Consider the following 62,695-nt stretch of genomic DNA (forward strand, 5'->3'; position numbering starts at 1 on the left):
CTTGTTGGTATTGATAGGAAAAAGGGAAGAAAGCCACATTCTGTTTGTGCTTGCTTTGGAGCCTCACTGGAGAGAGAGGACAAAGATAACCTTGGCATCTGTTGTTATATTCTGAATCCCAGGAGGAATGAGGGCTCTCAGTGCTGGTTTAACACTTCTCTTGCTGGGAACTAGGTAAAAGGAACAAGCAGGCTCTGCCAACCGAGACAGTTTCTTCTGAACAGAGGGATAGTTGGATTTTCCTGCACTGGCTTCCACCATCACAGCCTACTCCTTTCTCTGCCTGGTAGACAGGGTGATATGGAGGATGACATACAGACTTATGTGTTCAGAGACCTTGCTCTGTTTCTAGCTTTGCTACCACTTCTGTGTGCAGCCTTGTACAAAACACTTCTCCCCCCTGTGGCATTGCCCCTTCATTTCGAACAAGGGCTGCCACGCATACCAGTTTCCACAGAGATGTTCCCTGTCTCTAATGCAGAAATTCAGAAAAGTTTGTATTCAGCTGAGTTGATTGCAGACCACATGTGCAAGAAATCCATGCTTCCTCAAAGGCAGTGTCTTGCTGTGCAGTTGTGACAGGGTGTGTGGGCGCATGTTTCTGCCTGGCATAATTAATCATTAAACCACTTCAACAAATGATTCTTCTCTGGCAGGCTGTGCAGGACCATTTGTATATATGAATATATATACACATGTACACACACAAAATACAAAGCCATCTTTGTTAGTTTAACACAGCTCGTTATTTTAACAGGTAATGTTGTATTCCCTGATAAGATATAGATAAAGCTTAGAATAAGGTTTTCCATATAAACGGTAATCGTTTATGAACCTGAAGTGCTTTCCATAAATGCATTATAATGGTTACTTCAGCTTGTTGTGAAGAATAGTTCTGACAACAGACCAGAATGTTTGCGAGCAAGTAACAATAAATAGCATTAAAAGAGCACAAAGAAAGCCCAAGTGCATTTCAGGATTTGGTTTGAGGAAATCTAAACATATTTTTCTTTAACTGATATGTTCTCATCTCCGTTCAAAATCCATAGGGAAATCCAGTCCTCAAGAATGACAAGATCTAAACTAGGGAACAACTACATTCACCAGTTAGAAGACTTCCCCCCCCCCTCTCTAAAGGTAGCAACATAATTTTTCTAGCTAGAAACTAAAGCTGGGCAATACATCAAGTGTGCCAGATCTCAGAAGTCAATAGTGAGGAAACTGCAAAACAATCAATAAGACTATGCAATGTCCATGACTACCTGTAAAAATAACTTCCTCAGATTGGCTGTGTTTCCTGTGATCTTCCTTTCCAAGATTTCATATTATTCCTACCTTAAAAGAACAGGAATAGTCTGTGTCTCAGGACAATTTCTTCCCTTCCACTCGAGGAAGAACTGGGAGGCCTCTTCTGCCCCTTCTTGCGCCATCCACCCTGGGAAAGAGAGTGAATAAATAAATAAATAAAAGAAGCTGAGCTGTGTTTTTTAGGGCAGATTTGAAAAGTGAAATTGCTGAAAGAACATAGGTTTAGAAACAGATTCAGTTGATGGCATGGACAAATTGATGAGCAAAAGTACAGGTGATGATAGATTTTATCCTTCATTCAGAACCATTTAAGGCTGTTTGCTTTGGATAAAATACCAATCCAGATTCTGCAGCCTAATTTTTCATTATAAATGCAAATTAAACTGAACAGATCTGGAAAAGATCTGTAATTTCCTTTAGGATTTCTGCATCTTTGCATTTCTTTACACCTGTTCTTAACCCAAATGTAAGAACAGAAACAACTCAAGAGATGTGCTGAATCTAGACGTCTTTGGAAATGAATAAGGCAAGAGAGCCCAGGCTTGTGATATTTTAGACCAAGGCCCATCCCCAGAGCCCCAACCTGTTGATTCTCACTCAGCAGCACTGACTGCCAGGCTTACTCCTCACTACTGCCACTTGAAAACTGAAGTCTTAAACGCAGTTTGGGAGAGTAGCAAAGTAGTCTCTGCTAGGAGTCAATTTGTTTTCTCACTGTATTTCTGTCAGCAATGAGGGAATCTTTCTCCATTCACAGCAAACCTAAAACATTTGCAGTGTGAAGGAATTGAGCATAGCAACATTATACAGACTGGAAAACCTGAAATAAAGCTAAGGTTAAGAAAAAATAGTGTTAGAAAAACAAAACAAAACAAAACAAAACAAAAACAGATTCCTTCATCACTCCTTAATCATGGAAATTTAAGCTTGTATATAATATTACATCTAAGTTCAGATCTATCTTGCGTAAAGAATCATAATAAATAATGGTAAACTTATCTCTCAGAATTTGAAGCAATAATAATAATCATCATCATAATCCTGCTTTCCATTAAAGGCTCTAAAGGCATTTTGGGGTCATCAGCAAGGTAATTTTCACAGCCCTGCCATTAGACAGACAGATTTTTATTTTTTTTTTCAAATTTCTTTTCCATCAAAGAATGAAGTAATATGGTGTGAGTGCTCCCTCTCACCTCCTTACAACTTAGGCTAAAAAGAGTCACTACCTGCAAAGCCTCACTCAAAAGCCCAGCTCAAAACATGCTCTGGGAGACTTGTTTCCAGCTGCAGAGCCCTTTTCCACTCCCAACCTCCCAAAATAGTCCTTTTCCTGCCTGGGCAGCCTCTTATCCTAATGAGTGGACATTTAGCATGAAACCTGTACAATGCCAAGGCCAGGGTGAAGGAGTAACTCCAGCTCCTTGTCCTTTGACAAACCTCCCTGGTACTGGGCTGCTAAAGCCTGCTGAGCCCCATCCCGTCATGGGGAGCCCGCTTCCAGCACCTGGTTCGGTGCCAGGCCTTTGTATCCTTCACAGCTGATTTAAGCGTAATGCCTTGTTGACTCATCCATTTTCTCTTTTAATTTCTAAATCTATCTGTTATATACATTCTACAAATCATCTCTTCCAAATAGTCACCATCCCTCTGAGGTAAATTAAGTGTTATCCACAAGCCTCAGGCATGGGCCTGCCACCTAGCAGCTGACTGACCAAGTAGCTTGAGCTGGGATTCCAGTACTGGAGTCCTAGGAGTGACCGGAGTACATGAGGTACACCTCACGCATACAGAGCCCACATCCTGCTCTGCTGCCCCTTTATAGGGCGGTTAATTCTGACTGAGGGGCAAAAAGGAAAACTGGGGGCAGCAATGTTTTAGGTTCTCACAGTCAAGCAAAACTCTGAGTCCTCACGTTTGTGTTCTGCTACACAGTTTATGTCTGTCTCCATCTCAGGCTTAAAACTGATGAGTGAGAAATACACTCTATATACAGAGAAAGAAGTACATTCGGTATACAGAATCCCTAATGCTCTGAAATATTTAGATAATTTCATGTCATTGTGCTAGCATTTGTTTGAAATAAACATATACAAATTATGGAGAATTACTTAAAGACATACCCTGAGTCACTGGGCTTTCACTGTCACTGGTTTACTGAATAAACCTCTCCACTCTGGGAGTGTCAGTGGTTTATACTGTACACACAAAGGATCAAAGAGCCTCATCTTTATGACATGCATCTTATAAGCATATAGAAATACTTCTGCTATTTAATTTGGGATACCCTTAATGACAAAGCTGGGAGTCACCTTTCCTCTGTAGCTTTCAAGCAGTTTCAGACAAAGCAAAGCTCATTATTTCTGAGACGCAGAAAATTAAACGACTGGCACACAGTCTAAAATCAAGCCAGGGATCTGGGACAGAAACCCTGCTGTTCTGAGTCCCAGTCTAAGGTCCTGTGCACAAATCCTTCTTCAGTGGACACTGCCTGCAAGGCATGATCCTTTCTGTTAACTCAAATTGAGACAGCTTTTGTATTCCAGAACAGAAATCTGTTCTTTCATACCTCTGAATTACCCTCAAAATTTCCATCATTATCTGCAAGCCATTAGTATAATCTCAGTTTTATTTCACAGTCCCAGCACTTCCATTAGTTACGAGCCTATCTGTATGAAAGCTTTTGTCTGAGAGCTGTTATCAAGACAAACCTTATCTATGATAAATTAAACTGTTTTTTTTTTTTTTTAAAGCAGTGGAAGGAGGGAAATATAGAGCTTCCACCTAAGGATTATGGATATGAAACCACACTGGGTTAAACAGTGACAGGTATTGTTACTACTGGAGTATTTCAGTGATGTGTTTGGATTATTGCCTTTGTGCTCAGACTGTTGCAAGACCATTCCTACCAAACAAGCATTCTCCTTATTCAGCTGGCCCCTTGCTTGACTGACCCTGATGGGACAGACAAAGGCAAACACACCAAGTACCTTTTAGCACACGTACTCCCGAAGTGACTGCAGGATAACAACATTGGGGACTGCTGGGCAAAGCCTGGGGGTGCTGATTTAGATGCTGGACTACAATGATGAATCTCAAGTGCAAAGGCAGTCTGATTGCCATTATTGCCCAGAAGCTTGGGGACAGATTTTTGTTCTCTGCATATTAACTAAGTGAATATATGCAAATGCAACAAACATTAAAACCATCAGTCATATAGCTTAACTTAATAAATATATGCAGATATGGCATCAGGACCACTCATGCCATACTGGCTGTGGCAACCATTTTAAGTACATAGCCACATGTCAGTTTATAGCACTGTGTCCAGAGAGCATACCATTGTTTTTTCTTTATTTCTTTTTATTTACGAGAGCTTTATTGTGATTGCTATAAGGACACAGTCACTAGCAATTTTGTTAGTCAGGCACAGCCACAATCTAAGGTATGGAAAAATATAAGCCTGTAAGATACATTCTTATGCGAAAACCTATGCAAGTATGTAGGTACATATGTATATTCTCATGCCCAAGGCACACAATACATTATGTAAAAATCATTATCCTTTGTGAACATTGTCTTCTGGTGATGCTTGAAGCTACACAGATTAAAGAAATTGCTCTGCCTTCCACTGAACATTTAATTTGCCTGAATGTTGGCTGTTATGATAAACAGATTGTAATAAATGTGGTCTTGGAAAATTTAATCCATTTCTCTGTTATTTCATTGCAGCTTAAGTCTGTAAAAGGTGCTCAGTGGCTAAGGACAATTAACTGCATATAATAGAGAAAGTCTATTACCAGCTTACTAATGCTTCAAAACAATATAAAGATACACATCCCTTCGTGAGTTGGGTACATCCATGGAGTCATGCTATGCCTTCACTGACCAGGTAAAAATGGTCTTTGTCTGGAGGACAAAAGTGCAATAGAGACTACTGCAGTAGAATCAGAAACAGTTCACACCGTATGTGGTTTGCAGAAAATATCAGATGTTAACATAATTTGAACGCACTTTTCATGTAAATAGAAGTTGCTAGACTAGATGGTAATTGTCTTCTGTCAATGACACAAACCCTGCTGCAGGTGTTAGGGGATTAAACTTCAAAGATTTTCAGAAAAAAAATGTGATGGAAAAAAGAACGCCTTGGAAAGAAGAATGGTGAACTGATGGCTACTCTAGAGATCATCTTTCAATCTCAAGGTACAACTCCTGCCACTGATGCCAGCATTTTTGATGGAGCAATATGTTGAACATGTTGAAACCTGATGCTAGCAACACACTTAATGACTATGCTATGAAATGTTTTCTGTCATACCTTTGAGTCGCAGCAGCAGGATTGTAGGCTGAGCTGTTTGTGCTGCCAAAAGTCTCAAGACTCAGACTAGAAGTAGAAAAGGAGAAGTCCAGAGGTTTTCCAAACCTCTGACAGAAAGCTAGCCATACTTTTATCAACAGTGAAGGAAAAAAAAAATCTGTAGAAAGCAAAGGTATAATTACTGCAAGTGACCAAGCTGTGGGGTCACCTGCAGTGACTCCACATGTTTTAAGGCCTGCCTTTCCTTCTACTAGCATGAGGAAGCAGACACCAGAGTGACACTGCATATGTCTGGCTGCACTGGAGCTCTCACGCATAGCTGGGGCAGAGAAGGCAGCCTGCACAACAGTGTCCATACAAACAGGCCAGGTACCTGAGGTGTAGAAAGGTCTTGGGATGCTCAGTCAAGACATGTTTTTTTCACCTGGACCAAGCAAGTCAAAGGCTATACCAGTGTGCCATGGCAAAACTGACTGCAGCACAGCTGCCTTTGCTTGAAGAAGGAAAAAGAACACATCAGAGACATGGAAGGCAGAACAGGAGTGAACTGTGCTTTCAGATCACTGTGTTGGGTTTGTCTTCAACACAATCAACAGATGATGCAATTCACCTCGTGAAAAAAAACTCGTGACTTTGCTGAACCCATCCCATCAGCCTCAATGAGGCCCCGAAGCAGGGCAGTGCTCTGGAACTGCTTGCACTGGGCAAAGCTGCTCTGGCGCAACACAGTACGTGAGCTACATGCTGAACAGGTGACTGGTGGGTTTATGCACATCATTCCTGCACCTGAGTTTCCTTCATCTCAGAATATGGTTGGATTGGGACCACACTGAGAAAGGCCCCTCCACAAGTAAGAGTTTGACAACACTGACTTGCAATGCCCCAGGGGCCCCGAGGGGGCATGCAAAGCAGGCACTGATGGTTGGGAAAGCCTTTATTGCTTCCTTATTCATTTTATGCTGCATGCTTCTGCAAATTCCTTTTTCTGTCTTTTCTAAATGTTTATAAGTCTGTGTATATTCATGAAACACAATGATATCTTCTTACACATGCACCAATCTGGGTTATTACTATTAGGAAAGAGAAAGAGAAGACAACATTTCAAAATAATAATTATATAGAGAATTGCATTGATGACATGCCACATGATACATTAATTCTAATATTTTTATATAAGCTTAATCCACTAAAATTCATTACTTTGGTTTCAGGAACACTTAGACTGGAATATAGACATACAAAAATAAAAAGTAAGTGGGATGTGGTAGCAGAATAAACAGTCAGTACTAGGAAAATACTAGGGCTCAGATTTCAGGCAAGCCACCACTGGCAACATAAAAAGGTTTAGCAAAAACTTCATATTTTAATGTCTTTACTAGCTGTCATCTTAAAATGGTCACAAACTTCAGGTTTCACCATGAAACACAGAACTCTTCATAATTTTTTGTTGCTGTTGCTATTTTTGTGATTAGACAGAGTAGTAGAGGGGCATATAAAACCCAGTGTCACTTTGAATCTTGCTAAAATCTTGACCTGTGACATTCATCAACAGTTAAGTTCTGCTACTTAAATATTTGCTGTATGAAAAAAATATATATATATATTTCTTTTATAGCTACATCACCACATTTTGGTTTTATTTTATTTTATTGTTGTTCTCTCTTTGTTGCAGCAGCAAGGCACATTACGAACCCAGAAGAACCATATGACTAAGCAACTCAGATGCTGGAACTAACTGAACATCTCAAAGCAGCTAAACATTACTTATACACAACCTGGAATGTGTAGATAGATTTACATCACCTACATGAAGCATACTTTATTCAAAGAACAAAAGACCAAATCCTGCCTTGTGAAACTCCTCTTAAACTGATAAGGTTCACTTCAAGCTGGCTACACATTAAAATAGATTCCTGGGAATATACTATCAGCAGAGATCTGACCTGATCTCCCTTTAAAATAGATCACTATGTAATCAGTTTATGTGCAAAACTAAGAGTCAGAGTTCCCCCTTTCCCTCTGACTGTAAAAAGCTGCTCTGTACCATATTATCAGTTCCTTTTGACTTCTCAGCCTCCGGAGGTTGTGCCTGTGTGTGGTCTGCTCACCCTGGGAAGTATGACCAGCAACTCACGTCTGTCTGCCACATTTGCCCAACAGCCATGCGTGGCCCAAAGTTCGTGCTGCAGAAAAATGCACACATGGCAATGATTAATGGGGACTGGGAAATAAATGAACTGCCCAAGTCACAGGAGAGCTTTGGAAGGGGCGCAGAATGGAGGAGAACAAAGCATCCCTCTCCAGTTTGATCATGTGTTCACACCAACTGTAAGAGTGAAGAAAGAGATAGCGTCTACTCCTAGAAGTAAGAGAAAACAGATTAGCTTATTATGACCAGGATTTATAATACAATAAAAATGAAGAATATCATATCTGGAAAGGTCATCATAAAAGCATCTGCTTCATGGCAGTTCTGAAACTGACAGCAGGGCTACTAGATTAGAGAGATTAAGGCAGTATTTGATAAAGAAATAAGGGGAGATTAGGAAAAATAGCATCCCTTATGCTAACCCACAGAGCTCTGTGATGTAATGTTTCAGAATGTATTTTTCATATAAAAATATCCACAAATTGTTCACAAGATACCTGTGCAAGGACACAGAGATGTGCACAGAAATACATGCCACATGAGGCTGGGGATCAGCAGTGTCCACATCTTGTTGAATGTAGTCTTCTTCCTCCTGCCACGTCCTTATGCCGTGTATCACCTAGTGTTATATTTATGTGTGTGTGTAGATGAGGAAAAGATGAGTTTTCACAGCTGCTAAGTTTGCTTGCTATGCCCAGCCCAGCCCAGCCCCACAAGGCAGCCATCCCACCCACATAAACATGGGAACTGGAAGGCAGCGCTCAGCCCTATTCCTTTTACTCCAAAGACCATTAAGTACTGCTGGCCAGTCTCTGGGCACCCTAAAAACAGAAGGAAGTATTCTTGAAATCTCTGTCCCTTCTTATGTCTGACCAGACCAAGTATGAAATACTGTGTATGATTTTCTTTTCCTGCCTGAAAATCTCTGTATATAATACAGGGATAAGTAATATATATATCACAGGCAAGCTTCTCCACACATCACAGCCGACAGCGCCTCACTGTCTCTGCTAGTGGCTGTGATAAGGATGATGAGGCCATCCAGTTTCAGAGTTTCCGTGCATTTCACCTGCCTTGTGCAGCTTTCTTCATGCTCAGTTGGGAGAGGTTTTGAGACATCTGGCCATGTGCATCACTTCAGGTGGGGAAGATGATAGGATATTATAATAAATAAATAATTAATTAATTAAAAAAAAAAACAACAGTCAAAGGAAATGGCAGAAGTTATGTCTGCTTTCTGTTTTTTTTTTCTACTAATATTTTCAGTTAGCTGTTTGTTTTTAGCTCCTTGTCTACTTTGACATATTCAAACAGTTGTGGTAGTCAATGGTATTTATATTTATCAGTTTTTGCAGTAAAGGGCAAAGGCTGTTCCTTTTCAATTTAGACATTATTCACTGTCTCTCAGCCAGGATGGATTGCAATCACTCCAGTGAAATACGCTTTAGTAAAAGACCACTCTGAAATTACAACTAATGGAGAACAGTGCTGCACAGGGTTGATATTTTCATTAGTTTGAGTGCTACCTCCTTCTCCGTGTGACAGCACTGCTTCCACGCCGACTGAAATGGCTCGAGAGGACAGTGCCTAGATATAAGCATGGGACAGGGCATCCTTAGAAAAGAGACTCCCCAGCCTGGAACCCAGCAGTGTCCCCTGACATTGGCAGGACAGTAGCTCCTGACGGGGCACAGGGTGAGTCTGGTCTGAATGGCAAGGGAGTGGGCTGAAGGACAGAGTTAAAAGTGGGATGTTCTGGGTAGCAGGGCAAAAAGGGCTTTCAAAAGCTGGATTGCAGTGGAAATAGTTGTATTTACCTACGGACTTGTATGAAGTGTGGAGCTCTGGAGAGGTAATTTAAAACAAAACTCAAACATTATTTTTGAGGAGATTATCCTATAAAGCATGAATTAGTATTACTTGACATCTCTCATCCAAGTACCACCTGTATTGCACTTATTAGTTAAATCCAAGGTACAATGCCATAGAAACTATTAAGCGGGACAGTGCATAGAACAGCTGTACACATTCCATAGTTGTTTATATACTCTCTGGTCACTGCTTGGGTAATAAAACACTCATACTGTACTCTCTGGTTCTGTGGCATGAGCAGAGCTCCTTTAGTGAATTATGACATTGTATTAATTCATTCCAGGTCTAGCTATTAGCCAGCACAGCAACAGCTCCATTTCCATGTTCTGAGGTTTGCACATATATTAAATCATTGTGGCAGCACGGGAATTTATGTGAGCAGTTCCTCATACACTTACAAATTCATACACCTATCAAAGTCTGTCTTGTTTTGCACCTCACTTCAGCCACCACCTGCAAAAAGCTTGCTGAAGTTTCAGGATCTGACATGTTCATCGGATTAAGTTATGCAGCAAGAGAGAGCCAGTGGCACCAAAGATTTGCAGGACCTCTTGGAGAAATGTTTAACATGGAAACTCTTATTGTTACCTTCTTGTTCCCCCTCTACATTCCCAAGCACATTCAGCACACTCATATACTGAAATCAGAGTTATAGTAATCTATACATTTTGACTGTTCCCACATTTTAAGGCATTCACCATGTCCCAGTTACAAATGGCATGATAGTTTCAGGCAAGCAGAGGTACACAGCATGTATTCAGCATATTCAGTTGATACACAGAGGAAAGAAATCCCTTCTGGCCCTAAGCTGTGCAGAACAAAAGGGACAGGACAGGATTTTCAGCAAAGTTCAAGGAGTTGGACACCCAAATCTCATTAAAAATGGCTAAGTGACTTCATCTTTTTTAAAAAAAATACTAGCTGCAATTATTCAAAGAACACATCAGTTAATATATTTGGATGTCATGATTCTGGTTTATAAAAATAGGAGCCTAAATTAAGCTCCTAAACCCATACTAAGGCATTGAGGTAAGCTTCTTGGTTTGCAAAAGTGCTGAATACCAGCCACTCCCACTGACTCACAGAGTGCACTCAGCACCTTGCTAGAAAATCAGGCTCAAATTAGAGCACTGAGATGAAACTATTAATCAGCAGAGTCGCAAACCAAAAACAGCTCATCAGGGGAAGCAAGGAATAGAGAAAAAAGGGGACTACAGGGAAGACTAAAGAGATTGCTTTGCAAAGGCAGCTTGAGTTTGTTCCAGGAGAATTTCCTTCAGAAGTTTGACATTATTAGCATATGTAACATGAAACAGTTCCACAAAAAGCAGTCCTTTGCTTGAGTCTGCTAGGACAACAATAACACCAGTTTCACATAATGCACCAGGCATCCCCAGAGACTTGCACTAAATCATGTTGACAAGAAAATCAAGACAGAAACCATGCAGGAGAGCTTTGAGAAATAAATCAAAAAGGCTAAGCTGATTCTGCACCATGGATCTGTGCATATATAAACCATCTTCCACCAAAATCATCTCAGACTGATGCTATGGCATATAAAAATGTAGAAGGCAGGACAACGGCAATGAAGAGATTACATGTCATACAGGGCTATGAAAAATAAATAATCCTCAGCTAGCAGCTCAGGAATTCTGTCCTGACTATGTCCATCTACTATTGCTTCAGCAGTGGCAGGATTGGGCCCCTGTTATTGAATATAGCATGTTTCTCTGAAATGTTTGAACTACCATGAGTTGATTTTATACCTGCTAGATAGAGGTTCTCCCATATTATTTATCTTCTGATGAATATAACAAGTTTTCTTTACATAGATTCAAGTGCTTCCCACTTACATACATTCCTAGATTGCCTTAATATAGTTCTATAAAAAGGTAAATGTTTGGCCTCTTTCCAGAGAGGCATGGCAGCCATAAAGCTCTTCTAACTTGTCCCTTGAGAATTCTCCAGGACAGAGGAAACACAGGACAAATCTACCAGAAGAATCTCTGACACACTGTGTCCTCTTCTCAGCCACCAGCGCTGGGGGCTTACACATGTCCCAAAAGTGTCAAAGCTCTGGTGAGCCCTGGGACACAACTGCACCCTGAGAGCTATGAAAGACAAGAAAATTCAGAACGGCTTCAAGGCTACACTAAATTAGATGGAGGCTTGTCTAGATTTAATGATAGTGAGTGTTATGTCACCACGGTCCTTCCAGTCTTTGGCTTGATCATTGATTCTGGCCTACATACTTCGGTAGATATGTCTTCCTCTGTAATTATATTTGATACAATCTTGTTTTGACAAATATGCACTCCAAACATATTATTATTTCTCAATATATTTTTCACAATGCTCTACTTGATCTATTTTGCACCTCTTATTCATTACTTTAGGCAGTTCCCACCCCAGACTCTTTGCACTCCATGTTCCCAAGACAAGAAAGAAATACGGTGACTAAGGGGAAAATGTGTACAAGAAGGTGGTGTGAATAACAAAGATGGGTGTGCTTCCATAAATCAGCAGTCACCATGGTCACAGATGGCCTCCAGCTTCAAGACTACCGGGTGACGGGTGACGGTGATTTGTAGGCAGTGCAGCAAAGAAAGGCCTTGAGGAGGCTTGTGAAGGACAGCTGGGGAGTGGCTGAAGTTCTGTGAAAGAGTCCCTCCCATTGTAAGAAAAGGTGCCTGAGCAGAAAAAAGAAGTCAAACAAGGAGATAAATATCAATGGTACAAAGCAGAGACACAAGAATTTGAGTGTAATTGCATTAAACAGTAGGTGAAATTTTAGCTATGAAAAAGAAATTGCTTCTCTGGCTTTGTTATATGTACCAAAACTGATATTTTTGTAGTAAAATGTGATTTTTATTTTGTTTTCAGATGTCTGGCTTATCCCATCTTAACAAGCATGTTGGTTGTTGTCTTTTTTCTTTTTCTTGGAGAAATAATGAACACCCATGTTCTGAAAATTGTAACAACTTCCACTGGAAGAGTAGTGAAAGCTGTGTATATTAATATATTGTTAAGAAACCAGGTGCATGAGAAATCAATCTGATACAATATAATTTAATACTTGGTACTTGGTACTTAACCAGATAGTATCTTTCACTAATACCACGTTTGGGTATGGGTAGTGCTTACCAAATCCCAGCTAGTAGTTATGTTACTACTAAAATCCTTTGGAGCAAGTTTTGTAGACAAAGATAATATCTCTTCCTAAAGTAACTGATACAACTGAGAAAAAACAGACAAGTTTCTGGTAATGTCTGCTTCCTAAGTCTTTGGCAGAAACACTCCATCATTCGCAGTGGATTTACCTTTCCTGACCCTCTGACTCAGACCTTTGACTATGCCATTCAACTCATTACCAATATAACTACAGAGAATAATAATGTCCTGGGTGAGACACAGACATGTTTAGACTACTTACTTTACTTCTGTAATATGTGTGTTCACTGAAAAGGTTTGTTCCAAAGGACCTACTGGCTAAGAAGCCAAAATCTGACGTTTCCAATAAGCACCGTTCTAGGACAAATTTCCAAGGCTGGATCCCAGCCCACTGAAGGCCTGCCAGACAGACACCATGCCTTTCATCTGCCTCTGGGAGTGATCAAGAGGAGGGAGCCCCATTCAAGTATCATTGGAATGTAGCAAACTGTCACCCAATTTCCCTCTGCATCAGTAGAGAAAGGAGGCAAAATCCTATTCACTGATTTCCTTAGATTTCTAGGCAGGTGGAGAGTAATTTCACACCATCCTTACTGCCATGTATTGAGGATAAGAATCCAAGCATAAAACACCACAGCTTTAGGAGCCACTCACTGGCTCATTTCAGTGTAACACTAACCTACAGAACCAGCTTATTCTTTGCAAGACAAAAATTCTGCTTCTGGGCATGTATCTGACTCCTGAAAGTGACGCTTTACAGCTTGAGCAGCGTGCTGCTCTTCAAAGAGAAACTTCAAACAAGCCAACTGTGCTTGAAATATATCCACGGTACACCGTTACCTTAAAAAAATAAAAATCAAAGAAGAGAAAGAGTGCCTCGGTAGAAGTGACTCTTCCAGTAGCAGGTATCTGACATTGCTAGTTAATGACCAGCTCTGACTTTAGCACTTGTAAGGAGGAAGATGAGTGGGAGGAAACCGGAGCTCCTTGGGGTTTGCCAACCCACACACTCCTCTCCCGCATTCAGGGCGCATTGTACGGAGAAGGAGGTTCCTGCTCCGTTTGGTGTGTCCGAACTCCTGCTGAGCTCATCACCGATCTGCACAAGGCTCACACACAAGCTGGAACCAGGCCAGAACTGGTAACGCAATCCATGTACCCATGGAGTAAATCTAAATTTTAACTGCTATGTCCCCTCCCTCAGCTATTTTGAGTTTGGGTCAGATGGGAGTTTGGACATGGCTAATACTTTTTCCAGTTGTAGATTACAAGGTGCTACAAAATCCAGGATTCATTTGAGGACAACTTTCTCTTCCTGGAACCAAAAAGCAGCTAAAGTCACGGCTCGCCAGATCTACAAAATCCTGATCTGAATCTTGCCTAAAGCTTCCACACCTCATATGCCACCTTCTTGCTCTACCCCCGAGAAAAGAGAAGAAACCAAAGGCATCTAAAACAACAAGAAGTCTTGGCAAATCAGTCCTGTTACTTTATGAAAAGGCCAGGACATAGTTGTGGAGGTTGTGTTTATCCAAAGTATTTTTGTTTTTTTTTCATGCCACAAAGTGATCAGAATTTTCGTAAGCTTGCTTTACTTGCATTTAAGAGAAGCTTTTGACATTTCTACTTGACAGAACTATCATGCTTTCGTGTGTCATATTACTTTCTTTTTTTTCTTTTTTTTTATTACTACTTGATACTCTGCTAAAAGAGAAACATTTATTAAGGGACTTTATTGGGACTGAAGTAAGGGAAGACTGAGGTTCTGTTGAGACCCTGTGTAGTCAGCACTTGTGTGGTCATCAGAACAACCAAAGACTCTTTGGAGCCTGGGGGAACGTACATTATTTGCTCCCTCCTGTTTCAGTGAGGGGAGATTTTGCAGGTCCTGGGAGCCTGAAAGTCCAAGTCCATCTATTTTCCCTGCCCCCTTTGCTAACTCACATGGTGTTCATGAACTTAAGTAATAACAACCTCAAGAATCCCAAGGGAAAAGCTCTAACAGTAAGTGCTCACTTTTTCCTCCCTGTAGTAGAAACAGCAATATAGTTGCCAAGTAACTGATAGCGTCTTAATTGCTTTTATATAAATGCCATGTTCCATCTGTTTTCTTTCCCCTTTCTTTTTTTTCTGATTTCCTTCTGTCCCAAAAGGTATGTCTGCTTTCCTCCACTGACTGGTTTCCTTATACCAGCTCTTTCACAGAGCTTCTCTCTGTAACAGCACTTCCTTTATTCTGACAGAAACTATTTTGTATCTACCTGCAGACTCTCCTAAAGGAAATACTCTTGCGCTCTGTTCTGTGTGATTGCCATTCCTGTAAAAATGAGATCTGTGCAATCTGGATGCATTCACATTTCTGACAACCATTTTCTACATTCTCTTCCTGTTGCGTCCAGGCATCCATGAAGTACTCGGCACAGAGGGGTTGCTTTTCTCTTTTCCTTTTTTTTTTTTTTAAACATCATCAGAGAGCTCTTTTTGCTTTAGAAGGAGAGGGTAATAGGTTCCACATGGTGCAGGGTCAAGCACACAAGGTGCGAGTGATCTATCACACGTAGGCTTCTCTTTGTGTTCTGTTATCAGATCTTTCTCTTTCAGAAGTTGTCAGTGCTGTAGATCCCTGTTATCCAAATACAAACACAGGGGTACTTAGCTCTGCACCTCAAAACTCAAGGTCACTGCAGTGTTCCAAATATCTCCACATAATCATGAAATCCCAGGTAATCTAAGATTCTATTAATTATTCTTGACAAACGAGGGAGCCCTTGAAGAGACAGATGAAACTTGTCCAAGGCCAGTCAGCAAGCATCAGTGCTACAACAAGTATTTCCTGACCTCTGATCCCAAACCTCAAACCGTGCAGGCTCTGGTGAGCCTGAGCTAGAGCTCAGCAAACACAGGCAAAGCATAAACTGTAACCACATGTGCTCGTAGTTTTATTTTGCAAAAATCATTGCACATAGCGGGCTCTTTTTCTACGACTGTGTACTGGGATAATTTGATGGCTGTGGTTTCCAAAAATCAGTGTTGGTGAGTGAGTTGTTGTAACACTCACAGCCTTCTCCAAAGTATTAAAATGAGAAATGTTTATTTAAAACTGACACTCTGAATGCACAAATCAAGTATCTTGGTGTCATAACTGTCAAATAAATTAAATGTGGTGAGGTAGAAACATGTCCCGTAGCATTATTTACATGACATTAGGAATGCACTAGCATGGAAATTAAAAACAGAGCTGTGCTGGGGAAGGAGAAGTAATAAAAGAAAAAGAAGAGCAGCAAATGCAAGCAGTAACGATTAAATGACTGCTGATTGCAGGTGCCCAGTTTGAATTTTCTTGGACTTGTATGCCTTTCCTCACAAATGTTGAGTGTCTGCAGTGTGCAGAATTTTTGAAAATAGTTAAATTATATGTATTCTATTTTTAAAATACCAGGGATGAGGATTTGTCCAAATGTTAGCTTTCTCCCCCTGCCCCTCTCTTCCACCCCAACATCAGTGAAGTCATCTTCAGCATTTTTTCTCAATTTATTTAGTGTCCCTGACAAAGGCGGATGACTTAGCTGGATCTCAACTACATTTTGGCCTGCCTGGTTTTGTAACTAGAGAGATTTAAAGCAAACCAAGGATGGGTTCAGCACAAGTAACATGGAACACGGAAATGAAACTGATCTGCCACCGCCTTTTGGATGACAACAGAAAAGGCCCTTCCCTGACTCAACTTCCCCCTCTGCATCATGCTGGTAAGATTTACCCCTCCTTTGTAATGCTGGGGCAGACACTTCTTTCTTCCTTCCCCTCACCCTTCTGTGAATTGAGGCAGATCTCATGCACTGTTCTGCTCACAGATTCTTCTGTTTCAAGGTAGGTGCTAAAATGTTCTTCAGGAAATAATTTCTGTTCAGTAGCAACTCTGCTGAAGGCAGCAATAAGAGCCCTAGCTGGTGGTGCCAGAGTGCAGGGTCGCCCTGTCACAGCCTTCAGGTCACATCACACAAAGCTGCAGCTTAAGGGGAATATTGAAGCTTCCCCAGAAATGCCATTTGATAAGAAAGCCGAGCACATGTCTCATAGTACCATCTCTCAGCCAGTGCTGAGAAGCTAGAAAGCTCCAGCGCTAGCCTATTTTCATCATCTCAGGTTTAAAATTAATTTTGAAGTCAAATATCAAAGGCAAAATCCCCCAGCCTATTGCCACACATGCCTATCTCCTAGATGCACACCTTGTTTTCACTCAGGTAATTCCTATATAAAGACTACAAGTCTTTCAAATAAAACGGGAATGGGAAAGATAAATATCTAAAATAAAATCTTGTTTCAGGGGAAGAGGTTTGTTACACACATGCTTTTGTATTCCAAACACCACCTAAAGACCAGACTTTACAGATTAAAAACTGTGTTAGCTGTCATATCTCAAACATGCCTTCTCATGGCAAGAACGAGCCTCCTAAAATAATTGCCACGAAGAGCAGACCGAGCACAAATCTCTTTGCTTTGTGGTGAGCCATACTTAGTACAGCACCTAGGCAAGAAACCTTGTTCTCCAACTGCTGGTTATGGAGAGGAAAAAAAAAAAAAAGCATTTTGCAAGCTTGCGTTTGTTAAAATTTTCTGTGAATTTCACAAGCTGAATGAGAGCAGCAGTATTTGAACTGGCATGATATTTCAGAAACTTGACTCACATGTCAGTGCATCGCTGAAGTGATGCTGGTTCTGCAGCATCAGCTGTGGAGGGAGATGAAGGTTAGAATGCATCAAACTGGTCAGTACTGGTCTATCAAAGCCAGGGTTTCCCCCTTGTGAATGTGTCTTGCACCTACGCAAGGGGCTACTAGGTGACTGCTTAGCATGAGTTAGTGCTCCAGCTAACACAGATGCCACAGGCAGCACATTTCTCTTAGTCAGAAACTTCGTAGCCCAGTCTTCCAGAGAAAAGGAACCAAATCCTCAGAGTGTAAGTCAGCTCCAGCCCATGTAAAGCTGTGCTATTTATAGAGCCTCTGGGTATCTATCCCCACATAAGCTCTGACTGTCGTTACTGCTGAGTCGCATAGATGGCATGAAGTTTCCCACTGCACCTTCTATAATTTTGCCAATGAGCATATCCAATCTCAGCTTAAAATCATCCGAGGCTTTCAACACAGAAAATCACCGCAGGGTGAGATGTCTGACACCTCTTTATCAATGCTAGCAAAGTTTCTTTTATGGGAGTTCCAGAAACCAAACCTCTTCCTCTTGCAGAATGTCCCAGGAGGCTGCAGAGAATGGCTTTCCCCAGCAGAGATGACCCTGGGTCTGCTGAACAGTGATAAGAGTTCAAACCACCGGCAATCTTTCCTGTGTTGCCCTAAGCAACACTGCTATCAAAATAAGGCTAGATACCATGATGATAAGAACACCTGGAGTCCTAGTTAGGCTATTTAAAAAGAAGAACACGGCTTTCTATTTTGCTAGCACAGATACAGCCCAAATAAAACCTTCAGCACTAATCCCTGCCTTTCTTTCGAGCAGGTTGTGCTGGGAGCTTGGCCATGCTGTTCCTATGCGCTTCTGTGGCTGTATCAGCCAAACATCCCCTCTCTGTGTTTAAGCTGACTGGTTTGGGTAATGGGGCAGTCAATGATCTGTAGCAATCCCGCCTGCTCCCTCGCCCCCCCCAGTACTGAAGGATCTCAGAGATAAACTAGGAGGAGAGGTGACTCACTGTGGTCCTCCCACCACCATGTACCTTAGCTTATTGTTGTCACAGACTTGCAGTCTGGCTTTAGGTAAGTCCCTTTGCCCCATGCTCATTTCCCTTGCAGTTCATAGGACAAAAGGTGGGATGACACTTACTGTCCTGCAGACCTTCACGCTGGGCCGGGCCTAGCACAACATCTCTCAGATGAAGCTACCAGGAACACTGTGCAAGGCCAGCACAGATCCAAGTAACTCCTAGCGCAGCCTCCAGGACTCCATCCACCATGGACTTTCCATAGCTACGTGTGCTGTCACAGCAAAAGTCTGTTTGGAAGCCTCTCATCTAGCATGTGTTGATCAGCTTTACAAAGTGCTTCATATCAGAAGCTTACAGGAATTAAATACTAGCAAATGTGTGGACATCATATTGCTGTTTACTACCACAGTAATTACGTGGCTTGCACTGTGATTTTACTGCTATTTTCCAGGCAAACTATCAGGGAACATGAAGGAATTTTCTATGCTTAAGTAAATATTCTGTTCATGGAACAAGATGACCTCCAGCAGGGAAGGCAACTACTGCAATTCTGGCTGGGACAGATGCCACAGTGTTTTATTTTATTAAAAGGAACAGAAATTTGTTGATAAAATTCTTATCCACATGACCTGTTATTCAAGGACTCAGTAAAATGTTAGGTGTTCAAAACCCACAGTAAAATTACAGCACTTAGAACACACCATTTCGGTTGTTCTGACCAGTCTTCTAGAATCTGTGGATTTGTTCAAAAGTTTTGCACTATGGATAAACCTTCTATTTTCATTATAGTTACACTTATCCTAAAATCAAGCCACTGCTAAGCATTTCTAATCCCAAAGATCTGTACCCAAAGAGCAAGGATGACGGGGTACTGCCGGGGGCTTCTCACATCTAATAAGCCAGCATGGCCTCTCGAAGAAACAGCAACTGCTTCTGCATTTCATTTCTGCCCGTAATCTCTCTAATGCTTTGTGAAACAGACCTAGTCAATACAATTTATTTTTAATAAAGAAGAGATCACCGGGACTGATGGAAGGAGAGACCAAGGTGAAATACCCATGTAGTAGGCATGGTTAGCTACCTACATCACCATTAGGAATAAGATATCCACATAAGATATGAGAAAGCAAAGGCACTACATTAAGCTATGGAAAGAGACTTTACAGTTAGAAATACAGTTTGAGAAAGAGGATATAATTTCATATAGTGCTCTACCCAGAAGGACGAATCCTTTTTGGGGACAGTAGAGCATTACTGTCAGAGATGGTACTACTTACAAGGCCCTGAAACCTCATGGTTACAGATTAACTGTGCTAGTTATAGACAACTGCAAGCCACATATGTAGTGCCTAATGGGATGCACAGGACTATACACTGAAATCCATGAAAGGCAAACATCAAAAAAGGTATTCTGACACCACTTCTCGGAAATCAGCTGTTCTGCACCAAGGGTTATCTGTGAAAGACCCAATTCTGAAGCTGTTACAGCTGCCTTATGTCTGACACTAAGCAGGCTTAAATGCTAGTGAATCCACTCAGCGGGGGATTTCTCCTGTGGGAGGGAATCCTTCTGCAGCATGGGACAATTGCAGCTGTTCCTTCCTCGGCTCCTCCTGTCAGAAATGCAGCTGGGAAAGTTAGCAAAGCCTGGACAGCAACAATTCCTCTGTTCTCAGCAACAGTCCAGATAACTTTTAGAGCAAGGTACAAAGGGACAAATTTTTGCTGGGACAATTTTAGCACATAGTTTGCCACAGAACAGTGAAACCACTTTTTTCATTGTGACCCTAGCCTTCTCTTCTGCCCTATTCCCATCTGCATTCAGCACTTAATTACATTTGAGAAAACAGCCCTGTAGCATACAGGTCTTTCAGAGAGCTGGTGTCCAATTAATTCAGAACCTCGCTAGATAACATCTGCTCACAGGTTCACAGTGGCTGGCACAGAGCTCAACTACCATTTCAAATGCATACACCAACATCTGCTACAGACGGGAAGAAGAACTTGATTAGAACTCATATTATTATTTTTTTCTAAAATTGAAAGGTCCATTTCAAACACTGTAGATAAGTATTTGTAGATATGCCTATACAAAGAGGAGCCCTGTTAGCTTACGCTGCGTAACTGTCACTCCAAACAAAAAGGGTTACCCTATATCTATTGATTAGTCTAAGTGATAGGCAGGGGATTTTGGTAATGTTTTCAAAGATGCTTTTACAGCACTAGGGAACGCACTGCAGCCTTCTGTACTCCTTATCTTCTGCCCATCACTCCAATGTAAATATTCATCACCCTCCCTCAACTGAGGCAGGTTGTAAAGTTTTGCTCGACTTGAGTTTACTTCATTCTCTTGACTTGGATCCAATTTCTGGGAAAGTCTTGGAGTAGTCAGACACCAATTCAAGAAGGGCACTTGAGAACATCCTTAAGTCTCATTAAAGTCAATAGACCTAAGCATCTGGGCTGTTACATCCTTGCTTATCAGCATTCATTCGAGGAACTATATAAGCAAGGCATTTAGGGACACCAGACTTTCTGTTATAGCCTAAAGTTGTGCTCCTTGAGCACACAACTAGGAGTCTAGCAAAATTATAGTTCTCAGACAGCTAAATTCGATTATTCTGAACTCCATTTCTTTGCAAATTAGGGTTGCTGGTATCCATCAGTCTAGTTTAGACAGCTCTCAAGTAGTAATTTTCTCTCTACCTTCCTCTCACACATTTCTGCACTACAGAAAAAGCCATGTGTAGGAGATTCTGCCAAGAGTGCAAGCAAAACACTAAACAGGACAAGATACATAAGAACAAGAAAATTCAAGCATTTTATTTAAAAAAAGAAAAGAAAAAAAAAAGAAGTGTTTTCAGCTAAGGTATCAATCAGCCCTTCTTTGACTTAATCAGCCTTTCCCTGGCTACAGCAGTCACACTCCAACAGATCTAAGGCAACACATGGGGAAGAGAGACCAAATCCACTTGTAAGGGAATTCCAATAGTCTGTGATATCATTCTAGGTGTGAATTAGCCTAAGTAGTTTATCCTCTAGTCATTTTCAAACTCCTGTGCCAACCCATACTTTTCCAAAGGCAAAAAACTGCCTGCCAAATCTTATCTTGTAGTTAAGCACAGTGCTACATCTTGAAAACCCATTTTGGGAGAAGGGCTGGGCCTGGAGATGATAAACAGGATAGGAGAGTTCAATGCTATGTGACCGCTCCTCAGTTCCTTCCAAAAATAAACTGCTATACCCCTTAAAACAAACCTTGACCATGCAAGATATTAAAGCCCTTAGCTCAAGCACTCTTTGTACACGACAGGAGGAGATGTTATCAGGAGCAGGCCAGCCAACAGAAACAACTGCTAAAGCAAAATCCTATTGTGACCAGTGCATTGTTTCTGAACACCCAGCAAGAACCAGTGGGTGTCCCTCACTGGAACGGAACGACCCTGTGTAACAGCAAGAAGCTTTGCAAATATCATTAACTACCATTCAAAACAACAAGACACTGAAAAAACACAATGTGAGGGCTCACATATGCTTTGTCACTTCTCTGCCATTCCCCCTGCCTACGCACAGCCGCCATCCCAAACAATAAAAGGGAAGGAGGCTGCTGTGCAGTGAGTGGAAGGGGACACGGTAAGGCAGGACCTCCTGAAGCCAGGCTCAGAGAGAACTGCAAGCTGCTGCAAAGTGCGCAGCAGGAACCTGCCGTCTGACTGAAGTTCTGGCTACGCTACCGTACCAGGGAGCAAGGGCACCCAAGGACATTTACCACGCCTTGCACAGATGATCTGCGGTTGGAATAACACTGCCTCCTTATGCAGCTGAGCACAGACTTTGGCCCATGCAGGTGGGTTAATGCCCTGTGGAAAGCCATCCAGGCCTTTTGGAGATGAGTAACTGTTTCCTCACCAGAGGAGGAAGGGGTACTGGAGACTCACAAGAGTCAGATTTGGTGAATGGTCTTGGGCACACCATCCACACAAGAGCCTTTATTCAAAGCGTATGAAAAAGTCAGACAGAGGACAAGCAGGAATTATGTTGTTATAGGTCATACAGCCAGAACAAGAAGAGGTATAAAACAAGAAAAGTAGCTAGTAGGAGAATGTAAGAAGATACGAGACAGAGCGGTCCCACCCAATGATGTGCTGCCAGTATTTTAAAATAACAGCTCCCAGCAGCATCTCCCCATCATGTGACAGATCCCACACAGCAGGAGTGGCCGTGCTGCAGGGAAAAGTGCTGGGTGGGTCAAGGAATCTGTTTGCTCTTCTCTTGTTTCTCCCCATTTAAGCAGCGTTTTCATAAACACAACCAAGGAGGGAGGTGGCTCCACTTGGCAGACAGGTTCCTCCTGAGTAAATAGGCTGCAAGTGTTTATTCTCCGTTCTTGAAAGCTGGAGTGAGCACACTCAATAGCTGTGCACAGTGCTCAGCAGGCATAACCGAAAGCAGCGCTGAAGGCTTTGTGAAGGGAATGAGATTGATCTTTCCCTCAATATTCCTCCTTTCCCTTCCCCAAATACCTGCTCTTCAAGTATAAGGCGATGCATTTTAAAAGCAATGTAGTTTTACTCCCCAAAATTGCTTGCATCAACCTCAAAAAGAGATCACTGAGTAATAACCAGAAAACTCAATGTGACCTCTTCCACCAGTGCTGGTTCTTGAAATTTCAGTGACTATCCTCCCGATGCACAGTCGTCCTAAACCTCACAGACTGACACATTTACAGCATGGGATAAGAAGGCCTGAGACTGTTTTCCCACAAGCCCCCCTCCTGTTAGGCTCTCTTTTCTCTCCTGAGCACTTTTTAGGTCCTCAAAACAGAAGAGATGTAAAAAACACTGCAGTGCAGCACAGCTCACCCCCCGCTCACTCGGAGATGCAGTGTGGGAGGAACTTGCTCTTAAATCACCCATTTCAGTCCTTTTCCCCCACACGCATACAGATGACGCTTAATTATAAATGACATATTTCTGCTGCAAAGATTGCTTCATGTATTTCAGCCACCAAATGCTAAAAAATCCAAATTTTTAGTCCCAAACCAGGTTCCCAAAAATCTAAGCTTGCCAGCTCATTTTATGCTGCGTAAGAGGGAGACAAATGAATCTACCTTACATACTTCTGTCTTTTCACACTTAATAGGCACGTGTTGGATCGTCCTCCAGGGAAGGGTCCTATCAAGGCTGAGACACTGAGGTATTGCAAAGCAGCTTACATGGAGGCTGCTTATTATTTATGCGCTATATGATTAGCTAGAATCAGTCCCTAGGGTTCAGCTTGCAGATACTAGTTTGCCATAGACAGAAATAGTAAGTGATCTAAGCAAGTATTTTGCTATTTAATATATAGTCTAATTAAGAGATCATTAAATATTCAGGAAGTAACATAAGGTCCATGGCCCTGTAAGAGATTTCTTGTAACACGAGAAAATCACTTCTGTATAGGTTTAGAGTGATTAACGAGAGGAAACCAGCATTAGAAAAATAAATAAATAAGCACCAGAAACATGCAGGAATGTTGGCAAAGAAATAAAGAGGCCCACCAGCAAATAAAAGCAGCACTGTGACCTGGGCTGAAAATAGTTCCCCAAGTAAATTTATCATCTTTGGTACATTTAGTAAATCTATGTGCATGGTGTTTGGGAAATGGCACAGAGCACTGAAGATGCTGAAAGTACTGGTAAGGGAAGGTCTGTGTCACCACTAGTCATTTAAAAGGGTCAGGTTCTTCACCCCAGAGTGAAACAAAGGTAATCTTGTTTCACAGAAAGCAAGACAAAAAAAGGATTTGTGCTCTCTGCAGGACTGCTGTTCAAGGCAAGGAAAACATAATGACAGCAGGCAAAGTCCTTACTCCTGGTAGCTTAAACATAATCTGCACTAATAGGCTGAACTTGTCCAAAGGGTCTGAGTGAGGATCAGAGCCAGAATCCACAGCATGAGAAAGCTAAAAGTCAGCTTCAGCATCTTTCCCACAGCATCCAACCTGATCTCACCAGATCTGGGGAAAGGACCCCCCTCCATCATGTACTGCACCCTCTCCATAATGTGTCCAAGACACAACCACAGAGCAACCTGAGCTGCCTTGCACAGCCAGCTTCCCCAGTGCCCCAGCTCACGTCAGTCACGGCATTCCTCATTTGATGGTTCTGAGCCCTCTGCTCTGTGTTTTGGATACAAACCATTATTGGTAGCTGGAGGCCAAGGCTCCCAGAGCGCATGTAAGTCGCACAAAAACACAGGCAGGCTCCAAAAGGTGCATTAAGCTCCTACTCTTCAAACTACAGAACATCTGTCTCTGGAGGCAGCAGGCTAGTAGCTGGGGATAAACCACAAAGCTGAACGAGAATATTAATGTGTGGTTTCCCATGGCTAGCATCAACTTAGGCAAAGAAAAATTGCCAGAGCCAAGCCATAACTGTGATGATTTGGCCTGTCAGGGACCACCTGCTGGCACTCCCAAACCTGATAACAATGATGCTTTCCACAGGGCCTGTGCTCTGCCACTGTGATTCAAGAACAGCGCTCACTCCCTGCTCAGGAGGAGGAGGAGGCCACTAACTATTTGAGGACTAGAGGGAAAGCATGATATAAAGATGTCAAGCTACATAAAGCTCACTCCATTCTAGGCACATTTTGCAGCCATTCATTTATTCACAGCATTAAGAGCTTGCATACCATTTCTAGTTTAAAATTGCTGACTTGTGCTTACCACCACTATCTGTCTGTGCTTTAGTCTGAGTTATCTAGATTGCATTGCCATGGTGAGATATTTCACTCTGCCAACTTCAGCTAAAACCATGAACTCCAAGCATATTTTATTTTTTAAATTGCACCAGATTTGTACTAACTGTAGAAATTCTCAGTTTTACTGAGAAAACTATATTCAGTTCATTGAATTTCTGAATGGCAGTTACTAGGATCTCAAACAGATAGCTGAAGAACTACCTTTTTTATTATTATTATTTTTAAAATAAGGAGGTAACTTCAGCTGCATGAGCTAGACAGAAACTAAAATCTGTCTTATTTCAGAGGTTCCACCTTGAGAATTCCCCTGCAGGATATGGCCTGGCTACAAACAGGACCAATTCAGAGCCTGATAACAACAATGGATTAGAAAACATTACTGACTGAAAATCCCATGCACAGAATAGTGTTATAGTCACGTAGGTTTGTTTGCTTGTTTTAAACCAAGTTACCTCATCTAGTCATCATCTGCCTTTCAAAATTCCTCAAGCTTTTCAATCCTCAACTGTTTCTTCATCACACCAAAAAGAGTTTTTCAATTACTTTGTACTTTTTTTTTTTTTTTAAATAAAATTTAGCTCTGGTCAGCTTAGAAATTTTTTCTGAAGTGGAGCTTAACACAATTTCACATGAGCTTCCAGGTCTTATGAACTCACCAAGGGCAAAATGTTTAATATAATTTACTTCTTGAGAGACAATCCTGTGGTACATGGTGATTATCATGGCTTATCAGATAAAAGCAACCTGATAATCTAAGGTGCTTTATATTTAGGATTTTATTCAAGTCGCTTTTTAAACGTTTCAAATGCTCAGAAACACATTTAGCAGGAAAAGGAATTGCCACTTGCAAAATTACAGATGACAAGAAAAAAATTTAATCTACTACATCGTGCAATTACTACAAGACAGCAGTTGAAGATTCATGTCAGTAGCAGTGACTGAACATCTTTTGCAAATAAAAGATAACATCAAAAATGGCCAATATTTTACCCTTATTACAGATAATGATACAGTGACTGCTACTGCTGAGCCGATCTGAGCAGCATATCGTAGATAATAAGGCCAATCTCCATGTTACCAGAATCTCAGTGTTACCTCACTTTAGAAGTAAAGGAATGAGTAAGCATATTAATGTAGTCATGTATTTTTAAAACACACACTTTAAGTGTTCCCTGAGTCTAGCACTCCTCAAGGCAGTAATCCCTGCAGGGACTACTCTGACAGTTACTCCGTGCATGGATGTTACTAGGCAACATTCACATCATCTTAAGCAATTGGCCATGCTTGTGTAAGACCAAGCAAGGAAGGGTGACGCTGCACAACTGTGGGCAGAGCTGGAGCCAGACACTTTGAATACAGTGGAGCAGCCCAGCAATGTAACCGTAAAGAGCTGTGTGGCTGCCAGTTTGTGTATATTAGGTTGTACTACAGGAAGCATACAATTCTTTCAGTCTCTAACATGTTTAATCTGGCAAAATTTAAACTTACGTGCACAAAGAAGGTGACTGAACTTCACTGGCCTTGTATCTTGTGAATTTTTCTTTTCTGCACTGCGTACAACATGTCCCTCTTTTTAGGCTTCTTTTTCATAGCTGCAAAGAAGAGCAAGCAAATGAGATTCTGGGAAACTCAATGAAGGAGGTAAATATTTTTCCCAGAGCTTTTGCATCACTCTTGGGCACAGATATCTTATGACCAAATAAAGTAAGAGGTCTGTTCTCGTTAAGATTTGGTTTTGGAGAATATAAGAGCAATTTTTACAGTCGGGAAGCAACCTGATGACAAAGTAGCAGTAAGCTTGTAATGCTACTGTTAGAGGCACTTTATGTGAAAAGCATGGACAGCACAAAAAGGTTTTATAGCAAATTGTAAGTGCAGGGGATTTGGTGACCTCAGCAGGCCCACATCCCCTTATATTTGCAACACTTGTCCCAACCAGATGTTCCAGGCCTGTATCTAGCTATAGCATTTGCAGCATTTTCTTAATGAAGTCCAGCATTAGACTGTACTTTCATTATTCTATAAAGGAACCTGTTTAATTCAGTGAATCTATTTCTGTAAAGTGATCAACTGTATTAGGAAGATGTAGAGTATAGATCTATTTGCAAAAGTTGTTGTGGTACAGATTTTTGAGTGTGCTCTGCTGTGAAGTCATGGTTCTAATTAATTTTGCAAAACATGCTTCAAAACTGATGTAAGCAATTGCTTATAACAGAAGTCTCCAAAAAACATTTATGAAACTGTTAAAAAAAAAGGAACACTGAGTTTAGAAGTGTGCTCCTTATTCATTATTTGAGCTCCTAGTAGCATGAATAAATTGACAGTTTTAAGGCAGCCAATTCGAGGCTGTTTTACATCAGTCATCCACCTTTTTTTTTTTTCATTCTCCTAACCTACATGGTACCCATTTGTGGCTCACTGCATGACTCAAACCACAGTGAGTACACAAAATCATGCACAAGTGCTCATGCAAGCACATTCTGCAATTATTTCATTCTTCTTCTCTGGAACTGGAACATTCTTGTGAGCAAAAGACTGCATGGATAAACACCAATGAACAGTAAGTACAGTAAGATTCAAGGCTTTTTAGTTCATTTTTTGTTTGTTTGTTGGTCTGTTTGTGCCATCCTTTATTCTTGCAGAAAAGTTGTGGCATTTTCCTATTTCTGCCATGCATGTGTTTATATCCTGTGCTAACAGAAGTGGTATCAGTTGCACAAAGCCATGCACTAGTGCAAGCTGGAAGGCAGCTGGGCTGTGTCAGAGCCGAAGCTGGCAATCTTTGCAGCTCTTCTGATCCAGTTTTGGGATGACTAACACCAACCAAGGATCCTGCCCTTTACACACTGTCAAAAGGGGAGGACTGTGAAAAGTGATTCCCACGGGATCAGGTTTTGTGTACATCTCCTGCCATTTTTTTTTATCTGCAGTTTTCCATTAGTCTTGTTAATAATTTTACGAAATTTCACTCCAATTATCTTTGGTTTTGCAATTATGTAATTCCACTCCCCTTCCCACCCCAACTCCACTACTACTAAGGATTCAAGTATAAAGTCTAGAAACAGTTGTAGGTTTCTGGGCACTACAGAACTGTATTCCCTTCTGTGCCACAGTAACCAGCTGGGCTGTCAATTAAACAGATCGGGGAAAAAAAATAAAAAAGAAAAAGAGAGAGAAATCCAACTGCAGACAAATAAAAGGTTCTAAATCTTCTCCTGTTGACGCAGCAGAACTACAGCACAACACAAACTTGTCCAGGCTTGCTAGCTCCAGTAGCACTGGATGCTTAATACCCACTATTACTTCTGTGCAGATTATCAGATCCATGAAAATAGCAGGATGCAACGTACTAAAAGAATATCTGTCACAACTCTTCCATACAGTAAAAAGTCAATGTCCCATTCCTGCAAACTGTAGGTCTTCTGCAGGGCTCCATAAAGAAAAAAAAAGACTCAATTGCATTGATTGTTTCTATACTGGAGCCTGATTTTTTTTCTGGGCTCATGTCCTAGGTGGATCTATGGCCTCATAACAGACTGATATCTCCTTCTATCGTAACTGTTAACTACAGCTTCAATGATTTTTATCTTTCTATTTTTTTTTTTTTTTTTTTTTACAAAGTCATTATTAAATTATTACTTGCTACAGTTTCACTCAGTTTTCACTTTGTTTCCACAGCTCCCAGATAGGTGAAATGCCAAGCACCTCCAAAACAGAGTCTATTCCTGTGTTGTAAGAGAAGTGTTACTCAGGACACACAGAAGTCTCTTTAGAGTCTAACAGCATTTCAGATTTATCACAGAGACAGTCCTAAACTTATGGATGTCTGCTCACAGAGTGCCTAAAAGAGGGCATCTTCTTAGGCTGGGACTTCTGAACTACATCAGTGACTATTATTTCTGAGCCAATCTGAGCAGCAAGCACAAACACAACCCTAGTGAAGCTACCAAGTATGCTAAAATCTCACCTCCAGAATAGGAGTTTTTAGGATTTCAGCCCCTTTAAACAAACGAATCATGTTCCAAACCTTCTGACCTAGCCATCCAATGTTTTTAATCCATCATCTTTGAAGAAACAAAAAAGGTAAGACTCACGAAGTTAAGATGAGAGTCCTACATGATATTCACAAGGGCTACAAAACTAAATTCTAGATTGAAAAGAATTGGCAACCACTTCATGCCAAATTAATCACTAGCACAAGCAGATGTAATTTCCAAATTTATGCCAACTTGCAGCCACTTATTCTGAGAACGTGACCTTTCTTGTTCCTGCTTCCCCCTGCCCCCCAGCCCCCTCTTGGTTTTGGCACACAGCCCAAGACTGCATGCACCAGTTATGCAGTTATAATACTCCAGTCTTAGTTTCCTGTAAGTGGTAAGGACAGCCAAAATGCACATCACAGGGCCATTATAAATAGTTAAAATCTAGACAGCACTCCTAGAAAAAGAACAGATTGAAAATAGCAGCAAAGAGCTAGATCTCACAAGACACAAAATGCTGAAAATTGAGGAATCAGACTTAGTTTGGAGAAATCAGCGCAGAAGGCAGTACGGTTTCAAATATGCTTTTGCATCAGTTAACAGGAGTTCAAAAATATATTACATTTTGGTCAAGCACAAAGCACTGGGCACACATGGATACATGTCAAACAGCAGGCTAAAGGTTAAAGAGGGATTCAGTTAACTATTACTACACAGAGACTTCATTAACCCAAGGATGCCTCATCCAGATGCTTAGGTATCCAAAGGCTTAAAGTGTAAGCAAGCCAATAGGTCAGCAACACGGGCTTTTCTATTAATCTAATAGGGGATTTTAAAAGCTATGTGGATTAGCCAGGCCTGGCTGTCTGGTCACCATTTAAAGATTTTGCTGTCTCTTTTCATGCCAAGTCTCAGATTTCTCCAGGACAAAACTGCTTAAAATAGCAATTTTGAACAAAGGTTTGAATAAAACATCCTTATGGACAATTTTTTTTTGTTGCTTGGCTTGGAGGTCCATTTACAGTCTGCATCAAAACTCCTGTCTTATATCCCTTCACTTTCAGTTGAAGAAGGCTTTGACAGTCTCTCTTGCATTAAGTCACTTGTTTTTAGTTTTATACCCTAGCAGTTCAGTAAGATCTCTGCGTCAAAGGACATTAGCACAAGACGTATCAGATTAACAGCTCTGAAGACAAAAGACCTGGCTACAGAGAGCACCCACCACAGGGGAGTAGAGGACCAGGCTTTCATCCTCCTCACCAGGATCCAGCTGGCAGATATAAATGTGGGCTTCAGCAACATGTTTCTCTGCGTACTATAATGGTAGCCTCTCTCAAAAGCTGTAGATGTCTAATTTGCACATGCACAGAGCTGAACAAGCACAGAAGAAACAGCAATGAGAAGACAGCAAGATTTAAAACACCATCCTAGAAACGTAAGGTCTTCTTGCTGTCATCTGTCCTTTGAATCATACACAGAGGGTCACTCTAGATCCAATTTAGGAGCTGAGATGTGGTAGCTGGTGAACTCAGTTATATATATTAGTTTTAAAGAACGAACAGTATATGAATGAGCTTAACCTGCTAGGTACATGTGAATTCTTGAAGTTGGCCAGTGGCCACCAAAGCCATTTGGATGCAAAAGCTAAATACCGAATTGCAGCCTATGGTTCCCTACACCATACCTGCAACACCAGGCCTTCGGTATGGAGGGAGCCTCAGCAGCTTGAACAACTGCAGAATAAGCCATAAACAACCCATTTGCAGTGTTAATAGAAGTTTGGAGGGCAAAAAGAAATCACATCACGTATTCATCATGAACAGCTACTACACGTACATAAAGGCTTAAGGCTAACAAACTATCCTGGGCTGTGTTCTTCAGCAGGCTTCAGTTCTAAATCCAGCTGAAGTTACTATGGCAACAGGACTGTTAATCACCATGGGTTATATCCTGATTCCTCCTACTGATCACATTTGATGAACCTAATAGGCTATCAATTTACATGCAGTTGTCTCCTTCTTTGGGATATAAAGTGCCTTTTGCTGGGTTGCAGGGATTACATGGCTTTTTTATTTTCACATGGTGCTTCCTTTAATTACAAAAATTTTAAACAGAACTTGAGCAAAGCATTAAACTACAACTAAAAAAGTAAATGGGGTCAGTAGTTTGTTGTTACTTTTCCCCGTTTTCTTCTTGAAGAGGCATCAGCAGGCAGGACTTGTTGACAGCTCCCAGGGACCTGCTGGCGCTCCAGGGTCACAGGAGCTCGTGGCAGAGACAAGGATTCACCATGCTCCCTGAGGTCTGGCTCCAGACCAAGGTCAGTCACCAGCAGTTGCTCTAAAATGAGCGTGTTTCTTTAAAAATAAGAAGGTAGCGCTTGTCTTTTAGGGGATATTTTACAGCAAGAGTACTCCCTTTAAGGAATTATGGTTGTTTCTCCCCATTCAAGTGTTTTCACTGATTTCAAACTATGAGTTATTTTAAACTATTAGAGCTTACCAGTTGAATTCCAAAATAATGTAATCAATTTCATAAAGCTGCTTAAATTAAAAGTGAAGTTGATTTGAAGCTTAGTCTTAGGGGAAAAAAAGCAAACCCAACAACAATATTTAGCAGCTTTGAATATTTAGCAGTCTTAAAATTAGAATTTCATATTTTTTCCAATAATTAGTATTTGTAGCATAATTACAGTTTGCTTGTCATTTTAGTAATCCTTAAAGAGCTTAGCTGCAAGTAGAGAGCAGTTATCCAATGCACAAGAATATTTCTATCTACTGGAAAACACTCAAAGTCCCTTCAGCTACAGGGTTCAGAGATCCCCATGGGTGTGGGGGAGAAGGGACAACATAGACATCACACACATCATTTCCAGACATTTAAAGCGTGTGAAGTGAATTATAATTTGAGATCATAGTCAAGTGCCACCAGAGAGACTCCATCATTTGGGTCAGTAAACATTCGGTAATGTCATCATTCCAAAACTTCTGTAAAGTCTGAGTGTCCTCAGAGTCTGACTCTCAGCTCAGCTCAGACTTTGGAGAAAGCATTTTCCAGTTTCACCACTTCACTCCAAATCTTTTCCTCAGGTACCATGTTGGCTTGGTACCAGCCATTCCCCCAGAGGTAAAGTTTTCCCACTGATAACCTCTGGACTCAAACAGAAGATTTCAAGACAGTCTCTTGAAACTCTGGCCCAGTCAGAGAAGTTATTGCAAAGCCATGCCTCCAACAAACCCTGCCCCAGACATAGTATCAACTGGGAGATTTATGACATACCAGTGTCTACCTGCTGTTTACATATTCATTGAAGAGCCTCTTCAGAAGTTTGTACGTGGTATGCCATTTCCTTATCTGGGTCACAAGTACAAAACATACTACCCTGACCTTTAAATTTGACAGAGAAGCCTCAAAGACATCCATGATTTATGTTAGACAACATAAGAGGAACACTTTAAATTGATTAGTTTTAAGATCACACATGAGACTTTTTCAGGCTGAAATCCACACTAAGAGGAGACTGTTTTCAGTAGCTATGCTTCTCAATGTTTTTCTTCACAAGTTCAAGCTACTGAACAACCAAGTCATTCATTTAGCATATGAATAAGAGACATTTCTTAAAATACAGGGCTTTTCATGCAGGCCTGTTTATAGCTGTAGGGACCCATTGTGAAGTCTGTTCAGAACAGTAGTTTCTGGGACAGCTCTATTTTCACAGAGTGGAAACTCCACTAACTAATACAAGGTTCAGCAGTTTTGTTCTTTCCTTGTCTGCTCTGGCTTTTTTAGTTCAGTGACTCTCCAATTTCAGCTACGATATCCTTCCAAAAGCAACATTTCTGTGCTCAGATTTTTGCATGCAGCATCAGTCATTTAAATACCAAAAATCAAGAACTTAAATCACACTGCAGAACTGGAAAAAATGTTCTCCAGAACTAGGGATGAGTGGGGAGAATGATTCCTCATAAATAAGTACAATTTGCAGATCAATTTTGTTGTGCCAAGCACTAATTTGTGCTTTTATACTGCGATATTATTCTGTCGTTGCTAGCAAACTTAGGAAGACAATGCTTTAACCATCTGGTCAATTGCTTTGGAAAAATAATGGCATTGATCATTTAAAATGGAGAGTAGATTAAATGGATCACTTAGTCTTGACATAATTTTTGACATTTAAATTACACCAAGCATTTTCATCTGACATTGCCCTTTCTCTCCCTGTCAATCTCCTTCTCCACATACAGCTACAAGCATTTGATCCTTGAACGAAAAAGAAATCTAGGAGTTCAGGGCTCTGCAGAGCATCTCCTCAATCTGCGAAAAATACTTGAGAGCCTGCTAACAGTAGAAACCATTGAACAGAAGGTTGTCTCTGTGAAACGGGAACCAGGCAACTTTACCATCACAACAAGCTGGAGTTCGTGTTGCATGATGAGTTTGCAAGTGTCGTTTCTGGGAAAGGGAGATGATTTTGAATAACAGTAACCAGTTAAAGTAAGCGTTCACAGTTCCAGCTACTTCTTCCCTCTGAAAAGGGAAAGGGGGGACCAAAAAATCCACAAGTGGTATGAGGTTTCCTAATAGAATTAAACACGCTTATCGGAAGTGTTAAACAGGAAAAAAAGAAAAAAGCAACTTGTCGGATTCCTGTTGCTCTTAAGTGGAGTCATGATTCTATGGGAGTTTCCTTAAACTGCAGTATATGAACAATGTTATGCATTTATGTGTTATGTATAATGTTATGCAAGGTGCAACATTAAAAAAAACAGAGCACAAAGAATGCAGCAGCTCCCAGCATTTCAGATTATGTTATGCAAGCATAGAAATCAGCATGGCAATGCTATTCAACCTTCAGTGCTTAGCCTTTGTTTCTGTGTTTTCTTCTCATTCCTTTTCCTGTTTTCACCTTGCAATAATGTGTATAAGGGAAAGCTTAAAGATAAAGGAAATCATAAGAAAGAGCAAGAACAAATTACCACTTAAGCTACTTCTCAAATATGTCTTGCATTCATGCCATGAATTTGGGCAACTAAAGATCCTTTTTAACTCATGCGACTACCAACTACACTAAACAACCTTCTCCTTCACATTGGGCCTGCAGAAGGGCAGGTCAAATGTGTAGTGTTGCCAGTCTGGTTTCGAACTCCTCTCAGGCAGTACACACAGACCACTGGAACAGCCTTCCAGGAAGGCCTTAAAATGTTTGGTGATGACTTAGTGTCATTACCATGTGGTGTTCTACTCTGAGTTTGCTGTGATGTACCCTGCACTCTTCTGCAAAAGCCTTTCCCTATCCACTTCTGCAAAAATGTAAAAATTCTCCAACACACATGCACGACTTCTTCCAAAGCATCTCATGAGAAGCTGCAGTCTCTCATTCTCTGCATTGGCACTATGCACTGCAGAGTATTGTCTCGACTGCCTGGAGGAGCGTATCTTCTGGCAGAATGCAAATGAACAAATGGTTTGGAAGTCTGCGTAGAAAAGAAGGAACCAAACTCTATAGAGTCAGTAGCGCAGGCTATCAGGTTTCCAGGAAGCACAGCAGAGAACCCTCTGGCTTGGTGCCCCGTAAAGCTGTGCTACTGAACAAACCAGTTACTGACAGAGAAGCAAAGGGCAGAGAAGGGGCCACCTGAGGAACGCACATCTTCAGGTCCCGCTGAGCCTGGGCAGTTTTCTACTATGTCCGTTGCATAATGTGAATGACAGAGTGACACTGGCACCACCTTCTGCTGCTAAGAAATATTTGCTGTAAACGGTGAGGTGATCCTGTAACTTCAAACTTGCTCATTTTTATTGGTTTCTTAACTGCCTTTTTGGGCAAAATCTTTGTTGTTTAATTAACAGAGCCTGTTTGAGAGTAATTGCTACACCCACCACTTCTCTAACAATAAGCAGTTTTCAGAGTTTATACAACAAACAGTAATTATATCAACTAAGCCAGACATTCCCCCATTTACATCTGTTAGGAGCCCACAGAGGTGATTAATTTTTTTTGACAAGCAGGTGAATATCATTGCCATCATTTAATACTACCTACCAGCCATCAAGGGAAAGGAATTTGTTTTGTTTATTATTGGCTGTAATCTACAGTCAATCTGGATCAAAACTCCCATTAGGCAGTGTTTAATGGACACCAGATTTACAAGAACATAGGGCTGGGAACTACGTATTCAGATCAATGCTTAAGTCATGGTGAGTCCTACATGTCCCACAGCTGTGAAACAAAAGAGAATGGGACAAGGACTAACCACATGCAGGGAAAAGCCAGAAACAGACTGAACTTGGCTAACAGGTGAGAGTTCTGCTATCTGTTGCCTTCTGATTTATTCTACCAGCAGCGAAGTTTTCCTTGTTTTCTGAAAGTCATCATCCACAACTCCCTTGAGAGGATGCTTTTAAAGGGTGAGTAAAACAAGAAAACCATCTTCTTTCTGCTTGTACGTTATCTCATGGAAGCCATCTGCATGCAAGTCTTCCATGTGGTAGGAAGTAGCAAACAACAGCCTATTGGGCCACATTATTTTGTGTTGTTTTTTTTTTTTTTTTTTTTTTTTTTCTTTTTGCAAATATAGCATGCAAAACCTTATGACCTTCATCAGAAACAGACCTCTATCAAGGCGACCTCTGACTCTGCTGGTTGCCAATTATTCCAACCAGGTTAACTCCTGGCCCTGCTGTAAGCCAGCATACCAAAATACCATTCTGTATCTGTCAAGCATGCAAGATGTTCCCCATTGCCACTGCACTGCCTATTTTAATCTTAACGGGGAAGGGAGAAAGAATTATTGCAGAGTTTGGCACTGTAATCAGTTGTACTAACAGTATTTCTAAGGTCATAGCTAGATAGGTTTTAGGTAAATGATGATTAAAATAAAATCTGGACATTTGGGAACTGGGGGGTGGTGGTGGAGAAGGGCAGAAATGCGAAAGTGATTGGGGATGAATGAGATAATTCATCAACTTAGCAATAGATTTCAGAACTCTAGAAAAAAAAAATATACATATGAATAAGAATTCTCTTCTGCTGTTTAATTCACTACAAGAGAATAACCCCACTCCTTATCTGAAAAGGATAAGAAGTTGCATCTCAAGACAGTGGATGCTTTAAATCTGAACCCTTGCTAGGAATGGACTCAACTCAGAGAGTTCTGGAGTAGGAATTTCCTGGCTTGTGCCTATTTTGGAAAATATTCTCCATTGCCAAAAGAGAAAGGTCAACCCCAAATACCACAAACTCCATTGCAGGGTTAAACAATATGACTTTTCACATGCCTATCACAAACCATCTTCTCTGTCTTTCAGGTCACCTATATTTACTGATTGAATATTCTATTCAAGTACTTTTGACAAATTTAGGGCTCATGACTTAAGCTGAACTTTACTGGTACCCACCCTAAGGGGAAATTAAATGAGGAATGAAGAGAAGGACTAGATACTAAGTTTATACCCTCACGTCTTCTATGGTGCACTTATTTAGTAGTTTTCCATTCTGCAGCAATTGCTTTGATTTTCTGAAGAATTTTGTGCTCAGCAGAACACACCTAACTGCATAGCTCCTGTCAGTATGCCCAACCAGCTCTGCAGCAACAACTGCTATCTATATGGAAGGTGTCCCATATCACCCTATAAGTGACTCGGACCCTTTTCAGACAGGTATCATGACAGAAAACATTTATCCAATTTCCTCTCCGGGCAGTTATTTCAGCACACAGACAATTGCAAAAAAAATTTCTGGGCATGGAGGGGTCAGGTACAGAATCAGCCACGTATAGTTTCATTGTATAATATTCTATTAATATCAGATTATTTTTCCAAAAATGCTACTGAATTGATTCTCAGAATAACTCCTACCACTAAATTCTGAACCAGCAGACACAGAGAACCTACATGCCAGATTTGCCCTTTCAGTCATATTTTAAACTTAGCAAACAGGATCCAAAATTCCAAACTGGTCTCCAACTTAAAAAAAAAAAAAAAAAAAAAAAAAAGAAATTGTTCCAAAAGACACAAATCCAAACTGCCCAAGAGCTATACTGTATAAATTTTTTTTTTCTCTCAGCTGGAGATGGTGTTGAGCTACTTTAATTGTATCAGTTATCTTTTAGATTAACATATAATGCCAGATATACCTAATGTCAAAAAAGAACTGTATATGGAACTGTATATTCCATGTAACCCTCAGTTATTTTTGGAAAAGTTTTAGCTCATACCAGTAGAAATTGCATTTCCAGAACAGTAAACTTGAGCTAGATTTTTTTTTTTTTTGACTTGCTAATGCAACAGAGTACTCTGTGATGAAACACACAATAGAGGAAACATCCTTCAAAATAATATTGGCTGGAAAAACAAACAAACAAACAACGACAAACAAACCACACCATAACAGTATTTAGCTGATGTCAAGAATAGCAAGAAATAGTGTTTTGCTTTACACCAAGAGCTCAGTTAGGATATGCTCCCCGCAAGTATCAGCTCTGACTGTGCTCCGTGGCTTGAATAATGAGCCAGTGGCCAATGACTTGGGTTCATTTTATTGGTGACAGCATTGATACTGTGCTTAAGGGTTATGAGCGACCCTCAAAGCCTTATGAGCTGAAAAGTCACTATCCTAAAGAGCTTATAATTATGCATATGATGGGAAGATAGGAAATACAGACCTATGTTTACAAGATGATCAAAAGAAGTTTGTGGTTAGATCCAGGTATTTAAACCAACGCAACTGTTTAAGTGATTTTGCCAGACCCTTACCATCTCCAGTCCAACAGTAACTGGGAAAGAGCAGCCCATCTAGAGCTGACAAAGCAAACTCAGCATTAAGGGTAACATGGGTAACAGGATGGTAGTAATAAGGTAACAGGATGCTAGTAATAAGCAGCAGAGACAGCTCCTGCAACCATGCTTTGAAGGAATGGGAAGACAATTCAGCCTATCTTCAAGTCTCCAAACCCTTTTTCTTGCAAGCATAAGATTACGACTAAAGGAAATAAATGGCTGGTTTACAAGCCTGAAGGAAACCCACAGTAATTCTTTGCAGAACTGTAAACACAGTGCTTTCCTGAATAAAGAAGTTGATTGATAGAGGCAGAATTTTCCAAGGAGCAGCAAGAATTCAACAGAGGAATTAGCAAGTAGATATGTTAAGACCAACTTCATATTTCTTAGCTGTGGCAAGGATTTTAGCACACCACCATCTTACAGTTTTATGTGCTTTCTTCTTCACAGATTCTTTTTCTTACAGTTGAAAGATTCCCAACAGCAACGGAAACTGGATCTTGCTGTTCATCCAGAGTCAGAGACACAGGCAATATTAGTTACAAGTTCTTTCATCTCTTTTCTTACCCTTTTGCTTTGGTCTCCCACTAGAGCTTTTCTCACCTGATATGTTCAGAAATTTTACAGACAATCCCCAGAATGCTTCAGTTTTCATGTTTTAACATTAGTATCACCCCCACTCCATCAGTTATCCATTAGACTGGACACATTTCATCCAATTCCTGACTTGTTCCTAGCCCCCAGAAGTCCAGGAAACACTTGGGTCCTTCTCCATCTCAAGAGGGCGGACGGCCTGCTAGAAAGCAAAACTATGGTACACATCTTCAAATCAATGGTATTGGATATACTGAGTCGACACAAAACCCTACCTTTCTACTATCACTTGTATGTTCTTCACTGTAAATGCCCTCCTGTATTGATCTTTGTTTGTATCAAATGCCCTCTCAACAAAACTGAGGACCACTGGGCTGACTGGTGGTCTCAAACATCTGATGATACTTCCAAGATCTGTCCTAAAAATCAAACCTATATGTGTCAATAAACAGCATAGTCTTGCACACAGAAAGCATGGCTTATAAGGTTCTCTATATGCTGCAGATCAAAACTCTCAGCTCCTCTGGCTCACTATTGTTTGCCAGCTCTGCCTTACTGCTATCTGGTGCAAGTATCCCTTCTTGTGGGATCTCGACAGTGCCACACACCATGATGTTAAACAGGGTTTTGCAGAAGTGATTAGATGCTACTCCCTTCACCTCCCAAAACAGCAGGAAGGCAGCCAAAGTTCATCAAAGTGGAGGCTAAGGCTGGTCTCTTTAGGGAGTTGAAAACATCATGATCACCTATGGGAAATGCTTCGAATGCCTGCATGCTCAGGTTGCATAACATGCTGGGGAGTGTTCTCCTGGAATTGGTTCCCTCCCTCCGAGCGCAGGAGAACCACCTAGAGATGTTTGGGTTGAGGGTGGATCTGTCAATTCTTCAGATGCTCATGGAGTCAGTCCTTAAGCCACATCCCTTTATTTGAAAACGGAACAGATGGCATACTCAGGGACTTGTTTCATATTAGTTTTGGTACTTCATCTAACATTTTTTTATTCCTTCAGGAAGACACCTTCATGGTACAGAGTATCTTCCCAACCCTTGCAATGGCCTAGAAGGAATTGCAAGTATGTATTAATGGAGAGAAAGGTACTGGCCTAGAAACACAAACTGACTAAATGTGGCAGTTCCTATTTACTTGCTATGTGTTTACAGCTGTCAGAGGCAAGGAATCCCAACAAAGAAGGTCACTTTCCCACATGAAGTCCTGAGAACAACTGCAAAACAAAGCCATCAACTTTCATCTAGTCAGACTCAGTCATATGGACAGGCACTTGGAGAGCTGATATACAGCCTTCTTTTTCTCCCAATACAACTCAACATTGACCTGAAGTCCCACCACATGAGGCCACTTACACCATAAAGGGAGGTAAACTTTAATTTATTCCTGTAGGACAGAAATACCACTAAATCCATCAGCAAAACCAAGCATAGGAAACTTCAGCTAAAACAGAGGATGCAACACAAACAATGCTGTTTAAAACAAACAAACAAAAAAAACCCTCCAATTCATCCTAAGTAAGAAAGAGTTTTTTTATTCAATACTATGCTATTAGCTGACTTACCCTGATGTCATATTCAGGCAGGTGGAGGTATGACAGCTTTTAACAGAAACAATCTCGTAATTTTCTATAGAAAACAATTCTACCTTTCTCACTAATATAGTGCTCAATGAACGTGTTCAGAAGCCCGAACAATGCTTTAGAAGACTCAGAAGAGTAAGTCCAGCTTAAAAAAAAAAAAAAGTTTATCTAGAAACAGAATACTTCTGAAGTAATGTTTTGAGGACTTTCAAGTGCTGCTCGTCATATATGGGAAAAGTCTTGGATCAATCAAGAGCAGTTGAAATTCTGTTATTAGCTGGATCAAAATCAGCTGCCAGAGCACTAAGGTCTTCACTACCCTAAAACATGTTGTCCTCCACTTACAGGAGGATTGTAAATCACATAGATTTGATAAATTGCATAAACATGATCAGAAAAAATGCTTACAGGTACATTTGTTATTTATCTTTAACCGAGGAACAAATTGGTCTCATCTGTGTCATACCAGACTTTCAGAAGCATACCCTAATTTGCTAGGAGCTGCAAGAGGAAAGCAGCCATTATGTTTCTTAATTCATCTGTGTCCTCACCCTTCTCACTTCCAACCCATGCAACAACAACAAAAGGAAGTAGAAGAGGAACACAGATCCCTGGTATAAGGTCTCAAGTAAGAGGTATTGTTGCATCTGTTTCCTTTCTAGTTGCCAGTGCACTTATCTGTGCTAAATTGTGAGCCAATCTCAAGTCCAAGAAAACTGAGAAACCCAAGCACATCTTCAGGTAAGATCACATTAATGACATAGAAGACACTGGTAGAGCTGGAGTCATCTCTATTCTGTTCAGCTGTTCTGTGCTGCTCAGCACTTCATTGTGTAAGAAGCAAACAGGTGACTTCAATCAGCAGCTGCCATTTCCAAGGGGGCATGTAAAATTTTCTGATTTTCACATTGCTGTAAGCAGTGGTTCAATTCTGAACTTGTATACACGTGAGCTAAGATTTCCTATGTGCCAGAAACACTGCAAGTTAACAATGCTCCAGAATAAATACTGCTTGTACTCTGGTTTTGTACAGCAGCAGTAAGTGCTTGGAGCATTGCGAATGTCTTTTTAATGGTAGCACTCAAAACACCCCAAAACACACCAAAGAAGTTAATCTCAGCAATTTAGGTTTTTTTGAATTGAAATATTGCACAAGGTCAGAGAGGAACTGGAGGAAAAACATGTGCATCCATTACAGAGAATAACATGCCTGCTCCTTGAACCATCTTTTTTTTTTTTTTTTTCCCCATGGCATTTTCTATCCCATGAGCAGCATTTCTTTCTTGTTGTGACTTTGTCTACCCTGAGAGACAGCTGGTTTCAGATTATATTAAGTCCCTCTCTGAAGATAAAGTTTCTTGTAGTTACCTCAAATCAACCACATCTAGTTTCTGCTAGATGGAACCTGAATGGTTAACTTACGTATTAGACCCAGCACTGTTAAATGAAGAGCCTTAGCCAAACTTGTAGGAGTTCTTTAATATCAGGTATCAGAGGTTTATTCCCACTTCCACAGGAACTGAACAATTCTTAGTATATAGTCTGTCAATTGCTGCATCCTGTGGCATGTTGCTGTGCTTTCATTAACTCAAAGCTGAAGCCAATACTCCAGTTTTTACCACAAGCCACTAAGGTTTTTTAAACATAGGACAGAGAAAGCCTCTTCTACCAGACCTCACAAGATCTGGACCAGTAAGCAAATCAAAGTTCAAACGTCCCCCAATAGCAGCCCTAGCCAAGCCATACAAACCAAGCAGTCTGCAGTGCAGCAATCTTCTTCAAGATGTGCCTAAATTGACCCCTAGGAAACACAGGGAACGAGAGTTTTCTGGCAGGGCTCTTTCCTCAGATGCACTCTTGGTAACCCAGCACTGCTACATACTTAGTACTGACTTCTAGGGGGAGTCAGATATTCTTAGTCAAGCTGAGCTTTCCAATGTATTCCCCTGGGTCCTGACTTCCCAAGAACTTTGCCTGCTTATGCCACCTCATTAGAGTACTATCAGGATAATAATTTACCCAGATGATTGCGATAAGCCCAGCTCAGTGCCTTTGGGACCCGCTTTGTCCAACAAAAGATACTGGAGACAACGTGAGCCAACACCTTCTGAAGGACATCTCCCGTTCACCACGAGTACAGCCTGGACGCTAATCTCTTCTTAGTTGGTTGTACAATGTCAGAGAAAAGCATGCTTCTGACAAAGCATACACTGGCTATTTTTAAGTGCAAATGACTCCCATTTTGAACTAATCCATGTCTTTCTCCCACCACCATTCTCCTCTGTGATCCTGGAGTTACAGTTATGGAAGAAGATTACCTTAGATTCGGACATGCTGGAGTTTATATAAAGGAGCATTAATCACATTGTATGATTTCCATGGGCAAAGGCTTCACAGGAGCAGTTAAGGCAAAGCTCCTTCTGAATTTTGTCTGAGGAAGAAACCCAGAGCCAAAGCTAGCCTAAATAAATAGAGCCACACATACAAAAACACACCTGCTGCTTTGAATTTAGATATTTTTGAACAGGGTTGGTATCCTTGCCACTTGCCCTTCTTTCCTCACCACTCCTCTCCCCCTCAAACTCCAGAAAACGTCAATTTCACAAGACACCCTGGTATAAGTTACACCAGACAGAAGACCTCTTCCAGGCATACCCCAAAGTCAGCGAGATAAGAATCTGTCCCAGCCTCTGTTGCAGCATAAAGCACAACTAGCATATATTTAGCTTTCGCCTTGAGCGCTGACACTTGCTATTTCTTAACTCGAACAAAGCTATCTAGAGTGACTGCCTGTTTCCAGAAGAGCAGCGATTAGCTGCTTAGATCCTGGTGAGATCTGTGCTTCCAGTCTGAACAGTTCTGGTTATTGATCAAACATCTCTGTGCCCCAGGAAAGCTGTTTGGTTTGTTTGTCCTCACCTCGTCTCACTGCCAGGATCTGGTAAATGACCAAGTCCTTAAGCTGCAGTTTCAGAGAAACTGTCCTAGAATAGCATCATCAGGCTGTATTTCTACAACAACCCCAACCAATCCAGCTGCTGGCCACCACAGTCCTGTTCTGTCCTTGCCTCAGAGTCCCAAACCCCTACACTGCACTGAGAAAAAACACACCAGGAAAGTTAGTCGCTTTCTCACCAGATCTGAGCACCAAGACAGCATCCTACGAGGACTGACAAGGCCAGAACCAGCAAATGGGAAGGAAAGGAGATCCGTGTAGCCAATTAGATCAATCTCAATTATAAAAGTAGCACAGCTTTCACAATTCTTGAATCTCATCTGATTATTATTATTATTATTATTGCAAGCTCCAGTATTAGATTTGTTATGAAAAGCAGGAATGAAAAGCCACAGCAGAACCTCTTGATACAAAGAGTTCCCACTATTCAAGCTAAACAGAGTCCATTAGGAAAGGATGACATTGGACTCCTCGGCTGTCATGAACAGAAGGTCTGTTGTTGACTATAGCAAGAACTGGGTTAAGCCCTAGAAGCTGAAGTGAGGTGGCAAGCGGACAAGAGAGGTCCTGTAGCTGGCAGAGCACTGGGACAGAAGGGATGCTGCTTGCCCACACAGTAAATCAGGAGCAGAACTGGCTGGCTGTCCTTCCAATTCTTTCAACAATTTTAGCTGTTCAGTCTAGTGTTCTCTAGGCTAAGCATCTGCTAGGGCTTATTTTGGCTCAGCTTCAGGTCTGCCTTGTTCCTGGGAAGGTATTTAGCCAAATGAAATAGCAACCCTTTGGCTCCAGAGCTTGTGAGCAGATATTTAAAATATTGTTTTTGTCAAGGACGACTTCTTTTGATGGGCTGCAAAAGAGCCAAATTCAACTTGAGACATTATTACAATCCCTGGAAGCCCTCATTTGCACTTGGTTAAAGGTAAAATATTTCTCCCTAAATGGAGCAGTCTTGGGACTTTTCAAAAGTTCTACCCAAAACCCGGACAATTTCCCCCTGCGGTGACAGCAGCTGGACATACCACCTAAAACAATTAAGTGTCATGTTGTCTTCGCGTAGCATGTGTCTTGTAATTTGCCTTCAGCTGACAAAACAAATGCATTGAACAACAATTAAGACAGATGCACTCAAACCAGTACTGTCATGAAACCATGGTCAGAATTAAGTTTTAGGAAAGGCCTGCTATTGCACAGGAAACGTAATTGTGGTTTCTGTTCTGTACAAAAATGATAAACACTGAACACTACCTTAAGTAAATCCTGTTAAAAATTGGACTGTGCTACAAGTCACTATGCATGCAGGCGGTCATATCTGCTTCGAGTACTTCAGTTGCAACAGAACATTGAACTACTGTTTTCAGTTGAAAGGACATTCTTCCAACCCCAACATGAAACAACAGCATAGAAAACTTCCATGAGCAAGTAGACTGAAAAAAATAAAAAAAAATAAATACCAAAATAAGAGTTTTGAAGGAAAAGGCAAAAAAGAGAAGCATTTCAGAGCAAGAAAGGCTTCAGCAAACCTCTGGCTAGCGTGCAGTCCCACCAGATTTGAAGAGCTCTGTTCTGACAGTCACCCAGGGGTAACAGGCACACCAAAGTAAAGCTTTACTAACTTGCTGTGGCCAACCATCAGCAGCTCTGCCGTTCTTAACCAACAACATACGTATTTCTGTGAGCCTTAGTATACCTGTAAAAAAGTACACGGCTCCCACAGACGCAAAGAAGTATGTTCCATACACGACCTTTTTGCCCACAGCCCCCAGACTTGCTGTAGATGGTGTATGACTGATCACTTAACAGCTGTGCTATCTGAGCAAGTTAGCCTGGGCACGGTACATAAGATACATAAGCCCCTTCCCCTCCGGCCCCAACCCTGAGGAAAAGCCCCAACCCTGAGGAAAAGCCCCTTCCCCTCCGGCCCCAACCCTGAGGAAAAGCCCCAATCCTGAGGAAAAGCCCCTTCCCCTCCGGCCCCAACCCTGAGGAAAAAATCCCCTTCCCCTCCGGCCTCGACCCTGAGGAAAAGCCCCTTCCCCTCTGGCCCCAACCCTAAAAACCGTAACCCAAAAATATTTAACACCCTGAAACCCACAGCCAAAACCCCTGAAACCCTAAACTCTAACCAAAAATCTAACCAAATTAGAACCATAAAATCCTAAAACCCTAACCCTTAAGACCTTAAAACCCTAACGATCCTAACCTAAAAAATAAGACCTTAAAACCCTAACCCTAAATACCTGACCAAAAAAGCCGCTAAGACCCTAACGCTAAAAACCCTATCAACACCAAAACCCCAAAAAAACCTAAAACCCTAACATGCTAACCCCCACACCCTTAAAACCCTAATCGTTTCAACTCCAACCCTAAAAACCTTAAAATCCTAACCCTAAACCCTGAAAACCCTAACCCTGAAACCCAACCTTAGTGCCCTAGCCCTGAAATCGTAAAACCCTAACACCTTTTGAGAAACACTCTGTAGCCAATAACATAGGCTCAGGCAAGGATCTCAGTAAAGCATTTTTATTCTCGATTGCGGTGGTGGGCGTCCCACAAGCAGAGTGCGCCTACTAGTTCCATAACACAGTATATATATATATTTTTTTTTTTTCCTTGACAACCAGGACCCTCCCGTTTCCCCATTGACTGGGTATTCCAGTTTCACAATCTATCCAGTGCTTCACAGACAATACATGGCTTTCAGTTGCTGGCCTGTTATAAGTCAAATTTCTTTTGACTTTTTTACTCTTTGAGGTGGTAATGTTTCTTACACCGTGATTTCCACCTAATTGATCTAAGGATTCTGATTGTCTGCATTTTCCAAGGTCTCTGTTAAGCTTTCTTGTCAGTGCAAGCATACCTCAATACCACATTCCTTCCCTCTAAACAATGTAACTCTGTGCAAAAACAACATTTTTATTCCCACAACCTTGATCCCCTTATCCTAAAATCCTTATTCCCCTTAACCCTAACAACTCTAACAACAATCCTAATCCTTAATATCAACCCCCTAATGAAGCCAGGGATAGAAGAATGGGGGCTTGCTTAATCGCTTTAAAATAGATATTGCTGAGTGTCTTTGCTTACTACTGTGCAAATTAACTGAAACAAGGAGTCTTGGGGCCCCTCACAGAAGATGTTTCCTGACAAAAATGGGGAACCTGTCTCAAAAACCAGATGAGACGGACCTTGTGGTTTGGACAAGAACCAAGGAGCAGCTGAGTCTGTGCAAAGGCAGGGGGTCAACTAGTGGTGATGAAGAGGAGTTATTGACTTCATCCTCACAACCCCCAAGAACCACCACCAGAAGGCACTGCGCAGGCGCAGATGGGAGGAGTTTATGGAATGACTCATTGGAGTTAATTTTAATACAAAGCGGGGATAGGTTATGAATATGTATAGGTGTATTGGGAAACTTCATACATATGTAACTCTTTACTGCATATAACCAAAGCAAGTTGCCGCATTACGGTGCGCATGCCTTTGGGAGCTACGCCGAAATAAACCACATACCTACTTTATAACTTATTTGCTTTGAGTTATAGAGTTCTTCCACGAATCATTTTGGCGAGCCAGGCAGGAGGCTCTCTGCCTGTCCACAGGAGTGGCCGCGCCGCGGATATCCTAGCGCGCACAGGGCACAATTCCCTGGAGGAACTCCGCTGCTCGGCCGCTCACTGCGGGGGCAGACAACGACCTGCTGGACCGTGGACAAACAGTATGTGTAACAGTAGAGGAAGGGCCTATAAGTCGTACGTGTGGCTGGGGCAGCTGGTAAATCGCGCAGAGACGTCTAGCGTGCAGCATAGTCCCTGTAAGGGAGGAGGGTACCCTACAGGCTGACCGATAGAGTGGTCAAGGGGGATTTGCTGACCAATGGAACAGCCGCTAGCGATCTTGGGAGCAGATCGAAGAAATCCGAGGTTAATGCTGCATCCCAGTTTTGGGAGCCAGGACGGACCTGCTAATGACTGTATAAGAAGCAGGAGAAGGGTAAGCAGGCCTCTCACAATTGTGACAAGGTTACCTGGGTAATATTTGCAGCTGCTGGAGGGATATTAATTGGAGTGTTAATAATTGTATGTCTTATTTGTAGATGTCTGGGTATCTCATGTTGAAAGCATTTGTGTAAGCGTATGTGTGTGATATATGGAGTAACAATTCGTGTCAAGAAGATGATTGATGTTAATAAAGAAGGGGGAGATGTGGGAGTGTGGCCATGGGGGTCGACAAGCCCCATGGTTGGTGATAACATCAGACTCTTAACGATGAGGCCATCAGGAATGTAAAGAGTTTAGAGGGAACAAAGAAGGGTGATTCAGGAGACGCCATGCCGCCTGGAGTTGCTTGTTCTCCAGCCGTTAAGGCATAGAAGTTGCTGGGTGTTTGCTGGTTGCCGGGCAAAGTTGTTTGACCAATGAAGAGTTAGTGGAAAAGGACTGCCGTGGGGCGAATAGTATAAGAAGGGAGCCTGTCCTCAATATGGGATGCAACACGATATGATGAAGTTCTGTCATCAATAAAGTAGTAGCAGTTACTGATCCTAAAAGAACCCTGGTGTCCGTGCGGTCGTTATGCCACAAATGGCACCCGAACAGGGACCTGAAGAAAACGAGCAGGGACCTGAAGAAAACAAACAGGGACATGAACAACAGGAACAGGGACAGGCTAACAGAACAGGGACCTTGATCGCCTAATGAAGATAGGTTCAGCCAAACTCAGCAAACAGCTCAAAGAAGCTCGTATAGAAAGTCGCTGGAAATAGGCGCACTGGAGCTGGAAGGAAGCTCAAGCTGAGAGAAGCAGACCGCACACACAACTGTCCCTCACTGGCCGAAGGTAAGCAGTTGTGCATTATGGGGAATCATACGTCCTTAGAAACAAAGACTGTTCTGGTAACCTTACAGCTTATTCAGACAGTTTATGATCCTGAAACGTGGGACCAAATTGACTTCAAGGTGTGGGACTCTGCTACTAGAGAGGACAGGGTTGCGGTGGGATTTCTTGGCACCTGGCGAGCAGTCTTTGAGGCCTTAAAGAGCCATGTGTGACCACAATCAGAAACGTGTGGTTTGCCAGATAGTGAAGGAGCTGCGGTCTCGTCCACCGATCCTTCTGCTACACCACCTCCCCCCCCCGCCGCTACTGCCATCGCAGGCCTTTGCTATTACGCCCCCTGGTGACCTGGACGTTCCTTTTGATCCAGGCCCTATAGGCCCTGAAAAGAAGCCGTACCTGTTTCCCTTCGATCCGGGAGGAATAGGATACATAAGGCCCGAAGGCCGAGTTGCTTAACAACTTAAAGCGAGACATATTGTTCCCACGACTAGCCCTGGAATTCTCTGGTGCTTGTAATCAAGAAAAGGAATGGAAAATGGAGACCATTATATGATCTGAGAAAAATTAATGAAGTCATGGAAGATATGGGAGCACTTCAACCAGGATTACCAACTCCAGCTATGCTCCCCTAGTCGTGGACATTAATAGTAATAGACTTAAAGGATTGTTCGTTAATTACTTGCCAAAATTCGGAAAACTTTGCCATGTTTATGTTTCAATTGATACCTTTTCTGATTGTACATATGTATAGGCGTACTTGGATTTCTTATGAATATGTAAAAGCAATGTTCTATATATTTAGAAAGTTTGACGGTTGTGTGTGCGTGTTGGTAGAGCATAGACTCCCCACGCACCCAGTGCTGTTTACTTGCCTTTTATAAATATTACTAAATTCAGATTGAGTTGTATCTTCATTTATAACGTGTTTGAGATAATGTATTGTTGTGAAATGAGTTACTCCACGAGGAACATGGCCAGAGATGATACAAACAAGTTTGCTTATTAAGTGATATATTCTTGTGGTATGAATGAGAAGTGCAAGGGGCCTCTTTGTGTGATTGCATGATTGTGCTGTGAGTGAGACACAGCATCGCTGCGAAGCAAGTGCGGAGTTCTGATCCGCGGTTCCGTATTCTCCATGAGGGGAACAGCCAGAGACAAACGAAGTGCATGACAGACCGAAAAGAAGCGCTATTTTATCTGAGTGTTGATGGGTGGTGCCCAATATATGGGCCCAGCAGTGCATCTTGTAATCCTATTTTTTGTACTTCAATGTTTTGAGTGTGACAAGGAGTAACAGTTTAGAAGTTTTGGTATATTCACTGTGGTGTTTGGTCAGTTTCCCAAGTATCAGGGGGTGGGGCTGGACTGATTATCAAAGCCATAGAACAGAGAGTCACTTCTGTGGTGGTTCAGGCTTGAGTGCTTGGAATTTGGTAAGAAGGGGGAAGAGTAAGTTTATTTAGGCCTCAATACCTTTTTAAACCCCCATATTGATGGATATGTGGGAGTGATTCCTTGTTCTGTGGGGGCTTACTAAAAAAGTACATGAGAAAAACTGGCATTCAGCTTGAAATTCAGTCCCGCTGAAATGTAAATTTTGTGAAAAAGGTGGTAGTGGTTGTCTGGAAGACAGAGGGCTGAGTACTACAGTGTTTTCCCAAAGCCCTGTGGATTTATGATTGGAATGGGGCTCATTAAAATCTGAAATAGTCAAGTTTGTATGTGGAAGGAGGAGTTTAATCCCAGGAAACTGGGACATGTGGGAAGAAGATTAGGAAGAGATAGTAAAAACCTGCAATAAAAAGGTTTGTGGGGAAAGTGAAACAAGATACAGTAACTAATAAGGAACAAAAATAAATGGGAATAGGAAATCAGGGAAATGGGTAATATCCAAAACAAAGATGTTTTAAAGAAAGCCTCCTTGGGTGCATATTAGCACATTGGAAGGATATTGTTAGAAGTGGGGGCACAGAAAGCAAGAGGACTTTCATTAAGCATTGCAATCAATGGTGGCCACTATATAAGCTAAATGGCCACTTCATAGACCAGTCTACTGTAACACTATCTTGCAATTAATGTTGCTTTGGAGGAGAGAAGGAAAATAGGATGAAATGTTGTATACCGATATGTTGTTTTAGCATCTTGGAGGAAAAAGGTATGGAATTAAGTTGGCCCCTGACTGAGCCTTTGGTGTTGGCATTAGAAAAGTACAGGCTAGAGAAAGATAAAAGAAGTGGTAAAATGGTTGTTGAAGGTGTTAAAGGTGTGGCATGTAGTATTTAACAGAGTTGTTTGAAGTTGAATGAGCAGGGAAAGAGGATGTAGAAATATTACTAGTTCTGCCTCAACCCAAGGCAGAAATCTCAATCACAGGTGCGAGCCCTCTGGGACAGAGTGATGATGATGGATCTGAGAGAGTTGTCATGGAAACAGGAAAAGGCATTTTTATTTGCAATGCTTGAAATTTAAATTGGGAAAAATGATTGGAATTCATCAGTTTTTATACTTACCCAGTTTGCCAAGGTCCTTCTTAGGAAGGGACTTGCTGGAAAAACTGGATGCGAAAGTTTCTTGTGAACAAGGAAAGATGGAAATAACCTTCTGACAAAAATTAGAAAACAGACAAGTTTGTTTCATGATACTAGATTGAAAGGATGCCTTTTTCTGCCTGCCTGTGGCAACTGAAGGCCAGAAACTTTGCCTTTGAATAGGAAAATTCTAATAGAGGATGAAAAACTCAGCTTACTTGGACTGTGTTGCCACAGGGGTTCAAGAATAGCCCCACCGTATTTGGGAAACAACTAGCCTGTGATCTTGAAGCTTGAAAGACCCCTTCGGGAAAAGGAAACACTGTTGCAATACACAAATGATAGCTACTGAAGAAGAAAAGGAATGGGTATAACGGACTTAAAGTTTTTCAGCTTTTCAGCCCCCCCCCCCCCCCCCCCCCAAGACACAGGCCCCAAAAACCTGAACGCAGGTCCTGAACTCAACAGACAGGCCCCAAAACCCATGACAAAGGCCCCAGTGGCTCCAGACAGGCCCCAAACACTAGATAAAGGCCAAAAAAGTATTAATGCAGGTGCCAAACATTACAGACAGGCCCAAAAGCCCAGACACAGGCCCCAGATGCTCAAGGCCGAGACACAGCTTGGCTTTCTGGATTACTGGAAAGCAGGTTTCATCCTCAGCAAGGTGTGCACAAGCTAGACAGGATGGGGCTTCAGGCACCTCTTCACCTGCAGAAGCGCACTGCCATCAGGCACCACCACACCAGACAAACTTTTTCTGCTAAAACACCGTTCTCAGATGTCCTGCAGCATTCAAGTGACCTGCTTTGCTCCAATTCTAAATACTAATGTCACAGCGCACCTTGCGCCGGCAGCGCGCAGCAGCGGGCCGGGCAGGCAGCACACCACCCACACTCCCCCCCCAAACCAGAAACATTAGTCCAAAACCACAGAACCAGGACCCCAAACCACATAGAGGCAGGCTCCTAAACTGTATATGAACACACACAAGCCCAAGACTGAGGCCATGATGGCTACCATCAAGAAATGTATACAACATCAAGCTCTTGAGAGAGATCAGCCTTTTTAAGTCCCAATGGAAGACAAGAAACACTTCATTACTAGTCCCATGCCAACAAGACAATCCATTTAAGACCCATGATATGGTGCTCAGCAAGCACTGCAGAAGCCAAGAAGTATGGGAACAAGACCTGATAAATGGATGCTATAGTACACAGAAACAAACATACACCATAGAACACATGCTGGAACTGCCCTGCCTGGCACACGCTAGGCTGAAAAGGATGAACATGGGGCCTCTTTATCCAGTTGTTACTGGATCCTGTTCCTCTGCTGCACTGATTTAAAAGTCATCCCCACGCACATATCACACACAAACCCCAAGGTACAACCCCACCCAAGACACAGACAGGGCATTTCAGGTCCAACTTAGCTTTAGGGACTGCTGGAAAGCAGGCTTCATGCTCAAGGCATGCGCAGGCTACATGAGATGAGGCTCCAGGCACCTCTTTACCTACAGAAGACCGCCATCAGGAACTGCCATGCCAGACAACCTTTTTCCTCTACAACACCTTTCCTCAGGAACAATGCAGCATTCAAGTGACCTGCTTTGCTCCAATTCTAAAGACTGATGTTACAACCCACCTTGCCTGTAGCACCTGATAAACAGAAGAGAAAGCAAGCGCAGTGCTTGGAAACCATCACTGCATGTGCCGCTCCTTGTCGCTCTCTGGCCTCATCTCAAATCCTCAGCCACTTCTGTGGAGAGCCTGCCATGGCACCTGCAAAACAAGATGGAGACCCTTCATAGTCACCTCGCACTACTTGGCCATTCCGCTCCAGCCAAGCTCATGACCAGACCCCCTTCTTACACAGCTCTTCAGAGTGCAGTTTACTCATCTGAGCCTGTGGGAGACACCTGCAAAGGAGGAAGAAAAGCATAGGCCGAGGCAGCATCCAAAGCTGCAGCACAGCTAGGACAGTTACTCTCATGTGCTGCCTTACCTCTGCCCGCTCACCTGCCCCTGAGGCAGATGCTTCCATCTGCCCTCTTAAGCCAGCTACAAGACCTCTAAAAGAGAAAGAAGGGACACTTAGAATGACAGTGAGAACCATAACTCAGAAATAACTGCTCCATCTGTTCATCACTCACCTAGCCAGAGGCAGCTCTGGGTGCGACGTCCCAGGTTGTACACTGCATTTCAGCTTTAACAAATGAAAACACAGTCAGAAGATAACCATTCAGCTACCAGCATTAGCACCCATCCCTCAACAACACAAAGGACCCCATTTTTATTTTTATCACTTCAGAACAGCAGACAACTTGCCTTGGCACCTCAAAACTAGGCCAAGCCAGTCACCGAGCTGCCAAACAAGAGCTTGACAGTTCCAGAAGGCGCTCTTTCCTTGGACCGGTTCCTCCTAAGGTTTATCTAAGGCTGGCAAAAAAAAGAAACAGTCCACATCTGCAAGCTTTCAAGATTCAACAGACCTCTCCTCTAGTACTATTCAAGCACTATGCAAACAGCTGCTCGCAAGCAGCTCAAGTCTCCCCCTCCACATCTGCCAAACACCACAGAGATGACTGTGCCAGCTGCCCTTGAGTGCATGCCCAGAGGCAGACCAGATGTCTTTGCCAAAACAGTCCAGACAATGTATTAGTACACTGATGGACTGCCACATTAGCTACCATCACTAACTGCCAGGCAGGACAGCTCCAGGCCAAACACACACAGGCACGCTACAAACGTTACGAACAAAATGCAGGAGAACATAGAATCATAGAATATCCTGAGTTGGAAGGGACCCATAAGGATCATCAAGTCCAACTCAGACAGGCTTGGTGCAGTAACTACTTCACTGGGGAACCTGTTCCAGTGTACAACCACCCTCTCGGTGAAGAGCCTCTTCCTGATGTCCAACCCAAACTTCCCCTGCCTCAGCTTCACACCGTTCCCACGGGTTCTGTCACTGGTGATAACAGAGAATAGGTCACCTGCCTCTCCACTCCCCCTCACGAGGAAGTTGTAGACTGCGATGAGGTCCCCCCTCAGCCTCCTCTTCTCCAGGCTGAACAGGCCCAGTGACCTCAGCCGCTCCTCATACGTCTTCCCCTCTAGGCCCTTCACCATCTTTGTCACCCTCCTCTGGACACTCTCCAACAGTTTTACATCCTTTTTGTACTGTGGTGCCCAGAACTGCACACAGTACTCGAGACAGCACCAGGCAGCAGCATGACGACTCCCAGAGGGAAGCCCTACAGCAACAGCAAGTCAGAATAGATGATCTGCGGCAGCCCCAGGAACAGACTCAAATGCCATGACCTGCAACTGAAAGTGACCACCAGAACTGGGATGATGGAGGCATTTATGCCTGCATTTAAAGACAAGAGACTGGAAGGATGGGGAGTGCAAACCCCATAAGAAAAACGCTTTGGAAATGAATTCCCAAGCCAGAGCTCCTGATGAAGCCCAGATGACTTCTGCAACAGTGAGGATGGAAACGGACACTATCTGAAACTGAATATGATGCAGAAGATGAATCATATGACCATCATACCATGATGAAACAAGTATTCAGGACCTTTGGTGTAACTGCCAAGTTGCCTATCTAGTCTGTCCAGCAGAAGAAGGCAACGAGGATATCAAGACCTGAGGAACATGTAACATGATGATCATATCAGGAAACATTTGATACAAAAAAAATTAATGCACAGAAAAAAATGATCTCTTTAAGCTCCCACTGCAAGACAAGAGGTGCTCAGCTTCTGATTGAGCATTACTCCAGTGAGGTCAAGTGTTGAATACGCTCAGGATGGCTTCCCCAGGACCTGCCAAGCACTAAGAGCAACAACACAGCACACAGACACCAAGCTGGAACTGCCCTGCCTGGCGCATGCTCAAGCCGTACCTGACAGGACCCCCCACACATACCCTCTCTCTGTCTGACCATGATCAATCCTGAAAGGCCCTATCTGCCGCAATGACTTAGAAGCACAGACCCTCGCCCTATGTGTCCATTCACAACCCCAATCCAGACATAGCACTTGCCCCCCAACTTAGCTTGGGAATGCTGGGAGGCATGTTCCATCCTCAAAAAGAAACACAAAGGCTAGCCAGGACATTGCTTCAGTCATGAGGCTCCTCTTCACCTGCAGAAATAAAGTGCCATCAGGCACCAGCAAGCCAGCCAAACTTCTTCCAATGCAACACCCTCCTCAGAAAGAGAACAGTAGTCAACTGACCTGCTCTGCTACTGAAGTCAAATAGACAACCACTAGACAACTCCCCGCCTCCCCCTAACACACAGTATTTGCCCCTGGACTTAATTCTCAGGACTCAGAATCCATCCTCAATGTGGACCACAGAGGCCAACTAGGATGTTCCCAGTATCTTCTTTGTCCCTGGAAAAGAGGAGTCTCCCAGAGGCGGGCCAATAGACTACCAAACCAAAAACAGTGCCCATTTTTCAACTTTTCTCCACTCACCTTCCCGATCCAGGCTTAGCACTTCCATTTGCTGTGCCGAGCCAAGGTCACATGGCTTAGACTAAGGAGAAAGAACAGACACACATGACAATCCACAAAACAGTCTATACCCACTCCTCTTCTTTTCTCCCCTACCCCAACAGCCAAGAAGCCCCAGACCCACATCCCCCAACCCAGTACCACTGCTTTGCTCACCTAATGTCCCAAAGAGATATATCACACTCTGCTCCTCCTGCACTCCGAGGATCTCCAGCATTTCAGGAACTGGACCCGCTGACGTCTGGCGTGCCTCAGGAATGTGGCAGGAGATGTATTCTGCTGTCGCAAGTGCTTGCCAAGCCTGCGCAACAGGCAAAACAGACCAGCAGAATCCAACAACCAACTCAGGGCCCACACTGCCATCCACTCGCCCTCATGCCTCGTTCAACTTTTCAGCTTAGTCCATGCCTATGACCTGGGCTACAAGAAACAGAGACAAGGTCATGTCCATGACGGACACGCAAACAGTACAGCTCCTTGCAGAGAACTCAAACACAGAGACCAGAAAAAACAAAACCCCACAGGTCCACAAATGCCAGAAGGCCGTGAATACACAGCAGCCCCGGCAGGGGTAAGCACAGACTTATCCTTTGCAGATGAAAAAGGTGACCCTGCTCAGTCTCTTCATAATACTGTACTTATGCGATCAAGCCCCTTGCAATGCATACTGAAGCTCTTTGTGAATCCTCCGGAGAGTTAAGCAAATGGCTTGATATATCTAGAGATTAAAATATAACCCCAAAAAAGGAACCGTACCCCATGATTTTCCAAAAAAACAAGTAAGTGGCAACCCCTCCTAAATATCCCTTTATTATGTGAATTCCAAGCACTTAAAATCTAGAAGGCTACAAGGTCTCTGCAAGGTCTAGAGACTCTACGGCCAGCAAAACCGCAGCCAAAAGCTCCAAAAATACAACAAACTGTCCCTAACCCTGAAAAAGGCTACACCTTAGGTGCCTACTGCTGCTGTTTTCAGATACATACTTGCACAGGGAACTTCGATGATATGTTTCTCCTAAACCCTGCTCCATCACTTTACCACCACAGTTGTAACTTCGATAATATTTGACATACAGGCAAAGACTCACAGTAAGCTCCATAATTCTGCAAAAATCTTAAGGGACCCAGAACCACAAAGCAAACACACAAACTTACATTGTCATCTTATCCATAAACATGCTATAACAATTACTTCAATTACTGAAGAAGAGCTACATGCAATAAAGGCACCTACTACTATATAGATTGCTTTACTCTGAACAGATCCTGCTAGTTGTTACCTCAAAAAGATGGGCTTACTGGTCTCTACTTGGAAATTAATCAGCCCATAGACTCTGACCTGCCTAAAGAACCCTGCAACTGACTGAAGGAAAAACAAAGCACTTACCCCAAAGAGCAGCCCAGGCAGAATGAGCTCTCTGATAGCTTGCCTGGGGCTCATATACCATTTGGCCCCACCCAGCACCCAAACTCAATCACCTGGGAAAGGGGACAGGCAAAAACCAAGGAAGTAGAAAGAGAGCAGGACAAGCAGCAGCTGTTGTTTTTCTTGTGTTTTTTTTTTTTTTAATTAATTTATTTTAAATCTGGCTTAGCTCAACAGCATGTAGAGTGCAGACAAGAGAACTGGGATGTTTCTAGAAACAGTTCCCATGCTTTTGCTTCAGCTTTGAATATTGAAAGGACAATACAACCAAGCAAGTAACTGAAACTATTTAACTGTTTTAACTGGAATTAGCTCAAACCTTTCTTTACATAGGAAGAAAATTCTAGGAGCATAACAGATTACACGCCAAAAAAAGTCAATCCACTGTAATAACATCACTCGCAGCATAAATCATGTACTTGAGTAGGCTATCTGAAAACCAAAAGGCTATGCTGATGGGTCAAAACACACTACAGGACACTGGATCCTGGCCCTCTGCTGCACCGACTTAAAACCCATCCCCACACTCACCAAGGCACAACCCCAACCCAAACACAGACTCACCATTTCAGGCCCAACATGCCTTTGGGAACTGCTGAAAAGCAGGCTTCATCCTCAGCGAGGCGTGCTCAGGCTACATGGGATGGGGCTTCAGACACCTCTTCACCTGCAGAAACAGGCTGCCATCAGGAACTGCCATGCCAGACAACTTTTCTTCTCTACAACACCTTTCTCAGGAACCACGCAGCATTCAAGTGACCTGCTTTGCTCCTATTCTAAAGACTATCACAGTCCACCTTGCCTATGGCACCTGATAAACAGAAGAGAAAGCAACTGCAGCAGCAAAAGCAACAGCACCCTTAGGACAGTTACCCTCATCTGCTCCTTTACCTTAGCCGCTTACCTTCCCACATGGCAGATGCTTCTACCTGTTCTCTTAAGCCACTTATAGCACCTCTAGAAGAGGAGCTGGAATTTTACTCTATTTGATGTAGTAAAATAACTGCAGTGACAACCACTCCTCCAAAACAACTGCTACCTCTGTTCATCACTCACCTTGCCGGAGGCAGCTCAGGCCGTGACGTCCTGTATTGCATGCTACGTTTCAGCTTGAACAAAGGAAAACACAGTCAGAAGATAACCATTCAGCTGCCAGCATTAGCACCCATCCCTCAACAACACAAGTGACCCCATACTTAATTTTATCATTTTGAAACAGCAGTCCACTTGCCTTAGTACTTGGAAAGTAGATCCAAGCTCAAATGGAGCACCCAGCAACTGCCACAGACAGCCCAGCCACCCGCCTTCCACAGATGGCGAAAGGCCATAAATGCATAGAAGCTTGCATTTAGCATACTACTTAGCATATGTCCTGTAATTCTGCAAAAATCATAAGGGACCTAGAACCACAAAGCAAACACACAAAGTAACATTGTCATCTTATCTGTAAACACGCTACAAGAAATACTCACCTGAAGAAGACCTGCATGCAATAAAGACACCTAACACTACATAGACTGCTGTGCTCTAAAAGACCCTATTAGTTGTTACCTCAAGAAATACGCTTACTTTTCTCAACTAGGAAACGCATCAGCCTGCAGACTCTTACTCACCTAAAAAATCCTGTAACTGACTGAAGGAAAAACAAGGCGCTTATCCCAATGAGAAGCTCAGGCAGAATGAGCTCTCTGATGAGACACCTGTGGCTCATATACCATCGCACCCCACTCAGCACCCCACCTCAATCACATGGGAAATGGGAGGGGCCGTGCACACGAAGAAGTAAAGAGAGCAGGAGGAACAGCAGCCCTCTTTTTGGTCTGGCTTAGGTCAACACTGTGCAGAGTGCAGCACAGGCAACTGGGCTTTCTCTTGAAAGACTTGCCTTAGCTTTGGTGAAGGAAACTGACTGGGCTAACAACTCTCTCAACTTTTTGCACCACTCGACATGGGGAATTCACCTCTCCAAGACTGCATGAGGGAACGGCAGAAACAAGATGAAAAGCACACCCTGAGGCACCTCATAACCACAGCCTACCTAGTGCAATACCTAGCTTTTCCCAGCTGCTTTACCTCTGCTGCTCTCCATCTCCAAATCAGATTCTTTTAATTGCCACGCAGAGCGGCAGCCCTCTGGGTGCCACAGAGCGGCACCATAATTTTATTTTTTATTTCTTTTAATTTCAAAACGGGTCCGCCTCCCTCTGGAGCTGGACAGTAGGTTAAGCCAGTCACTGAGTTGCCAACGCAGAGCTTCGCAGTTCTAGAAGGCGCTCTTTCCTTTGACTGATTCCTTATGTGTTATCTACCACTGGCAAAAGCAATAAAGAGACTGTAAACAGGCACTGCCATGTTTGACAAACTTCATGTTTTTAATTTTATGATTTCAAAACAGCAGTCCACTTGCCTCTACATCTGAAAAATAGATCAAACCGGTCACCGAGCTGCCGAACAAGAACTTGACAGTTCCAGAAAGTGCTGTTTCCTTTGACCGGTTCCTCCTAAGGTTTACCTACTGCTGGAAAAAAGAAAAAAAGACTCTGTGCCAGCTGCCCTTGAGTACTTGCCCAGAGCTTGAGTATCCACCCAGAGACAGACCAGATGTCTTTCCCAAAAGAGTCAGGACAATGTATTATTGCACTGATGGACCACCGTGTTAGCTACCATCACTGATTGCCAGGCAGGACAGCTCCAGGCCAAACACACACATAAAAAGGCATGCTACAAACATTGTGAACAAAACACAGGAGAAGAATTACTTTTACTATAAGAATTACTATAAGAATTACTCACCTGAAGAGGAGCTGCATGCAATAAAGGCATCTACTACTAATATAGATTAATTTACTTTAAATAATCCTACTAGATGTTACCTTAAATAGATGTACTTATCTCTTTCAACTTGGAAATGCATCAACCCATAGACTCTGACCCACCCAAAAAAAAAAAAACAAACACCTGCAACTGACTGAAGGAAAAACAAAGCACTTACCCCCAAAGAGCAGCTCAGGCAGAATGAGCTCTCTGATAGGACACCTGCAGCTCATATACCTTTAGGCCCCATCCGGCACCCTGCCCCAATCACCTGGGAAAGAGGAGAGGCAAAGCACAGGAAGGGATAAAGAGAGCAGGAGGAGCAGTAGCTGTGTTTTTTATTTGGCTTAGCTCAACGGTGTGTGGAGTGTTACTAGAAACAACAATTCCTGTGCTTTTGCTTCAGTTCTGATCATTGAAATGACAATACGACCAAGTAGGTAACTAAAACTTTTTTTGACTGTAATTAGCTGAAGCCTTTCTTTACATAGGTAGAAATAATCTAGGAGTGTAACAGAAAAAAGCAATTCAATGTAGTAAAATAACTCACAGGAGAAGTAACATACCTTAGTAGACTATCTAAAAAACAAAAGGCTATGCAGATGGGTCCGAAAAAGCCAAACTAGTCAAGATCTGAGAAGGGTACAGACATTCTCAAAAGGAGCAGGGAAAAAATAGTGGCATAGTACAAGCTGGAAAGGACGCTAAGCAGATTTAAAAGATTTGTAGGACCTCAGGAGGGACCTGAGCAGAGTATGTAGGTCCTTGGAAAGTGTGTGTGTGTGTGGGGGGGGGTTAGGCAGGGACTAGGAATATTAAGTAGAGAAGAAAATGAGTGTTGTGAGCCTGAAGTGCGTACAAGCATCGTAAAGAGGGCTCCTGAGAGGATGGGGAAACAAAGGGAAAGCTGCTTATCTCTGAGAAGCTGTCCTTGATCTTCGTGCCACAGACATTTGTCTCGTGGGCTTGGCGCACGAGTTTAGGAGTCCCCATGCATTGAAGGCTTCTTACCTCTGAGAAGAAACAGTGTGGCCAGCAGCGCTAGGGAAGTGATTGTCCCCCTGTACTTGGCTCTGGTGAGGCCACACCTCAAGTTCTGTGTTCAGTTTTGGGCCCCTCGCTACAAGAAAGACATAGAGGTGCTCGAGTGAGTCTAGAGAAGGGCAACGAAGCTGGTGAGGGGTCTGGAGAACAAGTCTTACAAGGAGTGGCTGAGGGAGCTGGGATTGTTCAGTCTGGAAAAGAGAAGGCTCAGGGGCGACCTTACTGCACTCTACAGGTACCTTAAAGGAGGCTGTAACAAGGTGGGGGTTGGTCTATCTCCCACACGCCTGGTGACAGGACAAGGGGGAATGGGCTCAAGTTGTGCCAGGGGAGGTTTAGGTTGGATATTAGGAAGAACTTCTTTACTGAAAGGGTTGTTAGGCATTGGAATGGGCTGCCCAGGGAAGTGGTTGAGTCACCATCCCTGGAGGTCTTTAAAAGACGTTTAGATGTTGAGCTTAGTGATATGGTTTAGTGGAGGACTTGTTAGTGTTAGGTCAAAGGTCGGACTAGGTGATCTTGGAGATCTCTTCCAACCTAGATGATTCTGTGATTCTGAGAGGTCCTCAATGGCTCTGCCTGCGTTACTGATTTTTTTCACCAGCAGGTGGGTGGCAGAGGGCACTACCACCCTCATCCTGAGAACGGCTGACACAGTTTCCCAAACCGTTTTCTCAGTAACGGAAGCAGTGCGAACCTCGTGGAAAACCACAAATGCAAACGGCAGAAAAATGCACCCCGCGTCGTCTCGGGGAGGAAATTACTGCCCTGAGCAACATGCCCTTCCCAGCTAGGAAGCTGAGCAGCAATGTGAAAAACTACATTTCCCGGCATGCCGTGGAAACCAACATGGCCGACAGGAAGCTCAAAACCCCAAGACCACGACTCCCAACATGCTGTGGGGCAAGACCCTCAGGTCACCTGACGCTGCGGATGCCCCGGAGCCAGCCCCCGGCTTCCTGACCTGCAGCCCGACGCCCCTCCCCACCCCCCCGCCCGGGGCTTTCCCTGCCCCAGCCGCTCCGCCTGCAGTGACGCGTTCCCAGCAGCAGGTAGTGGCATAGGGCGACGCACCACTGCTGCGCATGCACGCGGCCCCCCCCCCCCGGAGGTACTGCTTTTTCGCCAGCTGACTCCGCGCACGCGTGGAAGCAGGCACGGCTTCTCAAAACGTTTTCTCGTTAACAGAAGCAGTGGGATCCGCGCGGAAAACCACACGGAAGCGGCAGAAAGAGGCACTGGTCCACTGGTGCGGAGGAAACAACTGCCCTTCCTACCTGTCTCCGTGTTGCTCCTGGCTTGGAAGCCGAGCGGCAACGTGGAACGACATTTCCCAGCATACCGCAGAAGCCAATGTGGCCGACAGGAAGCCCGGAGCCCAAAGACCGCAATTCCCGGCATGCTGCGGGGCAAGGCGCTCCCAGCCGCCTGACCCAGCTGACACCCCAGGGCCAAATCCCTGCTTTGTTGAAGCCAGGGGTAGAAGAATGGGGGCTTGCTTAATCGCATTGAAAATAGATGTTGCTGAATGTCTTTGCTTACTGCTGTGCAAATTAACCAAAACAAGGAGACTCGGGGCCCCTCACAGAGGATGTTTCCTGACAAAAATGGGGAACCTGTCTCAAAAACCAGATGAGATGGACCTTGTGGTTTGGACAAGAGCCAAGGAGCAGCTGAGTCTGTACAAAGGCAGGGGGTCAACTGGTGCTGATGAAGAGGAGTTATTGACTTCATCCCCACAACCCCCCAAGGACCACCACCAGAAGGCACTGCGCAGGCGCAGATGGGAGGAGTTTATGGAATGACTCATTGGAGTTAATTTTAATACAAAGCGGGGATAGGTTATGAATGTGTATAGGCATATTGGGAAACTTCATACATATGTAACTCTTTACTGCATATAACCAAAGCAAGTTGCCGTGTTAGAGTGCGCATGCCTTTGGGAGCTATCCTGCATGTGCTCGGCACCGACATAAACCACATAACCTACTTTATAACTTATTTGCTTTGAGTTGTAGAGTTCTTCCACAAATCAGAAGTTAGTTTCTCCCAACTGTTTCTAAATCCCCAGGAAGTGTCATCTTCAGCTGCTCTATGTAGGATCTTGTTTGTTTTTTTCCCAAACGTTTTTGAGATCAGTCAAATTTGTCCCGTTTGATCTACATGTATACAGCAGCCAGCATTAATTACACACATTAATTGCATGCTCCTCCTTGTGAGGCTAGTAATAAATCTAGTACCGTTCAATTCTGGAGTACTATTTTTGACAAACTTGTTACCTCGTTTTTTAGTGCCTGGACTGCACCCAGAGTGTTATTTTCTAGTTCTTCAATTAG

At 42.7% G+C, this 62,695-nt stretch overlaps 2 long non-coding RNA genes across 5 annotated transcripts; both read right to left on the bottom strand.

Moving 5' to 3' along the window:
• Window positions 1-1,303: 1,303 nt before the first annotated feature.
• LOC118255499 (uncharacterized) lies at window positions 1,304-52,758 on the bottom strand. Of its 3 annotated transcripts, XR_007708537.1 has the most exons (7): window positions 52,703-52,758; window positions 52,555-52,621; window positions 52,422-52,468; window positions 52,195-52,331; window positions 50,530-50,617; window positions 26,769-26,872; window positions 11,444-12,334 (listed from the first exon to the last, which is right to left on the bottom strand). It is a non-coding gene; the product is annotated as an uncharacterized LOC118255499 (long non-coding RNA). The 3 variants fall into 3 exon arrangements; XR_007708538.1 differs by lacking the exons at window positions 11,444-12,334; window positions 50,530-50,617 and adding an exon at window positions 1,304-1,435; XR_004780975.1 differs by lacking the exon at window positions 50,530-50,617.
• A 1,646-nt stretch (window positions 52,759-54,404) lies between these two features.
• On the bottom strand, window positions 54,405-57,683 carry LOC118255533 (uncharacterized). 2 transcript variants are annotated; one of them, XR_004780992.2, is made up of 5 exons: window positions 57,558-57,683; window positions 57,066-57,168; window positions 55,232-55,495; window positions 55,037-55,097; window positions 54,405-54,700 (listed from the first exon to the last, which is right to left on the bottom strand). It is a non-coding gene; the product is annotated as an uncharacterized LOC118255533 (long non-coding RNA). The 2 variants fall into 2 exon arrangements; XR_007708539.1 differs by having other exon boundaries at window positions 57,066-57,312; window positions 57,558-57,609.
• Between the last annotated feature and the right edge of the window lie 5,012 nt (window positions 57,684-62,695).

The sequence above is a fragment of the Cygnus atratus genome, chromosome 7 (genome assembly GCF_013377495.2).
Source record: "Cygnus atratus isolate AKBS03 ecotype Queensland, Australia chromosome 7, CAtr_DNAZoo_HiC_assembly, whole genome shotgun sequence".
In the NCBI taxonomy this organism is placed as follows: Eukaryota; Metazoa; Chordata; class Aves; order Anseriformes; family Anatidae; genus Cygnus; species Cygnus atratus.